The sequence below is a fragment of the Gastrolobium bilobum genome, unplaced genomic scaffold (assembly GCF_033153095.1).
Source record: "Gastrolobium bilobum isolate Gb01-03AN ecotype WA unplaced genomic scaffold, APGP_CSIRO_Gbil_v1 utg16848, whole genome shotgun sequence".
NCBI classification, from domain to species: domain Eukaryota; kingdom Viridiplantae; phylum Streptophyta; class Magnoliopsida; order Fabales; family Fabaceae; genus Gastrolobium; species Gastrolobium bilobum.
In genome coordinates, this window is record NW_026899058.1 from 440,657 (window position 1) to 511,347 (window position 70,691).

The 70,691-nt window shown below is 34.2% G+C and overlaps 9 protein-coding genes across 9 annotated transcripts; all 9 read left to right on the forward strand.

Moving 5' to 3' along the window:
• The first annotated feature begins 507 nt into the window (after positions 1–507).
• On the forward strand, positions 508–8,227 carry LOC133286701 (NAD-dependent malic enzyme 59 kDa isoform, mitochondrial-like). The gene is made up of 19 exons (XM_061484150.1): positions 508–737; positions 1,270–1,366; positions 1,529–1,647; positions 1,787–1,954; positions 2,708–2,836; positions 3,229–3,289; positions 4,431–4,534; positions 4,668–4,751; positions 4,864–4,970; positions 5,098–5,200; positions 5,491–5,598; positions 5,780–5,845; positions 6,016–6,088; positions 6,182–6,268; positions 6,359–6,413; positions 6,507–6,578; positions 7,155–7,217; positions 7,617–7,731; positions 7,813–8,227. The coding sequence occupies exons 1-19, from the start codon at positions 603–605 to the stop codon at positions 7,882–7,884; spliced, it is 1,818 nt and encodes a 605-aa protein (XP_061340134.1). The 5' UTR covers positions 508–602; the 3' UTR covers positions 7,885–8,227.
• A 4,021-nt stretch (positions 8,228–12,248) lies between these two features.
• LOC133286721 ((+)-neomenthol dehydrogenase-like) lies at positions 12,249–15,514 on the forward strand. Its single transcript, XM_061484176.1, has 5 exons — positions 12,249–12,435; positions 12,576–12,822; positions 13,291–13,365; positions 13,743–13,919; positions 14,908–15,514. Exons 1-5 carry the CDS (start codon positions 12,425–12,427, stop codon positions 15,283–15,285), a joined length of 888 nt encoding a protein of 295 aa, XP_061340160.1. The 5' UTR covers positions 12,249–12,424; the 3' UTR covers positions 15,286–15,514.
• A 3,285-nt stretch (positions 15,515–18,799) lies between these two features.
• LOC133286734 ((+)-neomenthol dehydrogenase-like) lies at positions 18,800–21,709 on the forward strand. The gene is made up of 5 exons (XM_061484185.1): positions 18,800–18,819; positions 18,940–19,186; positions 19,983–20,057; positions 20,431–20,607; positions 21,332–21,709. The coding sequence occupies exons 1-5, from the start codon at positions 18,800–18,802 to the stop codon at positions 21,707–21,709; spliced, it is 897 nt and encodes a 298-aa protein (XP_061340169.1).
• Positions 21,710–24,999: 3,290 nt separating this feature from the next.
• On the forward strand, positions 25,000–32,510 carry LOC133286720 ((+)-neomenthol dehydrogenase-like). Its single transcript, XM_061484175.1, has 5 exons — positions 25,000–25,111; positions 25,247–25,493; positions 26,001–26,075; positions 26,467–26,643; positions 31,876–32,510. The coding sequence occupies exons 1-5, from the start codon at positions 25,101–25,103 to the stop codon at positions 32,251–32,253; spliced, it is 888 nt and encodes a 295-aa protein (XP_061340159.1). The 5' UTR covers positions 25,000–25,100; the 3' UTR covers positions 32,254–32,510.
• A 5,955-nt stretch (positions 32,511–38,465) lies between these two features.
• On the forward strand, positions 38,466–40,942 carry LOC133286735 ((+)-neomenthol dehydrogenase-like). The gene is made up of 3 exons (XM_061484186.1): positions 38,466–38,577; positions 40,050–40,268; positions 40,626–40,942. The coding sequence occupies exons 1-3, from the start codon at positions 38,466–38,468 to the stop codon at positions 40,940–40,942; spliced, it is 648 nt and encodes a 215-aa protein (XP_061340170.1).
• Positions 40,943–41,196: 254 nt separating this feature from the next.
• LOC133286737 (uncharacterized) lies at positions 41,197–43,415 on the forward strand. Its single transcript, XM_061484187.1, has 2 exons — positions 41,197–43,239; positions 43,359–43,415. Exons 1-2 carry the CDS (start codon positions 41,197–41,199, stop codon positions 43,413–43,415), a joined length of 2,100 nt encoding a protein of 699 aa, XP_061340171.1.
• A 10,210-nt stretch (positions 43,416–53,625) lies between these two features.
• Positions 53,626–56,574, forward strand: LOC133286712 ((+)-neomenthol dehydrogenase-like). Its single transcript, XM_061484169.1, has 6 exons — positions 53,626–53,645; positions 53,890–54,136; positions 54,793–54,867; positions 55,525–55,701; positions 55,877–56,086; positions 56,395–56,574. Exons 1-6 carry the CDS (start codon positions 53,626–53,628, stop codon positions 56,572–56,574), a joined length of 909 nt encoding a protein of 302 aa, XP_061340153.1.
• An 8,436-nt stretch (positions 56,575–65,010) lies between these two features.
• On the forward strand, positions 65,011–66,864 carry LOC133286711 ((+)-neomenthol dehydrogenase-like). Its single transcript, XM_061484168.1, has 5 exons — positions 65,011–65,132; positions 65,258–65,504; positions 65,941–65,982; positions 66,078–66,251; positions 66,359–66,864. The coding sequence occupies exons 1-5, from the start codon at positions 65,113–65,115 to the stop codon at positions 66,734–66,736; spliced, it is 861 nt and encodes a 286-aa protein (XP_061340152.1). The 5' UTR covers positions 65,011–65,112; the 3' UTR covers positions 66,737–66,864.
• Positions 66,865–67,946: 1,082 nt separating this feature from the next.
• Positions 67,947–69,795, forward strand: LOC133286738 (glycosyl hydrolase 5 family protein-like). Its single transcript, XM_061484188.1, has 3 exons — positions 67,947–68,534; positions 68,648–69,257; positions 69,371–69,795. Exons 1-3 carry the CDS (start codon positions 67,947–67,949, stop codon positions 69,793–69,795), a joined length of 1,623 nt encoding a protein of 540 aa, XP_061340172.1.
• The last annotated feature ends 896 nt before the right edge of the window (positions 69,796–70,691 follow it).

A 70,691-nucleotide genomic window follows, 5' to 3' on the forward strand; every position in this document is an offset into this window, starting at 1 on the left:
TTTATTATATTTCTGTATTTTACTATTTGATACAATTCACGATATAAAAAACCGGTCAAACGATACACCATACATATACACCAAACAATGACCATATAAAATACGATGACCATATAAAATTTGTTTGTGTAAGAGAATTGTTTTATCTTATATAACATAAGAAAAACAATCCCCTTTTTTTATCTCCCTTTGATTTATATGAAATCTTGATTTTAACTATTTTGGGTAAGGATATGCGCATGTGCCCCGCGCTGACCGTTTTCATTCCGAAGACCTAAATTGACCTATGAGCCCCAAAAAGTCAACACATTATCTTCGCAAGCAATTACACCATCGCTGCCCGTTTCTGTTCGGGCAGCTTCAACTCAAATTATTGTTACAAGTACCCGTTTTAGTCTCACTCCTCTGTTTCTCTCTTACACTATTATAAGTACTTCAAGTCCCCACTTCTATAATTACGGCTTTTCAAAATTTAATTTTCTCGGGAAAATGTGGTTCTCAAAAGAAAACGACACTAGCATAGCATAGTAGTAGCTGTAGTTGAATTTTCCCGAGAAAATTTAAGCATAGCTTTGTTGAACTCTCCTTTCAGCGAAGAAAGAATGTGGAAACTCGCACGATTCGCTGCGGCGGCATCCAATCTCGCACGATGGCGGCGATTCTCCACGGCGATTCCTGGTCCTTGCATTGTTCACAAGCGCGGTGCTGACATCCTCCACGATCCCTGGTTCAACAAGGTTTCTCACTACTCTTATATGTCTTCAACTTCGCTTTCTCTTTTTCTACTAGTATCCGAGTTTTGCCAAAATTTTGATGACTTTGATTTCTGTGATTTATTTTTTATTTGATTTGTTGAGTACATGTGTTAACGACCTTGAAATCGGTTTTGAGTGTAGATTACTGAAAACATTTGATTGTTATGGAATCATTTTACTCTTGTTAAATTAATTAATGTGCGTATGATGATTATGTGAAAATAGAAGCTAATTCTTTGTTTATCCAAAAAAAAAAAAGGAAAGAGGAAAAAGCGAATTGTTTGATGTTGTGTTTTTTTCCTTGTTATTGATATTTTCCATAGCATGTGTTTAAAGTTTGGTTAAATGTTGAATATTCATTCATAACAAAATGATGCTTCTCGTGGCTTTGTGTTTTACATAGTCTTTGGGATGATGTAAAACTGGTCGTGAAAACCTTTCTTCACGGTCTTTGTTCTGGATCCTAAACCTCTCAGCTTTTATTTTTTAATGTTTTTAAATTCTTTGAATGCAGGATACTGGGTTTCCTTTGACTGAAAGGGATAGATTGGGGCTTCGGGGCCTCCTTCCTCCTCGTGTTATATCATTTGAGCAGCAATATGATCGCTTTAGTAAGTTTGAGTATCTTGGTATTTCAGTAATAATCATTTTTCCTATCTTCTGAACCCTATGTTATGTACTTTGCTAGTGTGTTTCTGTTCATGCTTTTTACCCATTTGTAATTTTATTCTTATGTAATAAATTGATAGCCATGTATTATTTTTTTTTCTCAGTGAATTCATACCGATCTTTGGAGAAGAACACTCAGGGCCAACCGGATAAAGTTGTTTCCCTAGCAAAATGGAGAATCTTAAATAGACTGCATGACAGGAATGAGACTTTGTACTATAGAGTGAGTTTGTTTAATGATGAAGTTTCTTCTCTCTCTCTCTCTCTCTTTTTTTTTTTTTTTTGAACTAAATTTACTTATTGTATAATCAAATTTCTGTCATATGATTCTTATGTTGGCGTTATCTTTCATTTCACTTCAGGTTCTTATTGATAATATTAAAGAGTTTGCTCCGATAATATATACTCCTACTGTTGGATTAGTGTGTCAAAATTATTCAGGGTTATTTAGACGTCCACGCGGGATGTATTTTAGTGCCAAAGATAAAGGAGAGATGATGTCAATGATCTATAACTGGCCAGCTCATCAGGTAATGCATGAGTCTCTGTAAATGTAGTATTGTTTTCTTTTTGTTCATTATTGAAATTGGAAATAACTCTTTTCCTTTTATTCTTCCCTTCTAATCCGTACACAGTAATATTCAAGATTATGAACTTTTGAACTATTGAGACACTTACTACTTGAATTCTCCAATTCTAGCACTGAATTTAGTAAATTTCCACTCCATGAGCAATAAACAGAAACTCAGTTGGCTTGGATTTGTAATTTTCTCTTATTAAGTAGTTGAATAAAAGAAAATCTGTCAATAAGTAATATGTAAGACTTTTAATCCTTCTAATGGGGCTAGTTTAGTTATAGAACTCCATATGGTTTTCTTTTGTTTAATTGGTGTCTTGATGATTTTGATCTTACTTTCTACAGCATGAATGTTCTTATAGTTTCTTTTGAATATTTGACAAACATTCCCTTTTAAGGAAGATTTGTGTAGGTTTCTAACATAGAGGGGAGGCCTTTGAAAAATCCAGAGAACTCTGGAGGTTGTAGTATTTTACTTTTATTTATTTGCGAACGGGAGATTCTTTTATACTGTCAAAATATGTACCATGCATAAAATTTGTACACATTTTTAAGTTAGGTTAGATTGGTTTCGATGAGTTAGGTCTCGTGTCTCTGATTGTGGTTAACTAACTATATCTTTGGTGCTTTTTGATTCATTAAGTAACAATTTAGCTTGCATTTATTCATTTATTATGTCCGGTTTTATCTTATTGCTCTGTTGCAGGTAGACATGATTGTCTTGACAGATGGAAGTCGAATTCTTGGCTTAGGTGACCTTGGAGTTCAGGGGATTGGAATACCAATCGGAAAACTTGATGTGTATGTTGCTGCTGCTGGTATCAACCCACAAAGAGTATGCTTCTTTTTATCTCTGTCTATCTATTTTCGTCTCAATCTCTGTCTGTTTATGTCTCTGTATTTTCTGGTATACATCTGATGGGAGTTAAGGATCTTTTGCTGGTGGCCTAGGCTTGGCATAGAAGCATTCACACTGGGATAGGATTATTACCTATGCTTGGATACTGCTGGGCATTTATAATTTCATTAATGCTTGTAATTTTATCATGTGTAGTAGCTGCATGTGTCTTCTATAAATGAGTTGATAATATGTTCATGATGTTTTGACTTCACTAAGATCATTAATATGGAATAATATGTAAATTAGGTTTCTTTTGTTTAACTACTACTTGATAAAGGTAGTAACTCTTGTTAACTCACCATGTGTTGTTTTTCCAATTGTGGCAGATACTTCCAGTGATGCTAGATGTTGGTACCAACAATCAAAAGCTTTTGGAAGACCGCCTTTGTGAGTAAAACTCTGTTCTTTTAGATATTTTGTCTGCTTATCTCATTATTTCATGTATTGGGGACCAAGGATGGAGCCAGAAATTTCATGTTGTGAGGGCCAAGTACAAAGTTTATTTTATTTAGAATCATGAATGTCTTTAAGTTTCCGTATCTGAGACACAGGATTAATAAACTGCACTGGATTATAGTTTTGAAACATATCAACGCTTTAAAATTGCCAAACAAGAGTGAAGGATTAGGATTCATAACCTCTTTTCCTTTCTTAGCTGCCATTGCTAGGTTAAAAGCTTTAGAATACTTAGAATTAACCCACCTTGCTTCTTTACTCCTTTGCATATCTGCTCATCTCACCCTGGCTAGGCCCCTTAATCTAGAGTTGTTGTTCGACTAAAACTTTCTTACTATAGATTTAAGCTCTTTGCAAAGCTTATCTGGAAGTTTAAAACAATTAGAACAGAAGAAGTTGCCATAGTCACTTATTCAATTAAACTGTCTCTACCTTCAGCATCAGAAAGGAACCAATTAGTTAGACCACCAATAAGTTCAATGATTACAATTTTTCGTTGTATAATTTTTCAAATTTTGAGCCTTAGGAGGCCATGGCACTTGCCAGCTCCCCTTGGTTCAGTCCTTTCCAGGGACTTATGTTTACTAATGAAGACATCATGCTTGTCAGTTGTCAGCAACCCATATTTTTGTGGTTGTATTTGAATAATATGATCCTGTAGATAATGACTATTGTGGGTTGAATATACTAAAGCAATATTTTTGGAGTCTTGGAGTGTGATTATTCAATTGCTTTGACGTTCTTGATCTTTTGAGAAACTGTTCCTAATCATTTATAACTAGATTCTGTATATAATTTCTCTTGTGCAAATAAAAGCGAACCTATTAGCAAAAATAATATAAAATAACATTAAAAAATTCAAATAAAAGACCATATTCAAAATTCTGACAGGTTACTCTGCAGTATACTGTATCTTTCTGATTTGTTTCTTGACATTTTCTTGATTAGTTTATCCTGTATTTATAATTGTATTTTCAGACTGCAAAGACCATACTGAAAGCTAGCATGCTAATTTATCTTAGTTGATATCATGAAAGGTATTGGCTTTTCTGATGTCGTTTTCATGTGATAGATTTAGGACTTCGACAACCAAGGTTGGAAGGTGAAGAGTATATATCAGTTGTGGATGAATTCATGGAAGCTGTTCATGCTCGATGGCCTAAGGCTATTGTACAGGTTTGTTTGTTTGTTTTTTCTCCTTTACCTGGTTATATTTGCAGGTTTGTATTTATTCTAGCACATATTACTCTCAATGTTCACTTTGGATTTTATCAATTTTGTGACTAGATTGTTGTGCTTATTTTATCAGTTTGAGGATTTCCAAATGAAGTGGGCTTTTGAAACCCTGGAACGATATCAGAAAAGGTTTTGCATGTTTAATGATGATATACAGGTGAGAAAATGATGTTAAATATTGTTAATGTAGAAAATCTTCAAGGCGTTATCTAATTTAGTGCGTTACTGAAGTAGCTACTGAAACTTCAAATTTTCTTGATGTCCAACAGGGCACTGCTGGTGTTGCACTTGCTGGATTATTGGGAACTGTGAGAGCCCAAGGTCAACCATTGTCTGATTTTGTGAACCAAAAGATAGTTGTGGTTGGAGCTGGGAGGTAATTACAAAATTGATTATGATGGACATAATACTGGTGTCCAGTTTCTTTTGTTGTTTGATGTTCTATCACACTCCTCATTTTAGTTACTTTCTGTCTCAATTTTTTGTTGTTGCCTGGATTGCAGTGCAGGGCTTGGGGTTCTAAAAATGGCTGTCCAGGCAATTGCAAAGATGTCTGGGTGCAGTGAATTAGCTGCCAAAAGTCAATTCTTTTTGATTGATAAAGATGTATGCTTTCACAACCTTTACTAGCATTGTCAGTCCTTTAAGTTGCAATGCTTGAAAACCATAATTATGTTGACTTTCATATTCAATTGTGATTTTGACTGAACTCCATGTAATCCAAACATAATTTGTAATTTTTTTTTTTCATTATATTCTGTCTTGATTTGTCTTCATATCTAATATTGTTGGCATGAGAAAATAAATAATTGTGTGCAATCAATTTTTGGATGATGCTATTTTATATTTGTATGTTGTTGGATTAAGTCTGATAACAAATCCATCTTCTTATGCAGGGTCTAGTCACGACAGAAAGGAACAATCTAGATCCAGCTGCAGCCCCATTTGCTAAAAATCCAAGAGACATAGAGGGGCTTACAGAGGGTGCTAGTATAATTGAAGTGGTAAATGTTACAAGATTCATTGAGGAAAACTCTGTTGGCTAAAGGCTGTACTCCTATGATATTGAAAAGAATTATTTTGATATAAAAGGACTAAACCACTTTACTTCAGTGAAGCTAATTTTAAAGATTTTGTGTACTTACTCATGTCCATCCTCTAATTGTTGGATATATTGATCTTTAGGTTAAGAAGGTTAAGCCACATGTGCTTCTTGGTTTGTCTGGCGTTGGTGGTATTTTTTATGAGGAGGTAATTAAATTCTACAATTGCATTTCTATCATGTTATATCCATAAATGAAGTATATTTCAATATAGTTAATAGAAATCTTTGGAATATGTCTTGTTTTGACAACTTTGGGTACTGTATGAACTTTTCTGCTATTGAGTTTCTTAATTTTAATGGTTGATATTCAACTCAGGTGCTTAAGGCAATGAGAGAATCTGTTTCAACAAAACCCGCTATCTTTGCCATGTCTAATCCCACCATGAATGGTTAGTTTGTACAAGGCTTATTAAGCACTTGCAATTCCTTAGTAATGTTTATGTTTTTTCATTTTGACATTTTTCTGTATATTATGGGGACAGCTGAGTGCACTGCTATTGATGCCTTTACTCATGCTGGGGAAAATATAGTGTTTGCAAGTGGAAGCCCTTTTGAAAATGTAGATCTTGGTAATTACCTCTCTCGTTGGTTTTGACGTATCTTGTATAGTTTAGATTTTCCTCAGCTGTTGAAGAATCTCCAATTAAAATTTTGCGCAGGTAATGGAAAAGTGGGCCACGTAAATCAAGCTAACAACATGTACCTGTTCCCAGGGTTGGACATGTCTTCTTGGCCTATATATTTTCACAAACTATACCTATCAATTAAACTATTGGTGTAACTTCTATTTTAACTTTTTCATTTCAGAATTGGTTTGGGAACTCTTTTGTCAGGTGCTCGTCTTATAACAGATGGAATGTTGCAGGCAGCTTCTGAATGGTATGATGTTAATTTGGATAATTGTTCCTTTTTATTTACCAAAAAGCTATTGGAACTAGCATTCATGGAAGTTTGGCAAAAAATCCATAGACATTTTTAGAGTCCTACCATAACATAATAGATTTCACTAGGCTGCTATAACGATTGAGCAGTTTGCCCTTGTCTTGTGTTGCCTAACATTTTACCTGTTGTCTATATTTCTTTTCTTTGAAATCTGTTCTGTATAGGTCCTATGTTTGGACAGTTATTTTCTTGCCCGGTAATACATGCGCACTACATACTGAGTATTTTTTTACTACTAAAGTTGTCAATAAGATATGCGCACTACATACTGAGAGTATTTTTTTACTGCTGAAGTTGTCAATAAGATAACACTATACATGGTAGTTCCATGCACTTGCCCTAGTTTTTACAGCACTTTTTATCTTCAGTGTATTTTTGCAAGTTTGTGATGAAAATTTTATAACCAATTTCATTGGATTAAATTGCGTCTTCCTTTTTAATTTTCCCATCCTGATGGGATGTCACTTGATGGTTATTTTCAAATAAATTACTAACATACTGTCGTCCTAACAGCCTTGCTTCATACATGGTCGAGGAAGATATCTTAAATGGAGTTTTGTATCCATCCGTTAATAGGTAATATTCCTTTTTTTCCCTTGACATCTTTTGATTTTCATCTTCTCATGGTTCTGCTTTTCCTGTAGTCTTTTATAATGACCGGAACAAATGAAGTTGCAATTTTGTTAACGAACTTAAACTGTGATTCTGTGAATGTTATTAATAATCTAGGATTTAGATGCCGAGTCTGGCACCAAATATCTAATAATATAGGTGTTGATCCACTCATCTCTTATCAAAGGTGTTCGGTCATTTACTAAATGTATTAGCTTCTAATATGGTTAAAAAGACGTGTCCTCAACTTTTTTTAAAAGAAAAAAACAGTCTCGTTGATCTGGTTGTTTGTTAAGAAACTAAATAGTTCTTAATAGTTGATATTATGGCCTTCTCTTAGTAACGCTACTTTGCGTGCTGCAGCATACGAGATGTTACAGCAGAGGTTGGGGCTGCTGTGCTTCGAGCAGCAGTTGAAGAAGAGCTAGCAGAAGGACATGGTGATGTAGGACCCAGAGAACTAGTAAACATGTCAAAAGTATGGAGAATTTTCAGATTTCACCCGTTTATGATATATTAAAAATTCTGGTAGACTGCTAACTGGTGGTTATTGTTGCAGGAGGAGACTGTGGAGTATGTCCGAAGGAATATGTGGTACCCTGTATATTCTCCTCTAGTTCATGAAAAGTAATTCGTGATGCACAATTTTTTAAGGCTTTGTACAATTCACATCTCAAAGTGCTGCAGCCAAGCCTTTTCTATCTTTGTTTTCTAATGTTCTTAATTAACAAAGAGCAAATTGAGTATTGAGGGCATATAGCGAAATGGGGAAAGATATGTCCCCATTTGTTTCGGCCGTGAATTATCATGAGTGTATTAGCATCGAAATTTGACTTTTCTAAGTTCCATGTATATTATATTTTTTATGTTGGAGACAGTTATTAATAGATCTCTGTAACATTGATGACCATTACGGTGGATAGATTCGTTGTTAACATTATTTATATGAATACTGTTGGGATTGTTTGTACAAAGGTGGCACATGATTTTAAACTCATGACCACATGTGTTTAAACTATTGGCATTTTCATATGCTCTTCCAAATATGGTATGCATGCTCGAAATTTCACAACAGTATTACATCTTTTAACCACATTTACTGTTTGACTAACGGGCTATTAATTGATTATCACAGTATATTAACTGACTCCTAGGCTATTAACCAAATAATACACGTTAACTCAAATTTGTACCATTTTAACTGGCATAATATGGGTGTAGAGATTCGGGTGTGGAGGGATCATTTTCGAGTATTTTAAAGAGCATAGAGTAAGTATTATTTGGTAGTTACTTTAAAAAAATGAAGCGAATACATTCATAAAAATTAAATTATTATTTAGATGTTTTATCTTTTAAAAAAACTTATTTTCTTACTATTAATACTATAAAAAATACCCCCTTTTTGTTATTTTGAAACCATACAATTCTTTTATTTTGGGTTGAGTGGTCCTGAGCTTATGAATGGGGAAAGAAAAGCATATCAAAATGGTAAAATACAAAAGCAGTGGCTTTTGACAAAAATATACTGTGTATCTAATGAATCCCCTGTGATGCTGGTCATTAGGGGTGTTAACGGGCCGAGCCGAGCTTTGATCTTAACGGGCAAAGTCTGTATTTAAACGTGTCAGACTGGCCTTAACATGTTACCTGTTACGAATACAATATTAGCCTGTGGCCTGGTTCGTTTACAAAAAATAAAAGCCTGTCTCAAGCCTGTGGCCTCTTTATTTATTAAAAATAAAAATCTTACCTTCCAATTTGTAGCAATATTTAGCCCATTAATCATGCACTGATATGTATTTTTTTGTAAGAAAATAATAGTTGTTTCTTTTATAATAAAAAAACATTAATATTAAAAAATCAAAATAACAACAGCACCTTTACTTTATTTTACGTTGCTTTTCCTTAATTTTCTTCCACATTCTAAATTTTTTAAATTAAATTTTCTTCCACATTCCTTAATATTCTAGATTTTTTACACTAGATTTGAACCCCACCAATAAATTTTCTTCCACGTTTTACATTAAATTTTCTTCCACGGTCACCGCCATAAGCATCATTATAAGCCGTGGAATCCGCATGGCTTATAAAAATAGATGATGAATATGACTTCATTTACCTGTTGGTGGGACGATGACTTAGATCGGGGAGAAGAGATGGTGGAGCAGAGACAGAAAACTGAGAAAAGAATGTTGAAATGATTAATATAAAAATATAAAAAATAAATAAATTTAATGTATACGAGACAACCTCCAAGGCTTCAAGGACGGGCTTGACTATGGAAGTCTGAGGCCTTTTAAATAAAAAGGCTTTTGCATGAGTATAAGTCTGGGCTTAATAATAAAAAAAGACGAGCCGAACCGAGCCGAAACCGGCCGGGCCTAAGGCCCCTGATAAACCCCTGGCCTTATTATCAACGCTACTGGTCATGTTATCTTGTTAAATGTTAAATAAAGCTTGAAAACCGTTTAAAGAAATGTTATGTTCAAGATAAATTTATTATATAATTAGACTTATTATACAGAATGTACACAGTTCATTATCTAACTACAAATAAAATAAGGGAAAAATGTGTATAATTTTGAAGGATGTAAAATTGTGTCATTTTAAGAGAGAGAAAGAGATAGATAAAGGAGGATAGAGAGTTGACAAAAAAAAAATAAAGTTGTGGGTCCCACCTCTTTGTGAGAGTGAAAGGATATAAGTTGTGTAATTTAAATGTATAGACACTTTTCCCATAAAATAAACATACTACTTATGTACATGTACTTACGTACACCGAAAGGTTTTGTCTCTTGATCCTAGTATTCTACAAATACTATTTACTGTGTACGAGTAGGGGTGGCAATACGGGTCAACCCGACACGACACGACACGTTTTCGACCCGTACACTATTTGACACGACCCGTTTTGTAAACGGGTCACAAAACACGAATCCTGACACGACTTGCGGGTCACGAGTCGACACGACCCGACTCGCAAAATTTAAAATTTAAAAAAAGTGGAATTTTTTGAAAAATAAATAAAATAAATAAATAAAAAATAAAATAAAAAAAAGATTTGTTTCTGTTTCTTGAGATTTTTAGTTCTTTGTATTCTTTTCTATACTAAACAATGACTATATATATCAATATATAAATGAATAAAAATAATAGTATAATAAAATATTTAATTAAAAATTAAAAAATGACACTGTGCGGGTTGACATGTGACTAGACACGAAAAAAAATAGGTCACATTTACATAACCCTGACACGACCCGTCCTGACCTGCGGGTTCACACGACACGTGATTTGACGGGTCGGGTCAGGGGTTAACCCACGAGTCAATACCTGTATTGCCACCAGTACGCCCAACATAGTTACGTATTCCAATACTGAGAGCTTTCTATTTCTCTCTCTGACTTTACAAGAAAAAATAAATAAATTTGTGATACATAGTTATCATGGTAAGGTGCTTGGACTCTGATTGAATAATATTTTTAAAAACAGTTTTTTGAATTTCGAAATAAAAAAAAAAATATTTGATAAGGTCTATATTATAAAAAAATTTAAAAGATTGTAATTTTTTTTTAAATTAAATTTAAAAAATATGTCAAATTACTTTTTTTTTGTATTTTAACTTTTAATTTTTAAAATAAAATATATATAAAAAAAACATATTTTCATAATTATTCTTAAAAACAAAAAAATCTGAACACTAATTGAAACCCACCCTCTTTCTCATTGTTTTTTCTTGTCGACCATGACGGCGCCACCATGTGTTCCACCGTGACCAAGCTGCCGAGCCACCCACACTACCGGAGCTCCACCGCTTGGTCCTTGCTCGTTTCAGTCTACGTAAGATGGCAAGAAATGAAAGGTGCCAGGGTTGAAATCAATTGTTATTAAATATTGATTCTTTTCAATTTACTCAGTTTGTACACAAAACGAGAGGTTAATTAAAAAAAAAGGTCAATTTTTTTTGGAGAATGTGATGCAACATAAGAGGAAAGTTGAAAAATTGATAATAGTAACAATTAATAGAGGGAGGGGAAGGAAAAACAGGTAATTTTTTTTGAAGAATGTAAAGGAGCCAGAAAAGGAAGCTTTAAAAATTGGATAACAGTTATAATTAATAGCGAGAGAGGAAAGAAAAACTGGTGAAAAAAATTGAAGAATGTGATGGTGCCAGAAGAGGAAATGTTGAAAAAGTTGATATAATAGTGTCAAGAGGAAAGAAGGGTCTGCATGGATACAACAGAAGCTTCAGAGTGAGCTTACAAGTTGTAGATATTCTTATAAGATTTTCATTGAGCCAAAGATCATTCAAATTAATGGAGTGAAGCTCAAGATATAGCTATATTACCCAGACTATGCTGTTTTCTGCGACAGCACCACTAGTGTTGTACCTTTGAGCTCAATTTAAGGTATTTTAACTCAAGAATCATGCTTCTATGTCTTCATCAAAGTTGTACATATGTTTCTAAGCTTTCCATAATGTTATAGAATGCCCAAAAGAGAGATTTGTAGCTCAAGATACGAGTAAAAATGTAAACCATGTTCGGTTATGACGAGAATGGGTTGAATGGAAATAAAACTCAAACTTGAGCTTATGTTTTGTGTGACTAAAATGAAATACCTCACAACTTTTTATTTTTATTAACAATTTAACACTGATCCCACACTGCTTTCATGAATAGTTGAAAGTAAAAGAAAGATGGTGAGGAAATTTGTAAAGAACGAGGGAAGGCACGGGAAGACGAAGCTCTAATAATACCATTCACGTTTTCAAGCTGTGAATGTCTTTCATTTAAGTTACAATTTTAAAAGTTCTTGTTGATAAAGCTGCCCAAGTGGGCCACAGGAAAATTATAAAGAGTTGTGATATGGCGAAGATATGCAATCCAAGGAAACAATAACAGCCGTGCAAATTTTATCTAGCTAGCCTCACAAGAATGCTTTTTGGGTACGATGGTGATATTGAAAATTGGATGTGAGAGTGTACTTTACACTATGTCTTATCGGTAACACATAGTGTAAAGCACAAAAGTAGCTTTTTTTTTTTTTCTCGTTCCGATATAACATAAGCTGACATGATGCGCTCTTATTGGCCGAATGTATCTGCGATGGTGGTATTGAAAATAAATCTTGGGATTTCAAGAAGTGTTACAGTTTACTTCTAACCCAAGATGGCAAAAAGGTATCACACTAGCACTTATTCTTTCTCTTTGCTTTACATGCCTGTAGTTCCAGGCATATTGTTAATTCTAATATTTTCTAGTCCATTTTTATTTTTGCTCCATTTTTTGAAAATAAAATCCTTTTGTTTGAGTATCTCAGGTATGCAGTTGTGACTGGTGCAAATAAGGGAATTGGATTGGAGATAGTTAGACAGTTGGCTTCAGCTGGGATCAATGTAGTGCTTACTGCTAGAGATGAGAAAAGGGGCTTTGAAGCTTTGGAAACACTCAAAGCCTCAGGTCTATCTGACCTTGTAGTTTTTCATCAGCTAGATGTGGCTGATGCTCAAAGTGTTGCTTCTCTTGCAGATTTTGTCAAATCCAAATTTGGGAAACTTGATATTCTGGTAACATGGATATTTGATCTCCTATGTTGTTATTACTAAAAAAAAATGGCACATCCTAAAAGTCTACATATTTGGGCTGTTCCCCTTAAAAATTAGATGAGACACTAATTGACTTGCTGAACTGCAGAAACACATACAATTAAATTTCCATTTCCATGATTTGCGATATTCTCTTTTAATTTCTTCTTTGGTATCCATTGGATGTCAGGGAGCTCATCTTGTAATTCCAGTTATTCATTTTTGGTTGTGTGGCTCTACATGCATACTTCTCTTTAGTTATCTATTATTGGATTCTACATGTTAGATATATTACATTTGCATTTTTGTTTAATTGGCCTAAGTAGCCTTTATTTTGTATCAGATAGTGTTCCCCTTTGTCATCTGTTAATTAAGCAGGCTACAGTAGCCAATTAATCAATTTAATCATGACTTCTCATCTTGACGTATGCATATTTCTGTATCGTGCAGGTTAACAATGCAGGGATTGGTGGAATGGAAATCAAAGACAAGGATTTATTCTCTCTAGCAGTAATCAAACGTGGGGTTAGTATCTAGACATGTTATGGCATCCAGTCAATAATAGTTGCAAACAACAGTTTCCCAAAGTACAGTTTAACTTGATAACAACATGGATATTATTATTGATTCTGATAATAGCTTGTGTAGTATTATAGCATTCCAACAATGTTCTATATGTCAAACTAAATTTAAATATCAGGTGCTTATAACTCTTTACTATTATGGAGTTGATTAATGGCATAGTATATGTGAAGTTTATAAGATGCCATATATAATTTGAAACTGTTCTGGAAACTTCTCAATGTTAGTAGGTCCAAATGTTTTGTTTTAGGGCAGGGGGGGTTATTGGTTTGAAAAACTTCTATAATGTTTGTTGAGTATTGATTGTCCTTACTTTGCAGGCATTATCTGAAGATGATAGGAGAAAGGCAATGACTCAAACATATGAGTTAGCTGAAGAATGCTTGCAAATAAATTATTATGGTTCTAAAAGAACAGCCGAATCCCTTCTTCCCCTCCTCCAGTTATCTGATTCTCCAAGAATTGTGAATGTATCATCCTTCATGGGGAAGTTAGAGGTATGCTATTACTTCTTGCGTCAATAATTCATAAGGTTTTTGCAATATCTTGACTCATCTATTTTAAATAATCAATAAATAGTCATGCCATTGTCTGTAACATAAATATAATTGGTTCCAATGATTGGGGGACTAATTAACAAAGTTACACTCAGCACAAAAATAAAATAAATTAACATAGTTCCACCAGTTACATGCTTAATTACACCTTAGAAGATTAAATTTTTTTGGATGAGACTAATCCCGGGGTAAAAAGCGTGAAGATTTTTGTGGATTCTGTTAAGAATCTTGAGGTCACCTCCCCAAAACCTAGCTCGAAGGGTGAGAGTGTCCAAGGCCTTATAAACTCCACATTAGTTGCACATACAACCAATGTGGGACTATATATCTCAACATGCCCCCTCACACGAGAGCCCATTGGGCTTGAAGAGTGGACAATGCAACAGGCCCAGCTTACCTGTACTAAGAAACGCCACAAGAGAAAGTGGAGGGCGGCGATGCTCTGATACCATGTTAAGAACCTTGAGGTCACCACCCCAAAAGCTAGCTCGAAGGGTGGGGTGCCCAAGGCTTTATAAACTCCACATTAGTTGCACATACAATCAATGTGAGACTATATATCTCAACAGATTCAAACCAAAGACCTTTTAGCACCAACTGAGCTAGCTTACCAGCTATGCCATCCCTTGGGTTTAAGATTAAACATCTTTACTATGAGAGAAAAACCAATACAAGAATAATTATGGAGTTAAATAAACCTTAACTCAGCCATTCCAAAACCCCTTGTGCACCCTCTCTTATTACCCCATTGGTTTTATTTATGACTAAGCTTTACTTGGCCTTGTGTATGATATTGGAGCAATATCTTCAATATCTTTCCCCTCTCCTCCAAAATTTTCATAGAGATATCTTCTTATTTAATTTATTGTTATGGCCTGCCTCCTTTTATTTGCATGATCTCTTATATTGCTTATTCATATCACATCAGTTTGTATCAAATGAATGGGCTAAAGGAGTCTTCAGTGATGCTGATAACCTTACAGAAGAGAGAGTGGATGAAGTATTGAAGCAATTTCTCAAAGATTTTAAAGAAGGGTCATTAGACAGCAAAGGGTGGCCTAAGTCTTTTAGTGCCTATGTTATATCTAAAGCTGCTATGAATGCCTATACAAGAATTCTTGCTAAGAAATACCCTGCTATCTGCATCAATAGTGTTGACCCTGGTTATGTCAAGACAGATATAACAGCCAATACTGGCTTCTTAACTGTTGAAAAAGGTGCTTCTAGTCCTGTGAGGCTAGCACTACTTCCCAATGGTGCTCAATCTGGACTCTTCTATCAAAGGAGTGAAGTCTCTCGCTTGTGATTACTTTTTTTGTTTAATTTTTAATCCTAAGGTATAAGGGTTTTATAAAAGTTATGTTGTAGGAAAAGTGATTGTGTAATGTTATAGAGATTCGTTTTGCGTGCCGTAGTTTTTTTTTCTTCAAAAAATGTGGGCCCCACGAAATGTTATGTGTGTAGAAAACTTTGTTGTGTCATGTTAAATGACAAATGCAAACCCCAAGCTATAATAGTGACATCTTTTGCCTTGTTTAAACCTATTTGTGTTTGTCACATCATAAAGATAAATCTTAATTATCTCTCTTGAAATGCAAGTTCTGTCCGTTGTTTTATTAGAATACAATGGAGTTGACTATATTTACAAAGTACACTATATACTATGGGTGTACGAGTACTACATGCTCAAGTATTATGTATTATCCGTAATACATAATTTAATTTGTAAATAAAAAATTTATAAATATAACCTGCTCAAATATAATATATTTAAAATAAATTTCGGGAGAGAATCTGAGTTTGATTCTCACCGAATAAATCTTTAAGGAGGAGCGAAAAACTTTAACTATAAATTAAGTTCCGACTCGAGATTAATCTCATAACCGGCTCAAAAAGCCGAATTTGTGAAAATAGCTTGGGATCAATTTGCCTCAAAGAATTAATTAAGATTGCTATAAAAAATATAATTCAAATAAAATGGTACATTTCAGTCTCATACATTTTTTTCGATTCGCATGAAATGTTAGAACTTTTGATTCTGTCCTTAAATTGTAACAATTATATTAATCATAATAGAATAGTAAAGGTTATATTTATAAACTTTTTATTTACAAAATTTTATAGATTATACTATGTACTATCTGTAGTACATGCTCAAGTAGTATGTACTACCTGTAGTATATAGTGTAGTTTGTAAGAATTTGTAAACAAAAAATTTATAAATATAACTCTACTCTAATAGAATTCCCAAATCATAAAAATATAAATGTTATATTAAATTTGAGATGCAATCATATTAAATTATTTCTTAAATAAAATGAATGATTTAAATAAATAAATACAAAGCAATTCAAGTCATTTTATTTAAACAAAATAATATAAATAAGTAACATTACAATTATTTATTGGGTTAATTTTTCTTATGTTACATAAGATAAGATTTTTCTTGTGCACAAACCAATGTTATTAAAACTGGCCCGGTCAATGACCCGGCCGAGGTACCGGGTCACTGGATCACTGGTTCAACCGCATGATCCGGTGATTATATATAAATCTATAATTTATATTAAAAATTTTATAAATATACTCAAATAATTGAAAAAAATAATATAAATTATAAATATTTTAATATAAAAATAAATAAATTATACATTATTGTCCAATAAAGGATCAAACAAACACATAATGCTTGTTATATTGGTGTTTCAGGTTCGGTAAACAACATCTCTAACTATCAAATCAAAATTTTCTGCATAGTGCATAACTGAGATATATTAGTATTGTAGGTACCTAACTTATGTAAGTCAATAAGTAATAGATCATTCAAAAATGTCAATTATGATTTATTTTTTTTGGAAAACTTTTTTTTTGAATTTGTTTTTAAACTCGGGCTGGGTCACCGATTAACCGGCCGGGTCACCGGTTTTTCACCAAAACTGATCGGGCCGTACTGGGTCTGATACTTGATCGATCTAATGTGATAACCGGACTGGTCAGATGACCGATTCACCGAGTTCCGGGTCAACCCGGCCGGTCCGATCCGATTTTCACAACATTGACTCAAACATCACATGGTGGGACCCACCAAGTTTTAAAAATAATAATAGGGAATGAGAATTTTGATGGATGTGTAGAAGAAAAATCTTCTTTTACGTAACATGAGAAAAGTTTAACTTTATTTATGTTACATAAATATATGAAATGATTAATAATAAATATATAATAATGTAATATTTTAGACTTGTTATAAACTTCATTTTAGACATGTTGGAATTATAGATTTTCAATTTATAAAGTGTATTATGAGATCCGTAATAATTGGAAAAGTCACCCATTTAATTGAAAGTGTTACCAATCATCTTTTACCTCTTATTTTAGCATACCCGAAGGAGTACATGCTTTGATGCAAGTTATTAAAATATCTTATACTTCATCTCCTGCTATGGTGAGGTGACATGACAACTAAAGATATCATTCAAAATACAACTGTCCACATTCTTATGAAAAGTTAACGCAACGACAGAAAACCAAGAATTAATTATTATTTTGTAATATTTTAAGGAATTACAAAAGTATTTTAAAAAAACTAGTGCATGGTGACACTTAATATTTGAAAGACTAAATTAAAGAATCTTTTTTCTAACAAATTTTAAATTTTATTTAATTTGAGGTAGACAGGTTGTTATATTCTTTTCATATGAAGATAGATATGAAGAGATTGATTGACCAAAGAATATATTAAAAAAAAATCTAAAAAATCTAAACCCTTCCTTATTGCCGGCTTTTATTTTTGCCGGCTTCTCCTTCAACACTCCACACTCTCATGCAAACCCTTCTTTTCTACTTTACTTATCACCGTTTCCATCGATCGTTGCAGTGGGAATGTGGGATGACAAGAAATGAAAAGTAAACGGTCACAACACATATAGGTAGTGTTTGGTAGAAGATTTATTTTAGGATTGATGGAAAAGTGCAAGTGGGTATTGAAAAATATCAAGTTTGGTTCAGTTTTTAAAAAGAATACTAGGCAAATAGGATAGATGAGGAAATGACTTTTGTGTTGATTTTTGGATGAAATTCACTGTTACATAATACTACTTGAGATGTGGTATTTTGAGATAATTGAAGAAGTGAAAAAATAGGTGCGAAGTTTCTCCCGAACATAGATTTTGCAAATTTAAATAACTTTCCCCGGTAATATTTCAGTCAACCAAACAACTTTTTTTACATTTTCCTACCAAACTTACTTTCCAACCATTTCCCTAGTAATTACATTTTCTTAGTATTTAAAAAATTTCTCCTCAACCAAACGCTCCCACAGGGAAAAGATGTTAATTATTAGGGGTATTTTTTTCTCGTGTTGTTGCATAAGAAAACAAACCCTTCTTACACATATTATAAAAAGGGTGTGTCACTCATTATTTTGTTTTTTTTTTTGAACAGATGGATCCCACATTTAATGTATCTATGACATGAGATTAGAATTTTTTCACTAACATAAGATTTATTTTTCCCTAATTATTAATGGATAAATCAACATGATAATTTTTTATTTTTATATTTTTTCTTTCTCATCCCTCGTTATCATAAAAATAGGCATGAGATTAGGATAATGAGATTAGGCATGAAAATGCATGCATGTCCAGTATATATATATTTTTTTCTTCTACAATTTGGTAAACAAAAATATAACATTTTTGAAATATTCTTTATTTAACGGCCGGCGCTAACATTATAAGAGAAGCTCCAGAGTGACTGTAGAAGCATATCATAACACAATACTAACGGTTTCAGAGTTGAGTGAATAATTGTAGCCAAATATGACAAGAACTGTAGCAAGGTAGCACACTAGCACTTATCTTTTTCCTAGTTCCAACCACATTGTTAAATGTCATACTTTCTAATCCATTTTTTTCACTCATTTTTTTTTAAAACAATTCTTTTGATTTGAGTTTTTCAGGTATGCAGTTGTGACTGGTGCAAATAAAGGAATTGGATTAGAGACAGTTAGGCAGTTAGCTTCAGCTGGGATCAATGTGGTGCTTACAGCTAGAGATGAGAAAAGGGGTCTTCAAGCTTTGGAATCACTCAAAGCCTCTGGTTTATCTGATCTTGTAGTTTTTCACCAGCTAGATGTGGCTGATGCTCAAAGTGTAGCTTCTCTGGCGGATTTTATCAAATCCAAGTTTGGGAAACTTGATATTCTGGTAACATGAATATTTGATGCTCCTTTGTTGTTATTACTGAATAAACGACACATCCTAAAAGTCTACATATTTGGGCTGTTCACCTTAAAAATGAGATGAGATACTAATTGATTATTAAAATTGGTCCAACCGGAACCGGACCGATTAGGTCAATGGATCGGTTATCCATACAACCCGGTCAAGAATCGGTGAACTGGCTATAAATCATGTTGAACCAGTGATACCTATTTCTTAATTGAATTGTTCCTCGAAAATTATAGCAAAATATTCCGACAAAAGCACATATAAACAATTTTCCAGTTGTCTTTTAATTTTTTGTTTAGTTTCCAATGGATGCCTACATCCACGCATCAAATTGAAGCGACAAACCCATGAGTGACAAGAGACCTGACATTACATTTAAACTCAAAACTTTAAAACATTAAATTTACGAGTCATTTCTTTCACTAATATATATGTACCATGTTTAGCTTCTTTTTTCCTGATGAAAAACTTTTTATCAATCACACTTGAAATTTCCAAAAAGACTATTATTGGATTCTGCATGTTTGATCTTCTAATTTTAAAATATGGTTTATTTGGCCTAATTAAGTTGTCTTTATTATGTATTAGATAATATTTTCCTTTGTAATCTGTTAATTACATTTTAGCATTCAGCAAGCTTCAGTAACCAATTAATCAATTTTACAGATTTCTTTAATGTTATTATAAATCCCTTTGATAGCTTTGAATTGAATCATCATGACTTCTCATCTTGACGTCTGCATATTTTATTAAAATAGACTGTATTGTGCAGGTTAACAATGCAGGGATTGGTGGAATGGAAATCGAAGACAAGGATTTACTCCTTCCAGTAATGATGAAACGCGAGGTTAGTATCTAGACATGTTATGGATCTAGTCAAATGATAGATGCAAAAAAAAAAAAACATTTCCCAAATACAGTTTATCTTTAACTTGATAACAAAAAAGATTTTTATTGATCCTGATTATAGCTTGTGTAGTATTATGACATTCAGACAATGTTCTATATGCCAAACTAAATTTAAATATCTGGTAATTATCTTATAACTCTTTACTATTATGGAATTAAATAATGGCATAGTATATGTGCATATTAAATTTGAAGTTGTTCTGGACATGTTAGTAGGTTGAATTGATTTTTTTTAGATCAGGAGATATTGTTGTTGGTTTGAAAAATTTCTTTAGTCTTTGTTTGAGTATTGGATTGTCCTTGCTTTGCAGGAATCATCTGAAGATGAACTGAGAAAAGCAATGACTCAAACATATGAGTTAGCTGAAAAATGCTTGCAAACAAATTATTATGGGGCTAAAAGAACAACCGAATCCCTTCTTCCCCTCCTTCATTTATCTGATTCACCAAGAATTGTGAATGTATCATCCACCGTGGGGAAGTTAGAGGTAGGCTATTACTTCTTGCATCAATAGTTCATATGGTTTTTCCACTAAATCTTACTGAAGAGAGTAAACTTGAAACTCTAGTGTTATGACCGGAGTGAAATGTGGCTCAGAATTAGAGCCGGCAAAACGGACTCGACTCGGCAGGCCAATCCGCCTAACTCGTCAAACGGGGTGGGGCAGGCTGAATTTTTCAACCTATCTCAAAAGTGGGGCTGGGCGGGGCGGGCTCATTTTTTGGCAGGTTGATGGCGGGCATAGGCGGGCCGAGGCGGATCAGTGTAAAATAAGCTTGGGCTGGCGGGCCAACTCGCCAAACGGGACGGGACGAGCTGAGTTTTTCACCCCACTTTCAAAAGCGGGGCGGGGCGGGCTGGCTCATTTTTTGGCGGGTTGATGGCGGGGTGGGGCGGGGCGGGGCGCCCACTTTGCCACCTCTACTCAGAATGACTTAAATGCTGACAATATCTTGATTAATCTATTCCAAATAATTGATAAAATAATCATGCCATTCATTGTAGTAACATGTCTAATTCATCTCTATTTCTAATCTGTATAACAGTTCGAATTAGATTTTTGTATGATATTGGAGCAATACCTTCAATTTCTTTCCCCTCCCCTTTGCAAAATTTGCTTAAAAATATCTTCTTATTTAGTATATGTTAATTTGTGTGTTGTCTCCTTTTAATTGCATGGTCTCTTACATTGCTTATTCATGTCAAATCAGTGCGTATTAAATGAATGGGCTAAAGGAGTTTTCGGTGATGCTGAAAACCTCACAGAAGAGAGAGTGGATGAAGTATTGAAGCAATTTCTCAAAGATTTCAAAGAAGGGTCATTGGAAAAAAAAGGGTGGCCTAAGTGTTTGGGTGCCTATATTGTCTCTAAAGCTGCTATGAATGCTTATACAAGAATTCTTTGTAAGAAATACCCTGCTATCTGCATCAATAGTGTTTGCCCTGGTTATGTCAAGACAGATATAACAGGCAACAATGGCTTCTCTACAGTTGAAGAAGGTGCTGCTAATCCTGTGAGGGTAGCACTTTTTCCAAGTGGTAGTCCATCTGGCCTCTTTTATTCACAGTGTGAAGCCTCTCCCTTCTGATTGCTACTACAATTTTATGGATTATGAAACAAGTTCCATTGCTTCTTCATAATGTTTTGCTTATGATTACTTTTTTTTTATTTAATTTTTGAAAGAACTCTGTATCATTTTAAAGGATGTAAAATTGTGTCATCTTAAGTGAGAGACAGAGATAAATCATGAAAGGAAAAAATGGACAAAAAATAATAAAGATGTGAGTCCTATTTCTTTACGAAAATAAAATGACACAAATTGTATCATTTAAAAAAATAAATATATATTTTTTTTGTATTAAGTAATCATTAGTGTGTTGTTCAAACCTGTTCCTCCTCATTATGAAAGTTGACAAGTAACAAGCATAGTTATTAAAAGTGGACAGACCCGGCTGGGTTGACCCGGGAACCGGTAAACCGATCATATAACCGGTCCGGTTGAAGCAACGGACCGGCCATGCATTAGAACCGGTGCGACCCGACCGGTTTTCATAAAAACCGGTGACCCAGCCCGGTCCCAAAAAAAAAATTCCAAATTTTTGTTTTTTAAAAAAAAAATCATAATACCCATATTTGAATATTTTTTTGCTTATTGACTTACATAAGTTATGTACCTACAACACTAATATTATCTCAATTATGTACTATTCATAAAATTTTGAATTAATTTATAGTTAGAGATGTCGTTTTATGAACCTAAAACTCTGTATCACGATTGTTATATTTTTGTTTGATTTTTTATTTGATAATAATATGTGATTTATTATTTTTTGTATTAAAATATTTGAATTTTTTATCATTTTTTTAGATATTTGAGTATGTTTATAATTTTTTAATATAAATTATAAAATTGCATATAATTATCAGGTCATGCGGTTGAACCAGTGACCCACTGGTTGAACTAGTAACTCAGTGACCTGATACCTCGATCTGATCAATAACCGGACCAGTTTTAATAAGATTGGTAACAAGACATTAGCACTGTACTATGCATGTGATGGTATAAATTTTTTCTAATTTTAAAAAAAGGGAAATACCAAATTTAGTACTCCTGTTATTTACGGAAGAGAAAGAAAGAAAAAATCCGTGATGTAACACCGCACCTTGCCATTGTCATGATTTGTGTTTGCCACTTATTGGGCCTGTAGCAATTATATGAAAGCATCTTTTCATCTACCTTTTACGAATGACTTGACGTGATCATGGAAAATTTCTTTTATGCTCCGTATGCATAAAAAATTTGGTATATCTTCCGTTTATAATATAATATGTATTTTATTTTTTATCAAATTATTTTTTCATCTAATTTTAATATATATTATTTATGAGTTTTATAAGAGTTATGTTGTAAGAAAAGTGATTGTGTCATGTTATAGAAATTCGTTTTCCGTGCCTTAATTATTATTTATTTTTTACTTCAAAAAATAAGAGCCCCACAAAATATTATATGTGTAATTTTTTTTTTCATGTTGCATGATAAATACAAATCCCACTATTTATTACTAAAAAATAAAATATATGTCATATTATGAATGAAAAATTCATTGAAAATTCGGTGCATTGATAACACAAAAGATATTCTTGTGGTCTAGGTCGTATCTTTACACTTTTAATCTTTTTTTAATCAAATTCAAGTTTTATCTATTTGTCATTTTTCATAAATTGAAAAAAAAAATAATAATTAAAAGATTTGAAATTTTTAAATTTATTTTAGATAATTTTATCTAATGTTCACTAAAATATATATATAAAAATATGTAAGGTTTATATTTTTTTCTCTCTTATCTCTTTACATGGGTTCACATGATTCCAACACACTTTTTTTTTGTGTATTTTGGGTGAACATTTAGTATAGTTATCTAAAATAACTTTAGAAACTTTAAATCCATAATTAAAATATTTAAAAAATTAAAAGACGTAACTTACAACGAGGAACGTCAGAGAATTCAACAACATCAACATTACATTTAATCCAAGCTAATTGAAGTCGGTGGAGATGAATAAAAATAAAGAGAGGGGGCATTAAAAATAAAAATAAAAAAAATTAGGGAAGGAAGAAATAAAATAAAAGATAAAAAAAAGGGAGTTTGAAGAAGAAAAAACCTAAAAAGAAAGTATCTGAAACATAAAAATAACAACAGCGGAGAATTAAACATACTAATGAAATATATAATCATTATAAATGAATGCATTCGATTCAACATCCATTACTACTTGCTCTAAAAAAAAATCTCTCACACAAATTAATACTAATATGCTAATATTGATCATGTCTTCTGTTTCTCTTATTTTAAATTATTATTTAATTTAAAAAAATAATAAACAAATAAAATTAAATTCTTAAAATAAGGTCTTGAATCGTATCATGTCATATTTGGAACACTGACGAAATTGCTACAATTTTCTTAATTTTTTTATTCAAATGTCACACTAATAATCTTTTTTATTAGACTACAATGCTTTGAAATTCGTTACGATTAGTAGTGTACTTTGTTGTCAATAATTTCGTAACATGTGGTATTATTTATGTGCCCCATAGTGTATCAAGTTCATTATCACTATTAATGAACTTAGTCCAAAGAGCTCTTTTCATGCAAAAATGTATAATGTGTCACGAAATTATCGAGGATAAACTTCCATGCATTACAATTTAGTAAAAAATACTAACCGTGTGATATTTGGGTAAAAAATTGGGGGAAGTGTTAGCACTTTGGTCGATGTTCCGTCATATTTTCTGTAATAACTATTTATTTATATAATTGTGATAGTTAAAATGACATATTTTCTTTAATATTCACCACGACGGCGCCACCATGTATTCCACGCCGCCACCCACACTACCCCGGAGCTCCACCGCTTGATCCTTCTCTCGTTTCTGTCTACAGTTCGATGGAAAGAAATAAAAGGTAACGGTGATAGAGACAAGGACAATGACATTGGTTATTCAATATTCATATTAAAATATTGATTATTTTCAATTTATTCTGTACAGAAAACGAGAGGCCAATATAATATACTGCCACATAGAAAAAATGGTCAAAAAAAAGAAAAAAGTTGAAAAATGTGATGGAGCAGTTAATGGTGATGCATACTAGAGGATATGTTGGGAAATCGATAATAGTGATGGAGCATAGAAACAGAGCTTGCATGGATGCCAAGTCACCCATACTATCTTATATAATTTTATTTTTTATATTTTAGTAATTTTTATATTTTTCTAGTAATTTATTTTTTGTAACACTTTGGTAAGTCAGCCCTAATCAAGATATGTTTTTAACTAATTTAATCAAGATTTGGAAGTGTGTAAAACACATAATAAAAATGCTGTGTTGTTGACCTTAAAAGAGAAGCTCTTACAACCACAGCATAACACAAAGTTGAGGGTCTTTACTCTGTTGAGTTTTTACTTCAAACACAAGATGGCAAAAAGGTAGCACACTAGCACTTAATCTTTCTCTTCGATTTGCATGCTTCTAGTTCCTTAATATATTGTTAAATCTCATGCTTCATAGTCCATTTTTTGATCTCTTTTTGAAAGTAAAACTCTTTTGATTGAGTATATCAGGTATGCAGTTGTGACTGGTGCAAATAAGGGAATTGGATTAGAGGTAGTTAGGCAGTTAGCCTCAGCTGGGATCAAGGTGGTGCTTACTGCTAGAGATGAGAAAAGGGGTCTCGAAGCATTGGAAAAACTCAAAGCCTATGGTGTTTCTGACCTTGTAGTTTTTCATCAGCTAGATGTGGCTGATGCTCAAAGTGTAGCTTCTCTGGCAGATTTTGTCAAATCTGAATTTGGGAAACTTGATATTCTGGTAACTTGGATATTTGATACTACTATGTTGTTATAACTGAAAAAATGGCACATCCTAAAAGTTTACATATTTTGGGCTGTTCCCCTTAAAAAATGGGATGAGACACTAACTAATTTGCTCAGCTGCAGAAATACATACAATTAACTTTCCATTTGAATGATTTGGAATATTCTGTTTTAATTTCTTGTTTTGTTTCGATCTTGCAATTCCAATTATTCATCTTTTGTTGTGTGATTCTGCATGCATACTTCTCTTTGGTTAGCTATTACTGGAATCTACATGTTAGATCTTTTAAATTTGAGTTTTTGTTTTATTGGCAGTATCAGATGGTGTTCCCCTTTGTAATCTGTTAATTACATTTTAGCACTAAGCAGGATTTAGTCACCAATTAATCAATTTGATAGATTTTATTGATGGTATTATATATCCCCTTGATGGCTTTGAATTGAATCATGACTTTTCATCTTGAATTATGCATATTTCATTAAAATAGGCTGTATCGTGCAGGTTAACAATGCAGGTGTTGGTGGAGTTGAAGTAAAAGAGAAGGATTTACTCTCTTTAGCAATCATTAAATGCGGGGTTAGTATCTAGACATTTTATGGCATCTAGTCAATAATAGATGCCAAAGAACAGTTTCCCAAAATACAGTTTATCTTTAACTTGATAACAAAATGAAGATATTTGTTGATCCTGATTATAGCTTGTGTAGTATTATGGCATTCCAACAATGTTCTATATGTCAAACTAAATTTAAATATCAGGTGCTTATCTGATAACACTTTAGTATCATGGAATTGGTTAATGGCATAGTATATGTGAAGTCTATAAGATGCCATATTAAATTTGAAATTGTTCTGGAAATTTTTCTATGTTAGTAGGTTGGATTATTTTGTTTTAGGGCAGGGGATATTGTTATTGGTTTGAAAATCTTGTAATGGTTGTTGAGTATTGAGTTGTCCATACTTTGCAGGCATTATCTGATGATGATCGGAGAAAGGCAATGTCTCAAACATCTGAGTTAGCTGAAGAATGCCTGCAAATAAATTATTATGGGGCTAAAAGAACAGCGGAATCCCTTCTTCCCCTCCTCCAGTTATCTGATTCTCCAAGAATTGTGAATGTATCATCTACGTTGGGGAAGATAGAGGTGGGCTATTACTTCTTGCATCAATATTTCATCTGGTTTTTTTTTGTGACTAATCTAACTGAAGAGAGTAAAGGAAGATTAAACTTGAAACTCTGGTGTTTTAGGTTGATGACTGGAGTGAAACCTGGCTCAGAGTGACTTAAGTATTGACAATATCTTGATTTATCTATTCTAAATAATTGATAAATAGTCATGCCATCCATATTTTGGGTAACTGTGGGTTTAAACAGAATTATTATTGGTTCCAATGAGAGGGAGTCTAATTAACAAGATGGCAACAAGCATAGAAACAAAAAAACAAAAAAAAAAATTAACATTGTTGGACCTGTCACATGCTTACCATATAACATTAACCATCTTTACAAGAATAATATGGAGTTAAATAGCTTAAAATCATAGCCAGCCCAAAGCCCATTGTACACCCTATTTCATAACTCAAAAATTTCCTCTTTCACTTGTTCTCTCTGTGTCTCACAATACGTCTGAGCCATTGGTTTTATTTATGAACAAGCTTCCTTAGTTTCCACTTGTTAGTTTCCACTTTTCCCAAATCTAGTAGATTGTACAAATTTAGTAAATATTTACAAAATCCTTTACATTATCTCATATATCCTTGTTATGGACCCATCTTATAGGCCCATATCCAATAGCCCACAACAAATAATCACCTAGGAGAGTTAAAGAAACAATCCTATTTGATAAGATATCAATTTTATCATATCACTAGTGGATCAAATATCGGGCCCCCAATATTCTCAAGTGGCCTAAAATCCTACTCCTACCAAATAATCCATCTATAAATAAGGGGTTAATCCAACTAGGTACACACTTTGAACTCCATACTCTCTTAGCTGTCACTGTGCATACATCCCACGCCTTCGTCTATACGCCATTATTATTAGTGCACAGTGATCTGCCAACGGTGAGAACGCTCAGATTGAGCATCAACGATCTCCCTGTTGTCGATTGTGACCCAAATGGCCTTATCCGAGTCAAGAGCAAAGTTCCCTGTGACAAATCAATTCCAGGAGAGAAGGTAGCTTGCTCTCTTGTGACGTGATATGGCGGATGATGGATTTTGAAGTCGGCATCATGAATATCGGCACAGAACCACCATAGCACATCATTAGCAAGAAACTAGGCGAGAAAATAACTAGAGGCAAAGAAAACAGAGCATCGAAATTCAAATTCCCTCAGGGTTCAAGAAATCGTCACGCCGGCAAGAATTGCACGGAATTGATGGCGTAATCGATAATAAAGCAGGAATAGAATAATTCAGGCGCCGACTCCAATCTCGTTTGCAATGAGCAATTTTGATTCTAATGCTCTAAAGACGAATCAGAGTATAGTTCCACTCCCCTTAAGAACCCAAAAGCACTATAGCAAGTTAAACCGAGATGCTAAATACGACATTCTCAAAATGCCAAACTGGCTTCAGGCCACAAGCCAAAGTAACTTGTAAAAGATACGTCAAAATATAGAGCAAGAAATTGGAAAATAAATCGCCAAGTTAGAAGCTCAGCTATAGCCCCAAGCTCCAAGTTAAATATCTTGGCCATCACCCCGATCTCCAAATCAGATCGGCCATCGCCTCGAGCCCCATGAAAAGCAACTTAGCGCATAGGCCGACCTATTAGTGCAAAATAAGTTCGAACCTTGCTTAGTGTTAGAGAATAATATAAACCATTAAAAAGGCATCATCCAATGACTTAAAGTTTTGGGTTGAAGTGGTTCTTTACATGGTATTAGAGCTTCAGTGACCATAAGGTCACGGGTTCGATCCTCACCGCTCCCCACTTTCAAGTGAAATTAAATAAGTACAAGGTAAAAAAAAAAATTGGGCCTGTGCAATATCCATTCTTCAAGCCCAAATGGCTCTTGCGTGAGGCGGTGTGTTAGAGAATAATATAAACCATTAAAAAGACCATCACCCAATGCCTTAAGGTTTTGGGTTGAAGTAATTCTTTACACCTAGAAGATGTAATTTGGCTAATGCAACTCACTAACAAAGGCTCAAGCAACCCTGACGAGTACGCCAGGGACCAATAACTCGGTGCCCTCCCCTAGCTACATCAGGACAAACTGAGGCTCGTCTACAAGACACACAATGCATGGCGGCTCAATGCCACAACGCCCTCATCATTTGATAGGAACTCAGCCACAACCACCTTGGCTATAACACCTAGGAGCCCAGAAACCCAAAGACGGTGTGAAAAAGGAGGAGAAATTCTCTGGAAACCAAGTGCAAAATAGGAAGTACGAAACGCAAATGAGCAAGACCAAAACACACAAGCAACGTGTAACGGGATCTTTGGGAGTGAAAATGAAAAGGCAGGGGCAAAACAGACATTTCACAGGGGGAATAACGTCCCTGAGATAGACGTTTGCAGCAGCTCATTATCACACACGAAACGCGAAGGCGGAACGCGTTCTCAACGCATGCCGCGCCAATCAGGACGTGACACGTGTAAAGACATAACCACTGAAAACAGGCGTGAAAAAGCTAAAAGGTCACCACACATGGGCGACCCATTCAGGGCGGCATAAGAGGGGAGACCTTTTTGACCCCACGAGAATGAGACATGAAGCTCAAGCCACCACAGCTAACCCAGAAACCCCAAGTTGGCCAAGAGTTGATCTATGGAATTAGATGGGCTTATACCTCGTCCAAAAGCCCTAAAGCAGCTATGACAACAGTGAACAACGCTCGCAACGCCATAACTGGATGTTGCGATCACGACAAGTATACCGCCCGTTTCAAGTAATAGAGTTGTGAGAAAGCTTATTGTCCCACGAGGATTGAAGCACCAAGTACTATTCACACTAGTCACTTTAATTTGGACAATTCGATTTGGTTGTTGATAATAATTGTTGAATTAAAATAAAATAAAATGAAAAGTAATTTTAAAGAAAAACAATAAAAAATATGCAAGAACGATTAAAGAACGATTTAGGAATTGTAATAAAGAACTGTAGTCAGGGCACACTTCACCTTTGATCCTCCCATATTAATAAAAATTAATTCTTATAATCAATTATTTCAATTGTTCAGACAATTCATCTTCTTTAAATTAATTGGTTAGATTTTAATGTCTTAGTGTATTTAACCCTTTAACCCAATTACAATTCTAATGTCTTAGTAATCCTTCTTGAATTAAGCATTAAGTTCAATGAATTAAGAAGTCTGCAATTCATACAAGCCTATGTCTAGATCATGCACAAATTGTTATTTTACCCTAGTCAGAATTAAAACCCCGATATGTCTATTGTGAGTTTTAACCCTCAAAACTCTGTAAGAGTGATCAGTTCTAATAAGGATATAGATTTTTCATTCAAGGTAAAATATTTAATTAAAATAAAATAATTATAAACTCAAATCAAATACCAAAAGGGGTTCACATCAGATCCATGACTCTAACTATAAAAGAAACTTAGCCAGACATAGTTGGCTTAAACAAAATAAAGACATAAAAAAGAATAAGAAGTCATGATGAAGAAGAAGAAGAAGAAGAAGAAGAAGAAGAAGAAATCAATGGTGCTATTTTTCTTCTAATTCCTCTCTCTCTCTCTGAAAACTTCAACCCTGGTATCCGGTGTTCTTTTCCTTCCTGAGTGTGCTTAGCTTCTTTTGTGTTTCCAAGAGTTGCCTTTTTATAGTGATGAAATCATATCTTTTAATTTTTCATAATATCTTCAATGAAATCTTCACTAGAATCTCCAATCATATCTTCAATCAAATCCTTAAAATCTTACCTTTTATATTTAAAGGAAAAACTTTCCTTAAAAATATTTAAAGGAAGATTCAATAAGATCTTCAATGATTCAGAAATCCAAATCAAATCCACTTGAGCTCTCCAATTTATCTCTTTATTGAGCTGAAAATTACTGCAAAATATAAGAATTTTTATGAGAATATTACTGAGAATAAAATAACACTTTAATTATAATTCTCATAACTTTTAATTATTTTTAAATCAATTTCATGCTCATATTAACCCTTAATATATAATAAATTGGAGACTCATCGCTGGACTCGTGATCCGGACCTTGTCACACCTAGGTGGAGCTTACCCACATAAAAAGGGGCGCAAGATGGCCCAAGAACTCCAAATGGACATCAACCAAATGGAATCCTAAGACAAAATGGACCCGGACGTGGTCGAGACGTAAGAAAAAACATCACAGCCTAGCAGCTCGAACATTCTAACTTCCGGACTGGGGTGCAACTGTTATTGACCCATCTTATGGGCCTATATCCAATAGCCCACAACAGATAATCACCTAAGAAAGATAAAGAAACAATCCTATTTGATAATATATCAATCTTATCATATTACTAGTGGATATCGGGGGGCCCAGTATTCCCAAGATGCTCAGAATTCTACTCCTACAAGGTAACCCATCTATAAATAAGGGGTTAAGCCAACTAGGTATATACTCTTAACTCCATACTCTTTTAGTTGTCACTGTACATACACCCAACGCCTTATGAGCAGGGGCGGAGCCAGGAATGGAGGGGAGGAGGGGCGAAAATTAATTTTTTTGTCTTGCATAATATCAATATTTTTTTTTACCTATTGATCTCGTAGGAATTCATTTAGGTAATTTCTTACCAAAATATTAACATTTAACAACATTTGAAAGACTGAAAAAAATGTACTATTGATCGGGTCCAACAAACATAAAAAGTAGTTTAAAGCAATAATTAAAAAAAAAGAATGCCTTAACTAAGACAATGCTTTTAACTACATTTTTAAAAAAGAAAAAAGAAAAAAGATAAGTTGGCCCAAAAAGTGAATCTTTTAAGTTAGAGCAATCACATTTTCTCTGTATGAAACCACTACACAAAGAGAAACACAACCATCCAAATGAAAAGAGAGCAAAAGGGTGGCAAAAAAGCCAAAGCTTTCATTAACCAAAATATAGCTTATGAAAATAAAAAAGAAAATGCAGAAAAGGTTACACATAACACGCACATTAGGTGAAGTGGACGAGAAATGAACGAGAAATGAACGTGGTATTATGAGAAAACCACCTCCAACACTTATCCAAATCACAAATTATTGTTACAAACAGTTCTAATTGACCATCAATCTCTTTCCCCTCCCCTTCTCCAAATTTTCATAGAGACGTCTTCTTATTTAGTTTATGTTTGTGTCCTGTCTCCTTTTACTTTTATCTGCATGATCTCTTATATTGCTTATTCATGTCAGCTTATTCATGTCATGTCAGTGTGTGTCAAATGAATGGGCTAAAGGAGTCTTCGGTGATGCTGATAACCTTACAGAAGAAAGTGTGGATGAAGTATTGAAGCAATTTATCAAAGATTTCGAAGAAGGGTCATTAGACAGCAAAGGCTGGCCTAAGTCTCTTGGTGCCTATATTGTATCTAAAGCTGCTATGAATGCCTATACAAGAATTCTTGCTAAGAAATTCCCTGCTGCCTGCATCAATAGTGTTTGCCCTGGTTATGTCAAGACAGATATAACCCTCAATACTGGCGTTTTAACAGTTGAAGAAGGTGCTGCTAGTCCTGTAAGGTTAGCACTGCTTCCCAATGGTAGTCCATCTGGCCTCTTCTATTTCAGGAGTGAAGTATCTTCCTTTTGATTGCTAGTACTTTTTTTTTTATGTATTGTGGTGTTGAAAAACTACGTTGCTTTTCCATAATGCCTAGCTTATGATTTCTTTTTTTATTGTGTGGTATCTTAGTATCAACTTTTGTCTTGTTCAAACCTAAGTTCCTCTTCACACTGAAGTACCCTGACATTGTCTGCTATCCTATTTGTATTTGTCATTTATTTATCATTTAAGGTAAGTAAATATTAAAAAGGCATATCCTAATTGACTCACTTGAATGAAATATTTTCAGGGTTGTTGTATTAGAAGATATCATATTTAAAATATTTTTCTAAATGAAAAAAAATGCCTTTAAATCTCAAACTTTTTTTGATTTGCCAGAATTTAGAATCGTTCAATTTTATCCTTAAACTGTAACAATTATATGAATAGAGCTTTTCATTCACCTTTTATTAAATTTTGAATGGATGAATGAACTGGTGTGATCTAAACCCTTCGGATCTTTACAATTTTAACTTTTTTTTTTTAAATTCAAGTTTAACCTATTTATTATCTTTAATAAATTTAACATAAAAAGAAGTAATATTTAAAACAATTGAAAAATCAAAACACATGTTTATGTGGCGAAACACCGAGAATGTTTTGTTCAACATGCACTTTCACTAGATTTTGTTTTTTCAAATAAATTATTTTAATATTTGTATGTGAAAAATGAAAATTGGGATGTTCTTGTAATATATTATCTTTAAGAATTGCAATATATTTACGTTAAGAATATATGATATAAATTTTTTATTTTGTGTGTGTAAATTAAGTAAATATGTTTTGGCCAATATATGCTTCCAATTGCCACCTTTTTTGATCTCTATATCTCCCTGCACCACTTTCATTTTCAAATTGTAACTATCTAGCTTAGATTCCTAAGGAAACAAAAATTTAAATTGAGGTGGTGGGAGCTTTTGGAACTGAGTAGTGTTAGTCTGATAAATTAATGTCACATATTTCAGGCTTTTGACCATAGTAACATAAAAGAGATTTTTTATCGGATTGATTCAAAATTTCAAATATTTTACCAAAATATTGCTATATGAGACACGAATGAAGGTGTGTGCGTTTGAGTCGCGTATAGAAGATGTGCATAGATAAATATACATCTGTCATATGATGGACACGACAAGTTGCACATGAGAGTGTGTTCGTTCAAGTCGCACGTGAAGGTAATGCATTACATTGCGCCTTATGTGGCAAATGCACATTCATCCATGCACAAGTCACGCACCTTTCTTGAACAGACTCATTCTCTCCACGCATTTCATGATATTATTTTAATAAAATATTTATATTTTAAATTAATAAGTCAACATAAACTATAATATATTACAGATTTCATCCGGACAGTTTGCTTTTATAATTGATTAGTTTTCCCTTTCTCTCTGAGTTATCTAACTCAAATTTAAAATTTTTGGCAATCTACATAAATTTTATTTGTACATGTATAAACAGCAATGAGAATTTCGTGCATGATTATTGGTGTTTTATCAATTCTCTTCCTTAGGTTTCAAAGGAGCAGCTAGCACGTTCCAAGCTGCACTTTGCGGATGATGGAGAAGATCATATGCTCTGATTTTATTATTTTAATTTTTTATTAGTTTTAAAATTATAAAAAATTAAACTATTAGGATGAAAAAACATATGGGGCCCTTAGATTATGCCATACAATTTTTCTTTACCAACCATTTGTTTGTATAAATGTAATAGTCAAAAGGATTACATTGGAATTTTAAACTGCACGGTGACAAATGGACTAAAGTTTAAGGAGTCTAAATATATTTTTACTCTACAAAATAATTTTAAATATGATAAAATCAAATACAACAGCAACCAGAGAGACGTACAAATGAGAAACATAAAAAGCTGACAAACAATTGCATGATCGGTGTCTCATGCATATATAGAACATGCATGCATATCCAGATATCCTTGTTATTGTTCTCCTAATTAACATCACAATTCTAACATCAAACTTCAAAACTGAAGAATGGGAAAAGCTAGGGAAAGGTAGAATAAGAATAGCACTTATCCTTCCAAGTTGTCAGTGCTTCTTAGTTTAAAACTCCAAACTTTCAATCCCTTTGTTAAATATTACATTCTCCAAATCTCTTTTCCTATCGCATTGCTTCTTCTTTTTTTAACCTTTTGGGATGTGGGGTTTACAGCTAGCTTTAGCTAGGATCTAGGTGGTGCTTACAGCTAGAGATGAGAAAAGGGGTCTTCAAGCTTTGGCAAAACTGTTTTCATCAACTAGCTAGACGTGGCTGATGCTAAAAGTGTAGCTTCTCTTGCAGATTTTGTTAAATCAATATTTGGAAAACTTGATATTGTGGTAACATGGAAATTTGATGCCGTCTATTTTTGTTTTTGTTTGTTTTCATTTTTTTCAGTAAATGAATGTTTGTGAGCATTGAAGGTTGTCAGTGAAATGCAATTGTGCATGTTAAGAATGTTCTGCATATTTATATTTTACTTTTCTTTATTTGGTATAAAATGTCTTTATTATGTATCAGGTTATGCTCCTTCTTGTATTCTACTGCATTTTGTACCGAGCAAACTTCAGTTGCCATTTAATAACTTGATAGATTTTTTTTTCCTTTTATATATGGGGTTGCATTTTCTCATGCAACATGAGAGGAGCTTTTCTCCTACACACACAATCAAGTGGGCCCACTAGTTTAAATAAAAAAGGAAAATGAAAGAAAATATTAACACGGAAATCAAGCTCTCACTAACATGAGAGATGACTATTCCTACAATATAAGTGTTGATCTTTTATGAGAAAAACAAACATCAGAAACAATATTGTGCAACAACTTATTTTATTCTGACTAATGAACTTGTTTTTAAATACAAAACTGAGCTCATGCGGTTGCTACTAACCAGCTGATTTTGTTGGTCCACAAAATCAGCAACAAACTAACAAAGCAATAACAGTAAAATGCAGTAAACAAACTCCTAAACAAAAGACTAATCAATTTAAAAAACAACTAATTAACTCCTAAAAAATAGGACATCAACAGCAGCCTTGAAACACCAACATTCTCCTCCTGGATCAAGTGCTGCTTTCACATCTAACTGATACACTTTCCATCCTTGTTGAGCTGCCAAGGCAAGAATCATTCTAATTGTATCTAGTCTTGCAACCGGAGGAAAGGTTTCTGAGAAATCAACTCCCCAAACCTGTGCATATCCCTTCACCACTAACCTGGCTTTATGCTTATTCACTGAGCCATCAGGATTGAGTTTGGTCCTGAAAACCCATTTTACTCCAATCACTTTCCTGTCCTCAGGTCTTTCTGTTAGCTCCCATGTCTGATTTTTTTCTATCATAGCCAACTCTTCCTTCATAGCATTCATCCACCTCTGATCACTTTTAGCTTCCTCATAACTTGAAGGTTCCAAAACAGCCACACTACACCTCTGATATATATCAGTCAGAGATCTGGTACCTCTAATTGGATCATCATCTACTAGCTCATCATAATCCAGTGAGACCTCTTTATGCTTTGCTCTTGGCTCATCTGTCCAGTCCCACTGCTCATCTTCTAGGAACTGAACATCCCTGCTATTGATCACCTTCTTTGTTTGTGGTTGATAGATCTTGTAGGCTTTTGACACCAGACTATAGCCAATGAAAATTCCAGGTTCGGCTTTTTCTCCCAGCTTGTCTCTCTTGACCTGTGGAATGTGAGAAAAACACAGACAACCAAAGACTTTCAAATTTTTTAGAAATGGCTTGAAACCAAACCAAGCTTCGAAAGGTGTCTTCTTTTCCAGTACCCTTGTAGACAGTCTATTTAACAAAAAAACAGCTGTGTTTACTGCTTCTGCCCAAAATTCTTTTGGTAGATTCTTCTCATGCAGCAGACACCTAGTCATTTCCATAATGGTTCTATTCTTTCTTTCACTAACTCCATTTTGCTGTGGAGAATAAGGAACAGTAAGTTGATGCTCAATTCCAGCTTCCTCACAGAAAGTGTTAAACCTTTGTGAAGTGTATTCTGTTCCGTTATCAGATCTGATGACTTGAATTTTGCAGCCACTTTGAGTCTCAACCCATCTCTTAAACTTCATAAATATCTCAGCAACTTCTGACTTTTGCTTCATAAAATAAATCCAGCACATTCTAGTATAATCATCAACGAAGATAAGAAAATACCTGCTGCCATTTAGTGAAGGAGTCACGTGAGGATCACAAAGATCTGTATGAATTAGTTGTAGCTTCTTTGTAGCTCTCCAGGTGGATTCTTTGAAAGGAAGTCTTGTCTGTTTGCCCAAAAAACAAGCTTTGCACCTTGTGATCTGCTCCTCCAGGATTGGTAACCCAGTTGCCATTTCATTCTTCTGCATGAATAGTAAGCCTTTGTAATGAAAATGCCCCAACCTTTTGTGCCATATTTCTGAATCACTAGCCTGACACTTGAATGCCGCTTGCTCCTTCTCAAGGGGATTTAGAGAAAAACTCTTTTGTTGCATCTTTATTCTGAACAGCTCCTGACCATTTGAGTCAAAGATCAAACACTTCCCTTCTTCAAATATCACTTTAAATCCCTTTTCTACCAACTTCCCCACACTCAGCAAATTCTGATCAATATCAGGCACGTACATCACACCAGAAACCAGCTTAGTTTCAGCATAGCTCTCTATTGCTACAGTCCCTTTACCTTTCACTTCTAGATACTCTCCATTTCCAATTCTCACTCTTGACTGCAATGACTTGTCAAGGTCTCTAAATAGCTTTTCATCACTTGTCATGTGATTTGTGCAACCACTATCAACAAGCCAATTATCACATGGAGCACTAGAGGAGAAACAAGAGGCAGCAAATAATTGATCTGCCTCATGCTGGTCTGCAACATGTGCCTCACCTTGCTGCTGATCTCCTTTTTCTTTGCAGAACCTTTCAATGTGTCCAAGCCTATGACACTTTCTGCACTTCACATCTGGCCTCTTCCAACATCTGAAGTGTGGGTGATTCTGCTTTCCACAATGCTTACATGAGGAATGCCCGCCCCAATTGTTCTTAGAGTTGATTGCATTGTTCTCTCCTGCAGCAGCTTCTGAACCACTACTGTCATCTCCTTTCTTCCATCTTACATTATGCTGTTCTTTAGCTTGCAAAGCTCCTTCTGTACTTCCTTCAAGCCTCATTAACCTTCTTTGCTCTTGTGCTTGCAGAGCACTTAGCAATTCTGCCAACTTGATTTGAGACAAATCCTTGGTATTCTCCAAAGATGCAATGGTTGCTTCAAACCTTTCGGGCAAGGAGACAAGAACCTTTTGCACTAGCCTATTATCAGAGATGTCAGTGCCTAGAGCTCTTGCCTGATTTGCAATATTTACCAACTTATCAGAATACTCCTTAATTGTTTCAGACTCTTTCATCTGCAATCTCTCAAATTATGTGATTAGATTCAGCCCCTTCATGCTTCTAATCCTCTCATCTCCTTTATACTCATCTTTGAGGAGGTCCCAAATAGCTTGAGCTGATTCACAAGCCATAATTCTGCTGAAAATGGCAGGTGAGACATCATCATATAAACAAGATTTTGCCTTTGCTTTTCTTGTTATCCTCTCCTTATGAAACTTGATCTGATTGATGGTTGGATTATCAGGAAGGGGAGCAACTTCATAATCTTGTTCTACAGCTTCCCAAAAATCGCAACCCTCTAGATAGGCTTGCATTCTCACTGCCCATGCTTGATAATTTTCTCCATCGAATATTGGTGGAGCCATTGCTGAAAAACCACTTGATCCTCCCTCCATTAATTTCTCAAGTCACTCACAGCCCCTTAAGATCAAGAAGGCTCTTGATACCAATGTTGATCTTTTATGAGAAAAACAAACATCAGAAACAATATTGTGCAACAACTTATTTTATTCTGACTAATGAACTTGTTTTTAAATACAAAACTGAGCTCATGCGGTTGCTACTAACCAGCTGATTTTGTTGGTCCACAAGATCAGCAACAAACTAACAAAGCAATAACAGTAAAATGCAGTAAACAAACTCCTAAACAAAAGACTAATCAATTTGAAAAACAACTAATTAACTCCTAAAAAATAGGACATCAACAGCAGCCTTGAAACACCAACAATGAGATTTATTTATCCCTTTATATATATACATACATATATATATATATATGAGTTAAGAAAATTTTCTTGATAGCTTTGAAGGGAATATCATGACTTCTCATTTTGATGTTTGTACATTGCAGGTTAACAATGCAGGGATTAGTGGAGTTGTAATTAAAGACAATGATTTATTCACTTTAGCGGTCATGAATCGTGAAGTAAGTATCTAGGCTTGTTCTGGCATCTAGTAAATAGATGAGAAAAGTTTGCTACTTTTTTTTGTCCATCTTATCTTAAATTCTAATTATAGAAAAACCTTACAACGAGAGGGTGAAAGTTTTCATAATTAATGATTGGAGGTCTTTGGCAGTGCAACTATGTTTTATAGGCTTTTTGACCACTGTAGCCCTTTATTAATAATTATTTACCAAATTGCCCTCGGTTAGAAACTATTACGAAAAATTAACCCTCCAAACAAACATAACACCAATCTGCCCCTGTTTGACCGTTGACCACGAAGCATACCCGGGTACCCCACTCCTTACCCGGGTATATTTTAAAAAAATCAACCATACCCGGGTATGGAGTGGGGTACCCGGGTATGCTTCGTGGTCAACGGTCAAACAGGGGCAGATTGGTGTTATGTTTGTTTGGAGGGTTAATTTTTCGTAATAGTTTCTAACCGAGGGCAATTTGGTAAATAATTATTAATAAAGGGCTACAGTGGTCAAAAAGCCATGTTTTATATGTCAACCTAAACTTAACTATGGTGCTTATCTTTCAACTCTTTAGAATTTTTGAATTGTTTCTTTCCTTTTGCATTGTAAATGGCATAGTATTTGTGAACTCTGGGTGCCATATTAAATTCAAAACTGTTGTGGAAACTCTGGTTGTTAGAAAGTTTGTAATTGTTTTATTTTTGGGCAGGGGATATTTATAGGGCTATGAAAAACTTCTGTAATGGGTTTGAGTATTGACACATTTACAATTCTTGGTGAATCAGACAACTGGAGGAGTGGAAGAAGGGATTCAACAGTTATTTTAGCACCATAATAATTTATTTGCAAGCATTTTTCAGCTAATTCGTATGTTTGAGTCATTGCCTTTGCCATGTCATCTTCTGATAATACCTGCAATAGATTCTTAAGGTTTTTCCATAAAATCTGACTTAAATAGAGTAAAGGAAGATTAAAAACTTGAAAAAAACTATAGTGTTTAGGTAGATTACTGGAGTGAAATTTTGCTTATATTACTGACTAAATCTTGATTCATCTCTAGTGAATAGTTGATAATTAGAGTCATATTGCCATCCATATGTTTCTTGGATTTGAACAGAAATAGTGACATGTTCCATCATCTATCCTTGAGGGTCTTATACTTTATAATATAGATATATAGATATATTTGCATCGTCTTTTCCAACAAGTTAAAAAATGGACAAAATAATATACTCAATTACGAAAAGCAAATGCTATTTATTAATTTTTGGTAGTAGGAAATAAGCCTCGTTGTATAAGAAATGGATCTCCATCACTAATCCAAAACCCGTATGATAGTTAATAAAAGTTGTAATTGGCCTTCTATATGATATTGAAGCAAAATTTTCAGCTTCTTTCCCTGCATGTATAAAAAAAAATTCATATAGATACTGTGTTAGTTTATTATTTTCTCTTGTTTCCTTTAATTTGCATAAGGTCTTATTGCTTGTTCATGTCAAATTCAGAGTGTACCAAATGGCTGGGCTAAAGTAATCTGCAGTTATGCTGATAACCTTACAGAAGAGGGAGTGTTGAGGAAGTTTCTCGATGATTTCCAAGCAGCTTCATTAGAAAACAAAGGGTGGCCTAAGACCCTAGGTGCCTATATTATCTCTAAAGCTGCTATGAATTCCTCTACAAGAATTCTTGCTAAGAATTTCTCTATGTAAAGAACCTTGGGATACATCACCCCAAAAGCTAGCTCTAAGGGTGAGAGTGCTCAAGGCCTTATAAACTCCACATTAGTTGTTCTTCAACCAATATGGGACTATATATCTCAACATGCCCCCTCACGCAAGAGTCCTCTTGGCTTGAAGCATGGATTATGCAATAGGCCCAGCCTACCTGTGCTAAGAAACGCCACAAGAGAAAGTGAGAGGCGGCGAGGCTCTGATACCATGTAAAGAACCTTGAGATACACCACCCCAAAAGTTAGCTCTAAGGGTGGGAGTGCTCAAGGCCTTATAAACTCCACATTAGTTGCTCTTCAACCAATGTGAGACTATATATCTCAACACCCTACTATGTGCATCAATAGTGCTTGCCCTGGTTGTGTCAAGACAGATATAACAGCAAATACTGGCTTCTTAACAGTTGAAGAAGGTGCTGCTAGTCTTGTGAGGCTAGCACTACTTCCCAATGGTGCTCCATCTGGACTTTTCTATTACCGGAGTGAAGTTTCTCTTGCTAATGGGTTAAGTGAAGTGTATATAAGTAGGAGGATGCATGAATCCAATACTTTAAGTGATACAAACAGTATCACACAAGAAGGCAGAGGACGTAGAGTTAAGGGTGCTCCTACATGGGCTATTGATTTTGTTAAACAGTAGAAGTGTCTATTGGGCTGTGGGCCATAAGAGATCCATTGTATTAGTTGGTATAACATTCATATGTACATAGGAAGTATACGTGTCAATCCGCATGGCACCTTAGATGTGTCTTTTAAATAGAACAACATGTGTAAGGAAAAGGCATTGATCAATTGTTAATAAAAATTTGGTTCTGTTATTCAGTTACAGAGAGTATCTCTGTATCATTGGTGCTTTCATTCTTGTGGAGTCAAGATTCCTAACCCATAACAATCATGAAGCTTCAAGAACTTGCTGAGGAATTTACGCAGTATCGCGAGCAGAACAACAAGAGAATGGAGCAACTGTTTGCAACAATGGAGACTCGTTTCCAGGACATGCAGAACACGCTTCGTGATTCGGTTCTATCGTCACAAGGTACAAGTTCTGATAATCACAGTCATAATTTGGGTTCACCAGCACAACGTATTGTTCATAATCACACTACCAACAATGAGGATCCACGTTCCGTGCTCAAGTTTATCAAACCAGAAATACCTAAGTTTGATGGGAAAGACCCACACATATGGATTTTCAAAACGGAATTGTTCTTCAAGATTCAACAGGTTCCAGAACAGCTGAAGATGGAATTGGTAGGATTGAGGATGGAAGGAGTAGCAGCTGACTGGTTCCAGTGGTTGTTCAGTAGTGGGACTATTCAGTTGTGGGAACAATTTGTTCGTGCAATTAAGGAGCGTTTTGGTCCTTCTACCTATAAAGATGTTCGAGGAGTTTTAGCCAAGCTCATGCAATCGGGTTCATTATCTGATTATATGGCAGAATTCCAAAAGTTGATGAATCAAGTCACCAATATAAAGGATGAATTGTTGATGACTTTCTTCGTAGCAGGTTTACATTCTGAATTACAAGGTGCAGTTCAACTTAGATGGCCTACTTCCTTACACCAAGCTATGCAACTTGCTGTAGCTTATGATAGCCATCATTGTGAGTTGCGTTCTTCCTTCCAGAACCAACCAAAGAAGTTTGTTCCTCGTTCTAATATTAAAGTTACATCTGATAAGGTACATTCTAATCCTTCACCTTCGGTCTCAGCTTCAAGTTCCAGTTTACCTGTTAAGAAAATGTCATCGGATGCCTTGGCCAAAAAGAGAGAATTGGGACTGTGTTATGTTTGTGATGAAAAGTGGTCTAAGACACATAGATGTAAATCTCAGATGTTAGTCATGATTGTTGACTGTGAAGAGTCAGATGGAGAATCTGAGGAAGAAATTATCTGGCAAAAGGAGGGGACAAAAGATACTTCCCTGGATGCAGCCTTGCATTCTTTGTCCGGGAGAGCAGATGCCAAATCCTTGGTGTTGTTGGCAGAATTGGGTAAGGGGAAGGTAAAAATCTTGGTGGACTCAGGTAGTTCCCATAACTTCATTCAGAGAAGTTTGGTTGAGGAGTTGCAATTACCTATGGTTAAAACCAATAGAATGAGAGTCTTCATGGGAAATGGTGAGTTTCTAATTTGTGACAAGAAATGCCTACAAGTGAAAATGGTCATCCAAGGTCATACAATTGTCACTGATTTGTATGTTCTGGATTTGTGCACTCTCAACATAGTATTAGGCATGCAGTGGCTTGTAACATTGGGAAGAGTCACCCACAATTATGGTGAACTTTCCATGGAATTTACTTGGAACAATAAGCTGATCTTATTGAGAGGCATTATTCCACAGCAGCATCAACAAGTGGTGTATGGAGAGGATTCACAATGTCATGCATTAGCAGTTCAGGAACAACAGGTCGAGCAGTCTGCAATTGACCCTGCACTTTTACACATCCAAGACAAAATTCCAACAGCCTTATGGCCTGTCTTGCTGCAATACCAGAAAGTGTTTGAGTTACCTAAAGCATTACCTCCGTGTAGAGACTTGACACATGCTATTCCACTGGTTGATGAATCCCAAGCTGTTAAGGTTAGACCTTATAGATATCCACATCATCAAAAAGAGGAAATTGAAAGGCAAGTAACTGAACTTTTAAAATCTGGGTGGATTCAACAAAGCCATAGTGCTTTTTCATCTCCAGTACTGTTAGTTAGAAAACATGATAGCACTTGGCGCATGTGCATAGACTATAGAGCCTTAAATGCTTTAACAATCAAAGATGCTTTTCCTATACCTACTATAGATGAGCTTCTAGATGAATTGCATAATGCCAAGCTGTTTAGCAAGTTGGACCTACGTTCAGGCTATCACCAAATACTCATGAAGCAAGATGATGTTCACAAGACAGCCTTTAGAACTCATGAAGGTCACTATGAGTTCAAGGTTATGCCATTTGGCTTGACCAATGCCTCAGCCACCTTCCAAGCAACCATGAATCACATTTTTAGACCATTTTTGCGTAAATTCATAGTTGTTTTCTTTGATGATGTCTTAATTTACAGCTCCTCCATGACAGATCACATAACTCATTTAGCTACAACATTGAGTTGCTTACTTGACAACTTATTTTTTGTCAAATTGAGTAAGTGTGAATTTGGAGCAAGTGAGATTGGGACATGTGGTGACAGCAATGGGAGTTAAAGCTGATCCTAGAAAAATTGAGGCTATGCTTGAATGGCCAACTCCCACATCCCTCAAGCAACTCAGAGCTTTCCTTGGGCTGACAGGTTATTTCAGAAGGTTTGTGCAAAGGTATGCTTCTGTTGCTCAACCACTCACTGATTTGTTGAAGAAAGATAAATGGGAATGGACTTCGGATGCTACTCAGGCTTTTCAAGCTTTGAAAGTTGCCATGTCTAGCACTCCAGTCCTCCAATTGCCAGATTTTACTTCTTCCTTTGTAGTTGAGTCTGATGCTTCCAGTGTGGGTGTTGGTGCTGTATTACTCCAGAAGAATCAACCTGTATCTTATTTCAGCAAACGATTGGGACCAAGGTTGGTTGTAACATCTGCTTATGTTAGGGAGCTATATGCTATAACTGAAGCAATAAAAAAATGGCGCCATTACCTTCTCGGTTCTCACTTTATCATCAAAACTGATCACCAAAGTTTGAGAGAATTGTTGAAACAAACAATTCAAACACCTGAACAACAAAAATATGCATACAAATTGATGGGGTACAATTTTAGCATTGAATACAAGTCAGGATCTTCCAATATAGTTGTTGATGCCCTTTCTAGACAGTTTACAGATGAGGTGACAATGCAGTGTTGTGGTATGCATTCTGAGCCTTCCTTGGATGTATGGTTGAAGATTAAGGAAGAAAATCAAACTGACACTGAGTTGATGGCAATTCACAAAGCAATTGAGGATGGATCACATCCTGATCCTGCTATAGTTCGGAGAGATGGCATACTGTTTCACGAGCACAGATGCTTGTTGTGGTCTACATCCACCTTGAAGCAATTATTATTGACAGAAGCACATTGTACACCCATGGGTGGCCATGCTGGTGTTCAGAGGACTTTCCTTCGTTTATCAACTTCCTTCATGTGGAAAAACATGAGACATGATGTCAAATTGTTTGTTAAAGAATGTTCCATTTGTCAACAGATCAAAAGCTCCACTCAGGTTCCCTTGGGTTTATTACAACCTTTAAAAATACCAGATGCTATCTTTGATGATTTAACCCTTGATTTCATTACTGCTTTGCCCAAATCTAATGGATACACTACTATATTGGTAGTAGTTGATAGATTATCGAAATATGCTCATTTTGGGCCATTGGCCACATCACATACAGCAGCTACTGTCGCCACTTTGTTCTGTAATATGGTTGTTAAGCACCATGGATTTCCTAGATCATTGATCTCTGATAGAGATCCAATCTTTATGAGTAAATTTTGGCAACATTTGTTTAAGTTGAGTGGAACTAAACTCCTGGCCAGCTCTTCTTACCATCCCCAAACGGATGGGCAGTCTGAAGTAACCAATAGGTCCTTGGAGCAATACTTAAGGGCTTTTTGTTTTGAGGAGAATACTAAATGGTCACAATGGTTGTGTTGGGCTGAGTTGCACTATAATACATCAGTGCATTCAGCAATTCAGATGTCTCCTTTTCAAGCAGTTTATGGCAAGCTTCCAACTCTCATTCCTCCATACCATAAAGATACTGTTCGTGTGGAAGCTGTTGACATGATGTTACAGCAACGAGATGAAGTTTTGAATTTGCTTAAAGTTCACTTGCAGAGAGCACAATTGAGAATGAAGACTCAGGCTGATCGTCACCGCCAAGAGCGTTTTTTCCAAGTTGGTGATCGAGTATTGATTAAGTTGCAACCATATCGGCAGGTTTCTGTTGAACGCATATCTAACCACAAATTAGCTAAACGATTTTTTAGCCCTTATACAATTGAACAGGTCATTAGCCCAATGGCTTATAAGGTCAAGTTGCCTGAAGGAAGCTTAATCCATCCTGTATTCCATATTTCAGTTTTAAAACTGTTTCATGGTTCATCGAATCCTTCTTGTGCGTCCTTTCCAACAACCAGCATTGATAACAGACCAATCCAGGTTCCAGTAGCCATTTTAGCATCCAGAGTTCACACACTTGGAGGGAAACCTGTGCTGAAAAAGCTCGTGCAATGGTCTTCTACCGTACCTGAAGATGCATCTTGGGAGAATGCAGATGAGTTACATCATACTTATCCTCACCTTGAGGACAAGGTGGCTTTCCGAGGGGGGACTGATGATACAAACAGTATCACACAGGAAGGCAGGGGACGTAGAGTTAAGGGTGCTCCTACATGGGCTGTTGATTTTGTTAAACAGTAGAAGTGTCTATTGGGCTGTGGGCCATAAGAGATCCATTGTATTAGTTGGTATAACATTCATATGTACATAGGAAGTATACGTGTCAATCCGCATGGCACCTTAGATGTGTCTTTTAAATAGAACAACATGTGTAAAGAAAAGGCATTGATCAATTGTTAATAAAAATCTGGTTCTGTTATTCAGTTACAGAGAGTATCTCTGTATCATTAAGATTTTGGGTTGAGATATAATGTGCACCGACTTGCTACGGTTGGACTAGCTTAGCGCATTTAGCGCATTGATGGTGGTTTCCCGCTACGGACTTCTCTTGGACCCGCCTCACATGGGTTTCAAAGTCAGGTTGGACTTGGACTAGCCTGATATTTGGTTAGGAGGTGGGTTGAATACTTGGCCTCCAGTACCCCGAAGAGGGGGGAGCATGCCACCAATGTTGGGAGATTGTTGGGATATTTAAGTGTGAAATATATATATTTTTTTGTTATTTATGACTTTACATTAATTATTATTGATTTTTTTCTTACAATGTATTCTCCATGTAATAACGTGATATATTACATGATAATTCTGTTTATTTTGAGTCTATTTTAAGCACAGTATATCATGTTGTATTTCAGCTAATGTCTCTCAACTATTACGATTACGGTTAGAGTCAATCTGTGGTAAGATTACGGTTTGATTCATTGTGAGTAGGGGTGTAAATGGGCTGGGCTAGACCAGACTTTGTCTTTCCTGGCCCAAGCCTACGTAAAAAAAAATGAGCTTATCTGGCCTACTGGCCTATTAAAGGCTTTATTTGTAGGCCAAGTCCAGCATATTTTTAAAAATAAGAAAGCCTGACATGGCCTACAGGCTTTGTAGGTCTCCCACTGTAGATACTAAGCAAAGAAATTAATTGTATAGAGCAAAGAAAGTTCCATTCATGCATGTACTGGTACTTCTCATAAGAAAAAAATGACAAACAAGAAAGAGTCAACATAATACTCCAGCTCTAGACTGCATATCATAGAGGAATAAAGTCAAAGAAATGAGGAAAATAAGAAAAATATAATTATTGGGTGCTGAAATAAAGTCTCTAAGCAGAGGTGACTGTCGAAAATGGCCGGCTACAAGCACATGGGTTCTAAGAGAAAAGACGAAGCCGAGAGTGAGAAGCGGCGGTGCACATAAAAATTAGGGTTGGTAGTGGTACTTTGACACATAAAATAAATATTATTTTATTATTTTATTTTAATAAATTAAATAGGCCAGCCTACAAGGCTTTAGGCCGAGCTTGACAAAATTGGCCTATGACCTATTTGTTAAAAAAGTTTTTTTTATAAACCTAAGCCTACTCTACTTTTCTGAAAGGCTGGGCTAGAACAGGCTCAATATAGGTCGGGGTGTAGGCTGGGCTAGCCTGACCCATTTACACCCCTAATTGTGAGTGTAAAAAAGTTTTACATTTACATCTAAATGAAGTGATAATACAATACTTAATGAGTTTGACACCTCATATAGTTAGTTATTAACATAATCAAATTTTCCACATAAGATTAAAATTAAATAGTAATGTAATTTTTTTTACTTTGGACGAGTATTAAAATTAAACTTTAATTTTACTGACATTTTCAATTCTCTGTTCTCATTTTCATTTAGCTCTTTAATTTTGATTTTTAAATTGTACTCAAATATTTTTGTTTGAATCTTAATTATATATATTTTTCCTTTTGTGATAAAAGCTAAAGTAGTTTTGAATTAGTTTTTGCGTCATCAAGATTAAAGGTCTGTTTGATTGTATTTTTTTTATTCTTAAAATTATTTTGCAGAATAGTTAATGAAATATGTGTTTTTTGTGTTTTTGTTTTAAAATTTAAAGGTCAAAATATAAAACAAAAATAACTCAAACATGTTCTATAAATTTGATTCTAAAAACAAAAAAAAGAGTTATAATTTTCAAAATATTTTTTTACAAAACAGACCTTATCAAATATATATTTTTTGTTCTGAAAATAAAAAAACTATTTTTTGAAACATAATTCAAACAAACCCTAAGTCATTTTCTAGACAATTTTAAAGATGGACCTTCTGCTTTAGCCTAATACATTTTAGGATAATTAAATCTCCTAAGTGCATTTGTTTATTCATATGCTAATATAGTAAATTGCAATTAAAAGAGGTTCAAAAAAAAATGAAAAAACAATTAGGAAATAATAGTTCCGTCTCTTCCACCTTGTTTAAATTATTAAATAACGCCTCACCAAAAAAAAAAGTTTATTAAATAATGAAATTGATTTAATTAAATGATTAGTCCAAAAATTATTGGGCTGGATCACACACGGTTGAACCTGGTACCGTGGATGAAGGTCTTGGTAGAGATGTTCTTCGCGAGATGACTAGATGGTTGGCAAGATGGTCAACAAGATGGTTGAGCTGATGAAGAAGTGTTTGGGCAATTTGAGGAGATTGAGGACGGTACCTACAAGGCACTCTGGTGTTCAAGTTAGTTCGCTATTCAAGGTATTTTAGTACTGATGGATATATGATCTTACCTAGGCTTAATGCTTCTGTATTTATAATGGAGGGGTGCCTTACTTACACCGCAATGTATGTCGATATTCATTTCTATTGGTGGAGAATGGTAGCTTTCATAGGTTATGTTGTGGGCGAGATGCCTATAGTCGGGCTAAGCTTCCTTGTAGATGTCGCAACATGCAGGGGGCCTATCATTTAGTCATTGGTTCATGTAATGGTAAAGTCGTCCTGAGCAACTGATCTTGTTATGTCCTCTTGTCTGAGCTGCTGGTTGTGTGTGTCAGAAGGTTGCGAGATGCTCAAGTTAAGTGCGATGGAAACGTTCTTTTCTTTGTTAAGCAATGGTCTTTTAGGCTCGTTTAGGCCTACTATCTTGCATATTTAAGGTCCAAATCGGATTTAAAAATCAATTTCACTTACATTCGACTAAGACACAGAGTGTATTTGTTGGCAAGCCTGGGTTTAGTGGTCATTGATCTGAACCTATTCCATGCAGTATATTTGGTCCAATTCATGTGTGGCCTAAGAGTCCAAATTATCAAGACTTAAAAGAGGAAGGAAACACATTCAACCCACATGCAAGTCATTCACTAGACATAGTTATGGCAACAACAACTTATAACTCCACAACCACCTTAACAACCAATGGCTAAGAGACAAGTACATGATTTCAGCTATGTTTAATAGATATAGCCTAGAAATAGGCATCCAACACACGAATAGGCAGCAGAAGACACCTCAGTCCACCAATGATATTAAGTGTCATCATATTATGGCGGCATAAGCACGACATCCAACTGCTATATAATGAAGGCTTGAAACCAAGGTATGATCATCATATCCATCTTAACTTAAGTTTATTGATCAAATATTGACTTGAGTGTCAAAGTGTATTCTCTTGCAGGTACCTCTCCCCATTTGTCCCAGCCAAATATAGCTATCCAGTATTAGCATAACCATCTCGCAGATCATCCGGCGTCGACATCCATCTTGAAGCAAATCCACTCAAATTGTTATTGAAGTAAATTCAATCATGTGTGGTCTAGCCTAACTTCTCTTGAACAAATTAAGTTTGAAAATTCAAAAGTAAAATTGATTAAACACGTTCATTGTGGTGCAACAAAATAAAAATTTAAAAATTGTCTCTAAAAGCAGTGTTACTAAAATCGGACCGACCCGGCCCGGTCGACCCGGGAACCGGTAAACCGATCATATAACTGGTCCGATTGAAGCAACGGACTGGCCATGCATCAGAACCGGTGAGACTCGATCCGACCCGATCGATTTTCATAAAAATCAGCGACCCGGTCGGTTAACCGGTGACCTGGCCCGGTCCCAAAAAAAAAAATCCAAAATTTTAAAAAATAATAATCATATTAGACATATTTGAATATTTTTTTGCTTATTGACTTACATAAGTTATGTACCTACAACACTAATATTATCTCAATTATGTACTTTGCAGAAAATTTTGAATTAATTTATAGTTAGAGATGTCATTTTCTAAACCTAAAGCCCCATATCACGATCATTATATTTTTGTTTGATCTTTTATTGGATAATAATATGTGATTTATTATTTTTTATATTAAAATATTTGAAATTTTATCATTTTTTTTAGATATTTGAGTATGTTTATAATTTTATAATATAAATTATAAAATTGTATATAATTATCGAGTAATGCGATTGAACCAGTGACCCATTACCTCGACCGGATCAATAACCGAACCGATTTTAATAACATTGTCTAAAAGCATTGGGGACCTTAATTTTCTTTCTTCTACGTGGTGTTGGCTTTCCCATTTAAGGTGCTTTTGCCCCCTCTTTTATGGGTGCTTCTCTTATGGGTTGTTGTCGTTCTTATTGTTCATTGGTAGCCTTATTTTCCTTGGTTGTTCTTGATTTTGAATTTCTCATAGTTCCTTATATTTTGAGCTGTGTAGTGGATCCATGATACAATTTAAATATTAACTTGGCCCAAATATAAATCTTAAATCCGAAACTCATATAGAAGATCTTCACTTTCATATGTAGACATTTTTCTTTTTTATATTATTTATCATATTTATTTATTGACTTGAGCATCGTAACGTGCACCACCACAACATTTTGTCCATGAAAGCACATGAAAGAGCCTTATATTACGTCATGTTTGACATTTTTAACTATAATTTTCTTGAAGCATGGATTTGGAAGATCCTCAAGTGATGATGAAGGAGATTTTCTAGAAGACAGTGTTGAATTGAAGACTTGGATTTGGTGTTTCGGACGTATGAATTGTCCACTAGTTTCCCTCCAGCTCGGCTGGAAAGTAACCTTGAAGAGACCTTTTTTAAATTGGAACTATACAGTACTGCTGATTTTTTCAAGGCAATTTTCAAAGTTTTGGAATTGAGTAATTTTGGTCTCATAAACAAACATATCACATATTTCATACACGCTAATATATTACAGATTTCACGGACAGTTTATTTTTATAATTCATTATTTTTTTCCCCGCTTTCTCTCTCAGTTATCTAACTCAACTTTGAAATTATTGCCTCCTGAGTTGATTGTACATTATTTTTAATGATTTTTTGTGCTTCCTCAATTCTCTCCGTTAGGTTTCAAAGGAGCATCTAGAAGTTATATGTTGCACTTTGGATGGACAAGACCATGTGCTCCATTTTTAATATTTTCTTTTTTTATTTGTTTTAAATATTAGCTTTTAATTTTTTTTAAACATAATGAATAGATAAAATATAAAATAAAAAAAAATAAAAAAATAAACTATTAAAATAAAGAACGTATTACATATGGAGGCCGAGATCAAGTCATGATAATCTTTCTTTAACAACCATTTGTTGTATAAATGTCATAGTCAAAAGGATTAAATTAAGAAATTTTAAGTCTGTGGTGACAAATGGACTAAAGTTCACGCAGTCTAAATATATTTCCCCTCTACAAACTAATTTCGAATATGATAAAATCAAATACAACAACAACTACAAACAAAAAGAAACTATAAATGACAAATATAAAAAGTTCGACGGAGTTGTTATATATATATATATATATATAATCATTTGACGCCACATTTGAATGTTGTTAGATTAAGGCAGATTCACTGTGTCACATGTTTATAAATTAGAATCGTTAGATCAAAGTAAGATCAATTACTCTTAGAAGAGGTGTCAAATGACCATGTCTCACATAGGGGGTAGGATTTTTTAATACCAGTGTTAAATAAAAAGTTTGGCACCACATTTGAGTGCTGTTAGATCAAGGCAGATCAACGATATCACATATTTACAAACAATATCAGTGACTTATGAGATGTCAAATAATCCTGTCTCAAAAATAATATATATATATATATAGGCAAAAAAATTAATTTTTTTGCCTTTTTAATAAAAAATTACGAAAATGCAGTCGTTTTGAAATTAATTACGAAAATATAGCAGTCAAACACGTCCACATGAGGCGTGTTCAAATAAAGAGAAACACGCCCATGTGGGGCGTGACCTAAGCGTGAGTCACGCCCACATGGGGCGTGACCAAGTTGGAGAGAGACACGCCCCATCTGAGCGTGTTTCACCAGGTGCTGTCACGTGTCACAAAAGTCAATAATTTGACCGTAAAACTTTGGAAGTCCATAACTTTTGATTCGGGTATCCGAATTAGGTTTTTTTTTTTGATTCCACATAACTTTTCGAGATCTACGTAATGACATCTCATTTGGCATATTTTGTCTCTCACAAAAAAATTTAAATTTACAACAATGATACCATAATTATTAAAAATGACATGACTTTGTTACCTTATAATTATTACTAAAAATAATCTAACATATTTATAATCATGAACAAAAACTTAAAAATCAAAATAAAACGAAAAGAACTCACTTAACTTTTTAATATAAATTATTCGATATTCTGTCACCGACAGATGTTAATCGAATACAATTATAAATTTCATAAAATTCTTCATTCAAATTTTTAATATATATCTCAATAACATACATAATTAACCTTATCATAACTTACCATAATCATAAGGATCTTTATTATGAATGTTTCTAATAATAAGAGTGATTTTCTGCTTATTAATTTGAGTTTAAACGTTCTTATGGTATCATTATTGTAAATTCAATTTTTTTTTGTGAGAGACAAAATATACCAAATGAGGTGTCATTACGTAGATCTCGAAAATTTATGTGGAATCAAAATTTTTTTTACCTAATTCGGATACCCGAGTCAAAAGTTATAGACTTCTAAAGTTTTACAGTCAAACTGTTGACTTTTGTGCCACGTGACAGCACCTGGTGAAACACGCTCAAATGGGGCGTGTCTCTCTCCTCGGTCATGCCCAGATAGGGCATGTCTCTTTCCAACCGGTCACGCCCCTATGAGCGTATTTCACTGCTATATTTTCATAATTAATTTCAAAACAATTACTTATTCGTAATTTTTTATTAAAAAATAATAAATTAATTTTTTTTGCCTATATAAATATATATATATTTGGTGTTATGGACCAGCCCATGGGTTTGGTTAACCATTAAGGTCCAATTCAGAGTTTAAATATAAGGAAAAACTAATATTACGTTGTAGGAAAGTTCTTAGGTCATGTCACAGAGACAAGAGATTGTGGGGTCCACTATTTTTAAAATAAAAGAAAAGTAAAAGAATTGATGGGCTCACTTTTATGTTTGTGTAGAAAGATTGCTTGTGTCATGTAAAAGGAGAAAAATATTACCCTTAAATCTATGTATTGTTAAAGTGAGATAATTGCTCAGTCACCGTATATGATCTCTTTTCCCATTTATACGCTGCTCATATAATTAAGTGTGAGCTGCCTCCCATAAAGGCAAAAACGGCGACGGATAAATAAGATTTTCATCTCTATAAATACCTCTCTTTTTCCATTTAAAAGACATCTTTTACTTATTATATTCCTTGGTACAAGAGCCACTGTTCCACACACATTTCCCTTCATTCTTAGTATTCTTTCTGGACCCAAACCATGTCGTGACTCGTGATATCTCCCCTAACAATAACTCCATTGGTGAGCCTAAGTTCATACACTTCATCAAATCACCGTTATATTAATATTCTACACCCTCGAAGGAAAATAGATCTAGTCTACCCTTAAACTCGAAAACAGTTCAGTTGAACTTAATTTAAATGAATCTGTAAACATGCATTATTAATATATTCCTAGGCTGCTTAAAAATACTTTGACCACCTTAACTACATTCCCCCTGACCGTTATAGCTAGAAGCCACCTACTCTCATGTCTAACAACTCAACCTTATCTCCTATACATACATGCCACTTAAAACACATGAACACACTTACAAACACCTCCAATATGCATATCCTTGTTCTTGTTCTCATTATTAACATCACAATTCAAACTTCAAAATTTCAAACCTGAAGATGGGAGAAGCTACACAAAGGTAACAGAATTGCACTTATCCTTCCAAGCTGTCCTTGCTTTTTTGGTTTATCGACGTGAGATAATTATTTCATGTAACAGACACAAAATAGTGAGATTTATTTTATTTTTTTCTTTTTCTTTTTTAAAATAGTGGTCCTCACTATTTTGTCTCTGTTGAATGAGGTAATTATCTCATCCAACTTGAGATAAATAGATCCTTTCTCACTCCTTTTTTCTAACCTTTGGGGTGGAGGGTTTGTCAGGTATGCAGTTGTGACTGGTGCAAATAAAGGAATTGGATTAGAGATAGTTAGACAGTTAGCTTCAGCTGGGATCAAGGTGGTGCTTACAGCTAGAGATGAGAAAAGGGGTCTTGAAGCATTTGAAAAACTCAAAGACTCAGGTCTATCTGACTTTGTAGTTTTTCATCTGTTAGATGTGGCTGATGCTCAAAGTGTAGCTTCTCTTGCAGATTTTATCAAATCTGAATTTGGAAAACTTGATATTCTGGTAACATGGATATTTGATACCCCTCTATTTTATTTTTTTTATTTAATCTTTTTGTAAATTAAAGTTTGTGACTTGTGTGATTCTACATGCATAATTCTCGTTGTTAGCCATTATTTGATTAGTCTTACAATACTTCTTGGAGTTATCTAACTATGGTCACTTGTCTCCTCTACGGTTTCATATCCACACTATGTTCTTCTGTGCTTGTTTAATCAATATTCAATGTTAAGGAAAACGGGAATTTTTTATTTGCTTAGTATTGAATGTGCATGAGACAGGGAAAGCCCCCATGTTCTAATGCTGGTGAGGTTTAGCTTTTTGTGGTATAGTTTGGTGCTGGTAAGGGTATTTCATTGAATAGAAATTATTTAACACCGGTGGCAAACTTAGGAAACCAACTTGATGATGATGATGAAAGCACTAATCTGCCCTGATAGAAAAGTTTATCATTTCAAGAGTATAAGATGGGTGAGAGTTAGGATCATTAGTTAAGTAAGTAATTATCTTGACCAAGACCTCATCATTTTATGCTCCTTGATAGATTTCTTTTTCCTTTTTTTTTTTTTAATTTCTAGTTATTTGAGTTATGATAAATTTTCTTGATAGCTTTGAAGGAAAAACTCATGACTTTAAACTTTGATGTTTGTACAATGCAGGTGAACAATGCAGGGGTTAATGGAGTTGTAATTAAAGACACTGATTTATTCACTTTAGCTATCATGAATCGTGGGGTAAGTATTCTGGCATCTAGTCAATAGATGAGGAAAGCTTGAAACTTGGTGCACCCTGTACAAAAGGGGCCTCAATTTACTACTTTTCTTGTCCATCTCATCTTTAAATTCTAATGATAGAAAAACCTTACATGAGCAGGATGAAAGTTGTCACAAATAATGATTGAAGGTCTTTTGTATACTAAAAAAAAATGATTGAAGGTTTTTGGCAGTGCGACTATGTTTTATATCTCAACCTAAACTTAACTATCCTGCTTGACTAATAACTCTTCTGAATTTTGAAATTGGTTCTTTCTTTTGCACATTTAATGGCATAGTATGTGTGAAGTCTGGGTGCCATATTAAATTCTGAACTGTTGAGGAAACCTCTTGGAGCAGCGATAAGGTTGCTTCTTGTGATTGGAAGATCATAGGTTCAAGTCTGAGAAACATTCTTTTTGTCAAAAATGCAAGGATAAGATTGCATATAATCGACCCTATTTCTACCCTTGTAAGTTGGAGAGATTTGTGCACGGGGATTTGTCTCTCTTTTTTCCCTTTGGTGGAAACTTCTGGTTGTTATAAAGTTTGTAATTGTTTTATTTTTGTGTGGGGGATATTTGTCCTTTGAAAAACTTCTGTAATGGGTTTGAGTATTGAGTTGTCCTTACTTTGCAGGCATTATCCGAAGATGACAGGGCAAAGGCAATGACTCAAACATATGAGTTAGCTGAAGAATGCTTGCAAATAAATTATTATGGTGCCAAAATAACTGTTGAATCCCTTCTTCCCCTCCTCCAGTTGTCTGATTCACCAAGAATTATAAATGTGTCATCCACCTTGGGGCAGTTAGAGGTAGGCAATAAATTCTTAAGGTTTTGGCCTTCTACATGATATTGAAGCAAAATTTTCAGCTTCTTTCCCTGCATCTATAAAAAAATGTTTCATATAGATACCTTGTTAGTTAATCATTGTCTCTTGTCTCCTTTAATTTGCATGAGGTCTTATTGCTTGTTCTTGTAAAATTCAGAGTGTACCAAATGGCTGGGCTAAAGGAATCTTCAGTGATGCTGATAACCTTACAGAAGAGGGAGTGGATCATGTGTTGAGGAATTTTGTCAAAGATTTCCAAGAAGCTTCATTAGAAAACAAAGGGTGGCCTAAGACTCTAGGTGCCTATATTATCTCTAAGGCCGCTATGAATTCCTATACAAGAATTCTTGCAAAGAATTTAACAGAAGTTGCTGTCATTCGCAGCTTGATGATATATTAAATTGGGTCTATTATATAGACCAAGATTTACAATTGATCAGGAAATCAGCTAAACCTAAGGAACAGAAAGCATAAATCAAGCTAATCTATTTACATCAGGAAATCAGCTAAACTTAAGGAACAGAAAGCATAAATCAAGCTAATCTATTTACATCAGGAAATCAGCTAAAACTAAGGAACAGAAAGCATAAATCAAGCTAATCTATTTTAATATACAAGGTAACAAACCGTGATAGTTACAATCAGGATCCTAACAAATTAATGCTACTCTAATAGAATTTCCCTTCTGTGTGCATCAATAGTGTTTGCCCTGGTTATGTCAAAACAGATATAACAGCCAATACTGGCTTCTTAACAGTTGAAGAAGGTGCTGCTAGTCCTGTGAGGCTAGCACTGCTTCCAAATGGTGCTCCATCTGGACTCTTCTATTACCGGAGTGAAGTTTCTTCCTTTTGATTTGTAATACAATTTTACAAACTGCATAGCTTTTGCTTGTCAATTAATATTCTACATTAATTATCATTGACTTTTTTGTGACATCATGTATTCTCCATATAATAACGTGATATATTACATGATAATTCTGGTTGTTGAGCCTATTTTAAGCAGAGTGTATCATGTTGTATGTCAGTGCAAATCTTAGTAAATATTTAATGTCTCTCAACTATTAAGATTACAGTTAGAGTCAATATGTGGAATTATAATTTTTCTTGTAGAATGAAATTTCAAGATTACAACGTGTATAAAACTAATATATGTGGAGGTGAATTTCATTATCATTGGTTCTCATGCACACTTGCCTAAATGATTACATTCATTTACATGTATGTACAAAAGGGATATTTAGTTAGCTCATGTTTTGTCAAAGTTATAGACGGGTTAATCAATTGTAATTTTTTGAGATGATTTAGCTGAAGCATTAATAATATTTACATCACCTGAAACATGTAATGAAATTACAGAGGGGCTTCTTTTTTATCTTTTGGAGACACAGGTGCTTCTTGAAACCAGATACAATGTTGACGCTCTCTAGCTAATTGAGCTACAACTTAGGTGCTATCACATTTTGTACGTGACTTAAATATAAAAAGAATTATAAATAATAGGAAAATTATATTTTCCGTTCTTGATATTTATTAAAACAATATGGCATTTCTCTCTTACAATTCTTTTATTTTGACTTTTATTAAATAATTTTTTTTTCATGATTAATTTTTTTTGTTTATAGACTAGAATTTCTATACCGTTTAATGTCTATATTGGACCTATACCAAACGGATATAAGGTCCAATCCAAGAACTGCCCAGAGGCCCAAAATAACCCATAAGGAAACACATACATGCAATCCCTCAAGGACTTAATTAAGATCACAACAGTACAAGATTGATAAACCTCATCAATAGCCAATAACTAGGTAACAGGCACGAAATTCCAGCTAAATCTAGGTAGGTATCAGATCCTATCAAGAAGCATCCCGCATGAAAGCTACCTTAACATGGGTGATAAACGAATTAGAGTCTTTGAAAGACTTTTAGTTTGGTTCAGTTCGTAAATGCATGAGCTTATATGTTTAAAATTAGTTGTTGGAATTAGGTTTAGACTTACATAAAAGCTCATTAAATAAAAAAAATGTCAGGCTCTAATTCAAAAGCTCGGTGTTAGAGCCTTTCAGGCTGGCCTAATATATTAATTTTTAATTTTATTTTATATTTTTTATACTATTTGTAATAGTACTTTCTGTCCTCAATCCATTTCACCCATTTTGTTAGTTAAACATATTTTTTGAATGATTTTGTTCTATATTATGTTGTTTGGATATACATTGAATTTATGAATATTTATAAAATTACTAGTGCTGTTGATTGTATATTCTATTTGGATAAATTTTTGTTGTCTTAATTTTTTTTAAACAGGTTAACAGACTAAATCAAACTTTTATTTTTTGTAAATAAGTCAGGCCACAAGCTAATAATTATATTCATAACATGTATCAGGCTTGGTCAGACTGACATATTTAAACACAGGCTTAACCTCTTAAGATCAAAGCTCGACTTGGCTCGGCGCTTTAACACCCGTGTACCCTAACCAAGCCACATGCATCCATCAATCAGAAGACAAGCTAGTTATGCCACTATATTAATGCGACTTAATAAGTCAACAAGTAGGTCATACAACAATTATAAAAGAGAGGATTAAAGCTCATGTATGATTGATTGTCTTCTCTCAATATACTTAAACTTATAAAGAAATTATTGACTTGAGTATAGGAGTACTTTGCAAGTACACATCCCTTCTTATTCCAATAAAATCACATTACAACAACATTGGGTACACCATCCTTAGCAAAGCATGAGATTCTGTAGCTTCAACTTATCAAATCCTTCAATTGGGCCAGGTTAAAGCATGTGTGGTTTAGAGTTTAGGTTCTAGGCCCAACTCCTTGCGGTGTAGTCATATTAGTTTATGACATCATAATAAAAATAAAAGATATGATATTGTTACTAGTACTATCAATTAATGTTACTACTAATATCACTATCAATTTGTTTCATCATTATATCGATTATGTTGATTTAACGGTTATATATTTTCACCTTTGTATGGTTATAATTTTTCATATTTAATGTGAAATCATTAAATATGGAGAATCATAACCATACAATGGTGGAGATAAATATAAAGTATTAAATATAGAGAAGAAAGAAAGTTTTTAGAAAATTAAATAAGAACCGTTGGATCAACCTAATTGATCTAACGGTGAAATATATTGATAGTGATATTGGTAATAATACTAATTTATAGTAATAATATTCTATCTCTAAAGAGAAGAGAATGTAAAATCATATTTAAAAGGAAGGGTAATTTTATGAATTTAATTTCGATGCATTATCGATCAGTGTAAAAAAGTTTTACATTTAGATCTAAATGGTATCACATTAGTTTGACACCTCGTGTAGTTATTAACATAATCAAATTCTCTAAATGATATGTCAACATAAGATTAAATGATACATTAATTTTATTAATATTTTTAATTTATTCTCATTCTCGTTAAACTTTTTGATTTTGATTTTTAAATTAAAATTTTGTTATTATATTGATATTTTTTTCTTTTACCTTGAAGCTAAAGTAGCTTTGAATTAGTTTTTGCGTCAGTCAAGACTAGGTCATTTTCTACACAATTTTAAAAATGGACCTTCTGCTTTAGAGAATATATATTCAGTTTACCTAAAGTAATAAGTGAGACTCATCATTGATTTATGTGACATTAACCATAAAAAAGGAGACATGATAAATAATGTTAGAAGGGTTATTATTATTTTTAATAAATAATATATCGTGTATTACACAGTAGTACTAAAAATATTCTCTAATAAATATAATTAGATCTCCTCACTGCATTTATTTATGGGAAAAAGATATGTTATTTTTTTATAACTGATCCTAATTATCTCTTTGAGGCGAATCAGAACTCCCGGTATCTCTACGGGTTTGGCTCTTTGAGCCGCCTATGAGACTAATCCAAAGTTCGGGTGCGAGTCCAAGAATTACGGTACTTATGCCTCTCCCCAGATGGTGTTGGTGGAATTCGAACCGAGGTTCTCTCCAACCACTCAGTCCCCATACTACCAACTGAGCCACTACACTTGGGTAAAAATATGTCATTTTAAATGACACACATTGTGTCCTTTCACTCTCACAAAGAGGTGGGACCCACAATTTTAAAACTTTTTCCTCTTACTTTCTCCCATAATCTATCTCTTTCTTTCACTTAAAATAGCATAACTTTGTGTCCTTTAAAATGATACACATTTTTTTAATTTTTTATTTACATGCTAAAATAGTAAATTGCAGTGAAAAAGGGTTCCTAAAGAATGAATAAACTATTGGGAGCTAAGAGTTCCGTCTCTTCCACCATGTTTAGAACTAATAAAATAATAAGTTATGAAATATTTAATAGGTGTAACTTAGTTGATAACACATGTTGAGTATATGGAGAGAGAATATATATTAGGGATAGAATAATATTTTAACTTTACTAAGCTTGTTGAAATACTGGGGACCAACTCACCTCAAAAAAATAATTAGGGTTGATATAAAAATAAATAAATATAAAATTGACTTTATTGATTTAAAAATTGAATAAACACATTCATCGTGGTCCACTAATTTTTTTTTCTAAAAAAATGTCTCTAAAAGCATTGTGGACCTTAATTTTCTATCTTCTATGTTGTGTTGGCTTTCCCATTTAAGTTGCTTTTGTGCCCTCTTTTTGAGTGCTTCTCTTATAGGTTGTTGTCGTTCTTATTGTTCCTTGGTAGCTTTCTTTTTCTTTCTTGTTCTTGTTTTTTTTTTTTTTTTTTTTTTGGATTATCTTGTTTTTGATTTTTGAATATCTCATAATTCCTTACATTTTGAGCTGTGTAGTGGATCCATGATACAGTTTAAATATCAACTGGCCCGGATATAGAAGATCTTCACTATCATATGTACACATTTTTCTTTTTTATATTATTCGTCTTATTTATTTATTGACTTAAGCATCCTAACATGCACCACCACATTTTGCCCATGAAAACACATGAAGGAGCCTTACATCACGTTAAGTTTGAAATTTTTTAGTTAAGTTTTCTAGAAGCATAGATTTGGAAGATCCTCAAGTGATGATGAAGGAGATTTTCTAGAAGGCAGGGTTAAAGACTTGGACTTGGTGTTTTGGGTGTATGAATTGTCCACTAGTTTTCCACCAGCCCAGCTTGACTCAAGGGGAAAGTGACCTTAACAATTTTAACATTCTTGTTTTTTATTGCCACAAGGTCTTTTAACTCTTTAACAACTTCGAAGCAGAATTTCACATTTTCTAGAACTCAGGACTCGTGCGTAGCATTTATCCTTATTTTTATATATAACAGGATAACATATCATATGTCATTCTATAAGAGATAATAGACCAAGAGATTAAATTCTAATTTAATATATAAAAATAAATTACATCAATAGCTTTTTTAACAAAGGATTATTTATAATTTTTCTCAAAAATACCCTCACTTGATAAAATTTGAATGATATGTACTAGCAATCTAGCATGTATCCCTGTATAATGCATATGATATTTTATATTTAGGTCAAATTTCAACATATATAAAATCATAATAAATGTATGCACAATTAATTCAATTAAAATCCACAAATTATAAATGAAAACTAAAAAATTATAAATTATTAATAAGATATGTATTATTAATTCAAAAGAATTTAAAGAAAAAAATATAAGAATTACGTATTTTATCTTTTAAGGAAAAAATAGACTAAAATATTATGTCACTTTCGAGGTAATGTGCTCTAATTTGTTAATATATATGAATAAAGTAAATGAGTTTTGAGTAAAAATAAATCAAAGTTAGATATTAAAAAATAAATTTGAAAAAAAATTAAGACTATAAAAAGTAAGATTTGGAGATAAAGAAAAATCCTTAACATAAAAAGAGAAATTTAAAATTAAAATAATAATTTAAGATTTTTTTAAAAAGAAAACTTAAAAAAGTGTTAAACAAACGTAAAATGATGTGTCTTATGAAGAAGAAAGAGAGAGAATATAATAGATTTTCCAAAAAAGAGAGAATATAATAGAAAACTATTGCATTCACAACAGGGATAACTCTATTTTATAACACACGGATTCAGTTTTGTGAAAATAGATATTACTTATTAGGAAAAGATCCCTTTGCAATTTTTTTTTTATAAATTACACTAAGTATGACCGGTTATACATTATTGATCGAAGTATGGCCCGTCAGACATAGTATAATTTGTAAACAAAAAATTTGTAAATATAATTTTCTCCTACTTATTAACATGCATCAAAAATAAATATTACTCATAAATAAATTATTATTAATATAAAAAAGGATATTAAGTAACGATAATTTCATAAAAGTTTGAAAAAAATAACTAGAGAAAGAGAAAGACAATAGTTGATGATATATATATATATATATATATATATATATATATATAATTAACTTACATCGGTATAAGAATAATAAATCTTACACTTAATCTTGACCGTTGATTTTCGTTAATTAAATGGTTAAGATTAATTGTGTTATTTTCATTAATTAATTATTAATCCTTAATAAATTACAACCATCATATTTACAGAAATTAACGATTAAGATTGAGCGTAAAATTTATTATTCTTCATTAATGTAAGAATATATATATATATATATATATATATATATATATATATATATATGGGCTTATCATTTCTCAAGCTGCTTGAGATAATTTTATCTCCGGCTACTAAATCATAACCGTACAAAAATGAATCTGCGGTGATAAAGGAAGAGAGAGAAAAAGGGAATCATAACCATTCAAAGGTGAATCAATTAATATAAGAAAATAAATAAATAAAACGACGTAATTTTGGGGTAGCCGGAGATAAACTTATCTTAAGCTGCTTGAGAAATAATTTTCGTGTATATATATATATATATATATATATATATATATATATAACTTTAATGTGTTTTTTTATGGTTAATGTCACTTTTCTTGCTGGCTTGCATGGAAGTTGTAACGACCGGCCACTTGCAAGAATCAATGACTGTCCCCACACACTCACACGAGACTTTTCAGTGTGCTTTGTCCTCACTCGCACACTTCCCGGAAAAACTTTCCAGGAGGTCACCCATCCCAGAATTACTCCAAGTCAAGCACGCTTAACTGTGGAGTTCTTCCGATTCGGGCTACTGAAAAATAGATGCATCTTGTTAATATAGGTATTACCAATTAATTCTTATAAGTCATTCCTAACTGTACCGTCCCATACCAGCACAGTCTCTGAAATCCCTCTCTTTTGGGTGTTGATTCGATTCATTCATGAACCCCCAAGCTGCAAGATTTGGCATGAGCCGCTCATTGTCCGTGCCCTTTCGTACCAGCGATCACTCCCTGCCCTTGCCAGCTCTTGGGATGTTACATGCCCACCAGCTTCCGCCTGGTTCGTTCTCGAACCACATCGTACTGGAAGAGAGGCCCTGCTCTGATACCACTTGTAACGCCCGGCCACTTGCAAGAATCAATGACTGTCCCCACACACTAACACGAGACTTTTCATTTTCAATGTGCTTTGTCATGAACCCCCAAGCTGCAAGATTTGGCATGAGCCGCTCATTGTCCGTGCCATTTTGCACCGGCGATCACTCCCTGCCCTTGCCAGCTCTTGGGATGTTACATGCCCACCAGCTTCCGCCTGGTTCGTCCTCGAACCACATCGTACTAGAAGAGAGGCCCTGCTCTGATACCACTTGTAACGCCTGACAACTTGCAAGAATCAATGACTGTCCCCACACACTAACACGAGACTTTTCAATGTGCTTTGTCCTCACTCGCACACTTCCCGGGAAAACTTCCCAAGAGGTCACCCATCCCACAATTGCTCCAAGTCAAGCACGCTTAACTGTGGAGTTCTTCCGATTCGGGCTACCGAAAAGTAGATGCATCTTGTTAGTATAGGTAGTACCAATTAATTCTTATAAGTCATTCCTAAATGTACCGTCCCATACCAGCACAGTCTCTGGGATCCCTCTCTTTCGGGTGTTGATTCGATCCATTCATGAACCCCCGAGCTGCAAGATTTGGCATGAGCCGCTCATTGTCCGTGCCCTTTCGTACCAGCGATCACTCCCTGCCCTTGCCAGCTGTTGGGATGTTACAGAAGTGGAGGAATGAAAGGAGTCATGACAATCCAAATCAGGTTCGTGATTATCAATACAAGATTCAGTCAGTGATAGCCAAGGTGAGAGATATACAAGATGCTTTTCATAAGGTTAATTTAGCTCAAAATAACCTGTCTCATTCGGATACTTTGATTTGTTGGAAAGCTCCTGAAAGCAATTGGGTAAAGATTAATACAGATGGAGCGGTTAAGGATAATCAAATATTAGCAGCTTGTGGTGGTGGTGTTATTAGAAATGATGTTGGTCAATGGTTAAAAGGATTTGCTTATAGAATTGGTAGTTTTGATGTTCTTACTGCATAATTCTGGGGTAGTGTAAATGGTTTGCAACTAGCTTGAGAAGATGGATGGAGAAATGTTATTGTAGAAAATGACTCTAAATCAGCTATTGCTCTGCTCACTAGTGATGGTGATGCAGTTCGCGAGAATCATCTGATTTCTCGATTACGGACACAGATTCAAAAGGATTGGAGAGTTCATCTGGTTCATACTTTTAGAGAAAGAAACTGTTGTAAGGATTGGCTGACAAATTTTTCTTTTATGAATGTTAATTATGATGATTTTTGTGTTTTTAATTCCCTTGAAATTAGTATGCTATTTGATGCAAATTTAGCTTCTATTTGTATATTTCAGTTATTTAATTTGTGTTGTGGTGTGTTTTATCCAGCTTACAAAAAAAAAAAAAAATCTAGAATTTCTCCTAGTGCTATATATGAAAAAAGTTACAGCAAATATATTTACACTAAATCTTATAATAAAATAAAAACTTCAGAATACGATCCCGATAAAAATAAATCTTAGTGCAAATTTTCTGATATATTAAAGCCATAAATCTACGACATCCGTTACAAAAAGTCGTTTAGGGCGTGCAAGTAAAAGTGAAATAAGAAACGTCAAACTGTGGGTATTGGTTAAGATTAGGTAAACCTCTCGAACGTTTTTCAGATTTTTGTCCTTGTCTCTATCTTCTCTTTTTATGGATATTATCTAGAATAGTTGAGTTGTACTCAAAAACAGTCCAGAAGAGATAACCATTTGATGAGAGACATTATCACATCACTAAGAAAATGTCAAAGTAACATAACACCGATACTAGAAGCTGTCCTAACCCATTACACTATATAATATATGCCAATAACTTTTTTCATTTATAAGAAAAGTGCACTTCCATTATTTTATAGCCGTCATTCTATATCATTAACATCCTTCTCCCCTGTGCCATATTCACCCAGATTCATAATTCAACATCTATGGCAGATGCAAAAGCAAGGTACTTTTTTTCATTCTATTCCCACATGTTAGAGATCCCTTTCACTTTCAGTGTATGTATGTATGTATGTATGTATGTATGTATGTATATATGGTAACATTTGCTGGATTTGTTTGTGGTTTCAGGTATGCTGTTGTTACAGGTGCAAATAAAGGGATAGGATTGGAGACTGTTAAAGGGTTGGCCTTAAATGGAGTTAAGGTTGTGCTCACAGCCAGAGATCAGAAGAGGGGTCAACAAGCTGTTCAGAAATTGAAAGAGTGTGGTTTCTATAACCATGTGGTTTTTCACCCGCTTGATGTGACTGACCCTGCTAGTGTTGCATCCTTAGTTGAGTTTGTAAAGACCCAGTTTGGGAGACTTGATATCTTGGTTAGTTGACTTTGCTGATAATACTGAATTTTGCATCCTTAATCACTCAATTCTCTGTCTGTTTGCCTAATAATTCCTTCTATGGCTGAACAATGTATTTATACTTAGCTTGGAGTGGTTTTCTTGATTCTGCATGCTGATAATATTTTGATAAGCCACATTAAAATCTTTAGAACTGCAACAATTGAGTTGCATCTGCAGTGTTGCTTTTTGTTTTGGTGACTCATTTTAGAATGTCTGGCTCAGTTGACTTGTGGTTGTGCACTTAAATTGTTTTTCTAAGTATCATAAACCCATTTATTAAGCTTGGAAACACCCAAAACTACTTGTTGACTGGAGTTCTCAATTAGTCCCACATAATAATTAGCTGGATTTTTTGTTTCTCTCTGAATTTACATGAATGAATCATTTAAAGAACTCACAAATTCATGTGCAGGTTAACAATGCAGGAATCAGTGGGTTCAATGTAGATAACATGGTAAGTGGGCATGTTTTCTCTGCTCTATGTGGGAGTATTGGTCTATATACATAAAACCTCTAAAAATGTTTTGGGTTTCTTACACATGAATGCAGATAGAATCAACAATTAACTGGAAGGAACTGACTCAAACTTGTGAGATGGCTGAAAAATGCTTAACAACAAACTATTATGGTGCTAAGGAAACAACTAAGGCGCTTCTTCCCCTTCTTCAGTTATCCAATTCACCTATGATTGTTAATGTTTCCTCCCAAGCAGGGCTGTTAAAGGTATAGGAATCACAGTTTTATTTTTATTTTTCTTTGAATTCTTTTGAAATGTGAATTTACATTACTTCAACAACATTGAATTTTTTTTTGTTATGGTGGTGTTTCAGCACATATCAAACAAATGGGCTAAGGGGGTGCTTGATGATACTGAAAATCTTACAGAAGAGCTATTAGACAAGGTACTGAAGGAGTATATGAAAGACTTGAAAGAAGGTTCACTAGAAAACAAGGGTTGGCCAACCTTCCTTTCAGCCTATATGGTCTCAAAAGCAGCTATGAATTCTTACACAAGGCTTTTGGCCTATAAGCACCCTAACTTCTGTGTTAATTGTGTCTGCCCTGGTTTTGTCAGAACAGACATTAACAAAAACACAGGCATCTTATCTGTTGAAAATGGTGCTGCTAGTGTTGTGAGATTAGCACTTCTTCCCTATGGTTCCCCTTCTGGCCACTTCTTTGCTAGGCAAGAAGTGTCAAGCTTTTGAATGATTTTTAATGTATTACAATCCTGCATATCACAAGGGGAAAAAAATGATAGGGAGTGTGTCTTGGATGAGATTGTTACCATTTGTACTTTATTGTCTCATAATGAAATGTGGGGAATACATCTAAGTTGGCTCTTTTTATCTTCTCACACTTTTGGTTCTTCAAATGTTCAGTTCCAATTTGCAAATTTTTTTTGAACTATCATGTTCTAAGTCATGAACCATTCCATTCCATTATTAAAAAAATTATTAACATCTATTCAATGCATTGTTAGGTCTTCTCATCTTGCTCAGGATTAGAGTGCTTTCTGCCTTCAAAATTAGAATACTTAAGTTACCAATAATTTCCAGTTTTCCACAGCACATGTAAATACTGCTAAATCGTGGAATGGTAGCTGATAGTAAAGCAGCAATGATGGAACAAAATAAGTGACATGACACATACACAAATAATTCTCAATTGCAAGGCTTAGTCCTTTGATTTTTATTTTTAATATTTACTTTATATACAAGCATGATATTAACGTGGATCTACCATGTGATGTGCCTATTTGGTTAAGTTGTTTCTCAACGCCACATGGTCAAAATGAAGACTATATATCCTTCCTTTGGCAAATTCATTTTCTCTGTAATGCCAAGTTGGCTGACGTCTAATAATCCAAACTACAAGTGTGTTCAATGGGCATGCTTTTGAATCTACTGGAACAAATAATTTATAGGGGAAAATAATTTTTATCATACATACTTAATAGTTGATACAAGACAGTCCCTTGTTTATTAGAGGAGGTTAAATTTACAAGTATTTCTTTTATCGTTATATTAAAATCAAATCAACAGTAATGAAATGACTTAATAATACCAAACTGATTAATTTTTTTAACTGTTTTGATCCTAGATGAGTCAGACAACTGGTAAAATCTTTAATGTGTAAAAAATTCAAATCTAATTATTCAAAGTTAAGTGGATGGGGTTAAAATATGAAAGATAAGCAGTTACTTGTTTATTAAAAATAGAAAGAAACACGTAAGGAGATAAGATTTGCATAACAAGATAACAATCTGTTAATATTTTCTCAGTGTAGGATAGATTTTATAACACAACAGTATATTGTTACTAACGTTATAATTAAGGGTTGAAAATTCCTATATAATTAAACAAGCTTGTGTATGCTTCATTTCCAACTTGGAATTTCTCTTCAACCCAAATCAAGATGTTAGGAACAACTTTACAATCCCTCTTTCTTGTTCTGCTTTTTTTCATTTGTGCTCCTTTAGCATCATATACAAATGCTTACCCTCTATCAACCCAGGGTAGATGGATCATAGATGATTCCACCGGGGAACGTGCCAAAATGATATGTGGCAACTGGGCTGGTCACCTTAATCCAATGATCCCTGAGGGTCTTGATAGAAGACCTTTGAAGGAACTTGTTGGTGAGCTTGTTAAACACAAGTTCAACTGTGTTCGTCTCACATATGCAATTTACATGTGGACACGCCATGGCAATCACATTGTGATTGATACCTTTGCCAATTTGGATGCTCCTGAGGTGGTGGATGGCATAGCCAAGAACAATCCTTCTGTGTTGAATATGACACATATTCAGGCCTTTGAAGCAGTTGTTAATGAACTTGGAGCACAAAACGTGAAAGTATTGTTGGATAACCATGTCAGTGAGCCAAAGTGGTGCTGTAATGATGATGATGAAAATGGATTCTTTCATGACAGACACTTTGATCCTCAGGAATGGGTTCAGGGACTTACTTTGGCAGCCAAGCACTTTGCTAATAATCATGCTGTAAGTATTAATTATATTGCTTATAGCCTTTTTTCTTTCTGTGTTTCATTCTTTTCAATTGTAAATTGCATATAACATAAACTTTTCTGTGATTTCTTTTTATTGACTAATAGGTCGTGGCAATGAGCTTGAGGAATGAATTGCATGGTCCACGCCAAAATCAGAATGATTGGTACAGGTACATGAGCCAAGGAGCACTAGCCATTCACAAGGCAAACCCAAAGGTTCTTGTGCTTATCTCAGGTTTGAACTATGACACTGAGTTACAGTTTTTAAGGACTAAACCATTGAAGATAGACTTGGGTAAAAAAATGGTGTATGAGACACATTTGTACTCATGGTCTGGACTTGGGACACTAAAATTGAAAGAGATATGGACTAAGCAACCATTGAACAGGATATGTGCCAATAGCATTAGAGGATTAGACCACAGAGCTGGGTTCCTTACCACAGGTGAGAATGCAGCTCCTTTAATCTTTACAGAGTTTGGGTTTGACCAGTCAGGTTCTACAGAGGAAGACAACAGGTTCTTGACATGCCTTCAGACTTATCTTGTTGGGAGAGATTTGGATTGGGGTTTGTGGGCATTTCAAGGTAGCTATTATGTTAGAGAAGACAAAGTTCAACTTCAAGAGTCATTTGGTGTAATGGATGTCAATTGGAAAAATCTGAGATATCCAAACTTCACTAACAAGTTCCAACTTTTGCAAAGGAAGAATCAAGGTAAGAGTTTTCAGTTACCAATTCCATTTAGTATTTTGCAGGATTGTGGAGAAAAGCTCATGTTAATATCCATTTTGCATTTTAACCTTTGCTTTTTTTTTTTTTTTATGCAGATCCTACTTCCAAAGTCCCCAATGCATATATCTTGTACCATCCACTAACTGGTCAATGTGCCCAACTGAATAAAAAGAATGAACTTGAAGTTGGTGGCTGTGAGAACCAAAACAGATGGATTTATAGTGGAGATGGGTCTCAAATCCTTTTGGATGGCACTAAGAAGTGCTTAACTGCAGCTGATGAAGGGCTTCCAGTAACTGTTTCTGATGATTGCCAAAGCAAGAACAGTTCATGGAAATCTGTATCACTTTCTAAACTTCATTTAGCTACTGTGGATCAATATGGGAAACAACTTTGCTTGCAGAAGGATTCCAACTCATCCAACGTTGTGACTTCAAAATGTATTTGCGTTAAAGATGATTCTCTTTGTCTGGATGATCCCCAAAGCCAGTGGTTCCAGCTCGTTGCCACCAATGTATAGTTTGTTGCAATGTTATTAAAACCGGTCATTCATCACGTCGAGCTATCACCGGTTGAATAACATAATTCAGTGATCATATGTAAATTTATAATTTATATTAAAAAAATTATAAATATATTCAAATTGTTAAAGGGATAGGATCCGTTTACAAACTGGCAAATTACCCTAAATGCGACCGGTCGTACACTGCATGATTTCCGGTCGTACTTAGTGTAGTTTGTAAATATAACCTGCCCTATTGTTAAAAATAATAATATAAATTCTAAATATTTTAATATAAGAAATAATAAATTATATATCATTCTCCAATAAAGAAACAAACAAACACATAATGCTTGTGATAACGATGTTTCAGGTTCACTAAACAATATTTCTAACTATAAATCAAATCAAAATTAACTATATAATGCATAACTGAGATAATATACGTATTGTAGATACATAGATTATGTATCTACAATAAGCAACATATCACTCAAATATGTTGATTATGATTTTTTTTTTTGAAAAAAAAAATTTTGGTAATTTTTTTCTTAAAAAAGACTGGGCCAGGTCACTGGTTTTTACCAAAACCGGTTGGATTGCACCGGGTCCAATGCATAGTCGATCCACTGTTATACCTGAACCAATTATATGACTGATTCATCAATTCTTGGGTCGTCTCAGTCTAGTCCGGGTTTATCAACAATGGTTTGTTGGGAAAATTATTGCAAAATAACTACTATAAGAAGATATTATATGTTTAAGAAATTATTTCATCTACAACAACAATTTCATAAAAAAAAAAATTTATCTTTTTAAAAAATATAACTTTATGACATTTTAGATTTTAATCGTTTCCAATAAATTCTAACTATTGATTGACTAAAATCAACAGTTAGAATTTAAAATGACAT

Coding starts and splice junctions, on each gene's coding strand:
- LOC133286701 (XM_061484150.1), top strand. CDS start 603: ATGTGGAAACTCGCACGATTCGCTGCGGCGGCATCCAATCTCGCACGA. Junction 5,846..6,015: donor GTGGTATTTTTTATGAGGAG/GTAATTAAATTC, acceptor TATTCAACTCAG/GTGCTTAAGGCAATGAGAGA. Junction 7,218..7,616: donor TTGTATCCATCCGTTAATAG/GTAATATTCCTT, acceptor TGCGTGCTGCAG/CATACGAGATGTTACAGCAG.
- LOC133286721 (XM_061484176.1), top strand. Junction 13,366..13,742: donor TAGCAGTAATCAAACGTGGG/GTTAGTATCTAG, acceptor CTTACTTTGCAG/GCATTATCTGAAGATGATAG. Junction 13,920..14,907: donor CCTTCATGGGGAAGTTAGAG/GTATGCTATTAC, acceptor ATATCACATCAG/TTTGTATCAAATGAATGGGC.
- LOC133286734 (XM_061484185.1), top strand. CDS start 18,800: ATGACAAGAACTGTAGCAAG. Junction 20,058..20,430: donor CAGTAATGATGAAACGCGAG/GTTAGTATCTAG, acceptor CTTGCTTTGCAG/GAATCATCTGAAGATGAACT. Junction 20,608..21,331: donor CCACCGTGGGGAAGTTAGAG/GTAGGCTATTAC, acceptor ATGTCAAATCAG/TGCGTATTAAATGAATGGGC.
- LOC133286720 (XM_061484175.1), top strand. Junction 25,494..26,000: donor TTGGGAAACTTGATATTCTG/GTAACTTGGATA, acceptor TGTATCGTGCAG/GTTAACAATGCAGGTGTTGG. Junction 26,076..26,466: donor TAGCAATCATTAAATGCGGG/GTTAGTATCTAG, acceptor CATACTTTGCAG/GCATTATCTGATGATGATCG.
- LOC133286735 (XM_061484186.1), top strand. CDS start 38,466: ATGACTTCTCATTTTGATGTTTGTACATTGCAGGTTAACAATGCAGGG. Junction 38,578..40,049: donor GGTCATGAATCGTGAAGTAA/GTATCTAGGCTT, acceptor AATTTGCATAAG/GTCTTATTGCTTGTTCATGT. Junction 40,269..40,625: donor TACAAGAATTCTTGCTAAGA/ATTTCTCTATGT, acceptor ACTATATATCTC/AACACCCTACTATGTGCATC.
- LOC133286737 (XM_061484187.1), top strand. CDS start 41,197: ATGAAGCTTCAAGAACTTGCTGAGGAATTTACGCAGTATCGCGAGCAG. Junction 43,240..43,358: donor AAGGTCACTATGAGTTCAAG/GTTATGCCATTT, acceptor CTTAATTTACAG/CTCCTCCATGACAGATCACA.
- LOC133286712 (XM_061484169.1), top strand. CDS start 53,626: ATGGGAGAAGCTACACAAAG. Junction 54,868..55,524: donor TAGCTATCATGAATCGTGGG/GTAAGTATTCTG, acceptor CTTACTTTGCAG/GCATTATCCGAAGATGACAG. Junction 56,087..56,394: donor TTGCAAAGAATTTAACAGAA/GTTGCTGTCATT, acceptor CTACTCTAATAG/AATTTCCCTTCTGTGTGCAT.
- LOC133286711 (XM_061484168.1), top strand. CDS start 65,113: ATGGCAGATGCAAAAGCAAG. Junction 65,505..65,940: donor TTGGGAGACTTGATATCTTG/GTTAGTTGACTT, acceptor ATTCATGTGCAG/GTTAACAATGCAGGAATCAG. Junction 65,983..66,077: donor GGTTCAATGTAGATAACATG/GTAAGTGGGCAT, acceptor ACATGAATGCAG/ATAGAATCAACAATTAACTG.
- LOC133286738 (XM_061484188.1), top strand. CDS start 67,947: ATGTTAGGAACAACTTTACAATCCCTCTTTCTTGTTCTGCTTTTTTTC. Junction 68,535..68,647: donor ACTTTGCTAATAATCATGCT/GTAAGTATTAAT, acceptor ATTGACTAATAG/GTCGTGGCAATGAGCTTGAG. Junction 69,258..69,370: donor TTTGCAAAGGAAGAATCAAG/GTAAGAGTTTTC, acceptor TTTTTTATGCAG/ATCCTACTTCCAAAGTCCCC.